At 42.1% G+C, this 71,871-nt stretch overlaps 3 protein-coding genes across 5 annotated transcripts; 2 read left to right on the plus strand and 1 right to left on the minus strand.

Moving 5' to 3' along the window:
* The first annotated feature begins 727 nt into the window (after positions 1 to 727).
* ebag9 (estrogen receptor binding site associated antigen 9) lies at positions 728 to 13,763 on the plus strand. The gene is made up of 7 exons (XM_030072903.1): positions 728 to 1,066; positions 2,732 to 2,826; positions 3,531 to 3,609; positions 7,604 to 7,759; positions 8,541 to 8,651; positions 10,527 to 10,618; positions 12,057 to 13,763. Exons 1-7 carry the CDS (start codon positions 1,064 to 1,066, stop codon positions 12,172 to 12,174), a joined length of 654 nt encoding a protein of 217 aa, XP_029928763.1. The 5' UTR covers positions 728 to 1,063; the 3' UTR covers positions 12,175 to 13,763.
* Positions 13,764 to 15,091: 1,328 nt separating this feature from the next.
* On the minus strand, positions 15,092 to 31,423 carry sybu (syntabulin (syntaxin-interacting)). Of its 3 annotated transcripts, none has more exons than XM_030072222.1 (8): positions 31,321 to 31,423; positions 26,062 to 26,108; positions 24,786 to 24,972; positions 23,332 to 23,475; positions 21,303 to 21,402; positions 19,469 to 19,618; positions 17,885 to 18,040; positions 15,092 to 16,974 (listed from the first exon to the last, which is right to left on the minus strand). In XM_030072222.1, exons 2-8 carry the CDS (start codon positions 26,083 to 26,085, stop codon positions 15,783 to 15,785), a joined length of 1,953 nt encoding a protein of 650 aa, XP_029928082.1. In that variant the 5' UTR covers positions 26,086 to 26,108; positions 31,321 to 31,423; the 3' UTR covers positions 15,092 to 15,782. The 3 variants fall into 3 exon arrangements, with proteins under 3 accessions (XP_029928082.1, XP_029928081.1, XP_029928083.1); XM_030072221.1 differs by having other exon boundaries at positions 23,332 to 23,529; XM_030072223.1 differs by lacking the exons at positions 23,332 to 23,475; positions 24,786 to 24,972; positions 26,062 to 26,108; positions 31,321 to 31,423 and adding an exon at positions 21,981 to 22,137.
* Positions 31,424 to 36,011: 4,588 nt separating this feature from the next.
* On the plus strand, positions 36,012 to 41,855 carry gdf6a (growth differentiation factor 6a). Its single transcript, XM_030072589.1, has 2 exons — positions 36,012 to 36,372; positions 40,915 to 41,855. Exons 1-2 carry the CDS (start codon positions 36,012 to 36,014, stop codon positions 41,853 to 41,855), a joined length of 1,302 nt encoding a protein of 433 aa, XP_029928449.1.
* Positions 41,856 to 71,871: the final 30,016 nt, after the last annotated feature.

The raw sequence follows: 71,871 nt of genomic DNA on the forward strand, positions 1-71,871 counted from the left end.
CTAAGATGAGCTTGACAGGCTGGCTCAGTGCTGTCATCTTCTCTGCTATGCTCTTCAAAAAAGTCAAGGATATTTTAACAGCCCCTTTTTCCACAACCAGCAGCATGTTTTTTATATAATTTTAAAAATTAATTTAAAAATAATTAGAAATCCAGCTTTCTGGTATTTTTTACTAGTTGATTATTCTCAGGTATTTTTTTTTTTTTTTTTTTTTTTTGGCTAATTTTTAGGCCATTTCCATGTATTTCTTACTAACTTGAATTTGAAACTTGAAGTGAATTTTTGAGGTTAAATCTTGTGTGTGTGTGCGTGTGTGCGTGTGTGTGTGTGTGTGTGTGTGTGTGTGTGTGTGTGTGTGTGTGTGTGTGTGTGTGTGTAATGCGCAATCCTTTCATGCAGATAAAACAAAACAAAACAAAAAGTCAGTATTCAACAGCATCGGCCTATTGAACAGCATCTAACCTATCTTCTATTTTATTTTAAACCCGGTGTATTTATTGTATTTTATTGTGTATTTTAATTATTTTTTTCTTATTGGCATTAGTTTTGTTGTTATTCGTTTCAGTTACTTTTTACTATTAATGTTACATAGCTAAGTAATACGGCAGATATCTTATTAGCCTACATATACTATTAATATGCGTGTACTGTTTGACATTCAGTAATTCACGTAGTTGGCCTTAGGGCGGCGCTGCTGCGCCGTACAGTCACGTCAACGTGGGGCAAAGGAGGCAGGCAGCATGGTAAACGTTACTTCCCTGTTCCTGCTCTTCCAGCTCAAAAATGGCAGCCATGGGACAGTGAAGAAGCAGTGACACATCTTTGAGGTTTTACCATGAAACCTCATCGGAGACAGCAGCTGTTACTTCCGTACCTTTGATATGACAGCGATATATTTTCGAGAAGGTGTCGTTTTACAAAGACAGTAGTAGGGAAACATATCATGTTCATCTCCGAGCTAAGCTAGCAAGCTACGATTAGCTAGATAAATGAGCTCGTTTCCTCTGGCTCTCGAGAAAACAACGAAACCAGCCGCTCTGCATACTGTGTACTGACACCGTGCATGGTGAGTAGCTGCACCTACGATAAAGATGTGCAAAAAGCACGCCCGCACACATTTACCTTAGTTGGCGCATGTATTGCTTGGACTGCCGTTAGTTCGTTCCCCATACATAAACGTATGTTTTCTAACGTATCGATTAGACCGTCGTGCCAAACTCAGTTAGAAAAATCGGTCAGTTTGACGTTTATTTCTTTTTCTGCTAAATACAAACCTGTTAGAACGCGACCTGAGGTCTTTTACCTATACCAAACTCTACAGACAAAGTCGGCATGCAAGTCATTGACTAAGCAGCGTTTGCTTTGAATAAAATCCCAACTTTTAGTGTGAACTTACACCGCTCGCTGACGTTAGCTAACGTTAACGTCACCTCTATTCACAGAGGATTTTGGTGCAAGGAGATAATAGGAATAAGACTAGAGATTAACCCATTTAAAAGTTCAGAGGTCATTGAAGTAATCGCTGATGGTGTGGATTGTATGCCTAATTAAAGGGTGACTTTTTAAGATACGTATCAGAGTGTGACTTGTATTGAATAATATCAATGCCCTTTTACCTGCAAGCACATATTTACTGTCTGGTAATTGGGAGTGGTGTGATAAGCTCATACAAGAATGATGAAAGGCTAATGAAGGTGTTGAACAGTCTTTGTAGGGTTGGAGCTTCTCTCTTACTAAAGATGTTCCCTCATTTGGTGTTGTGATGATGATGGTGGCAGAGATTCCAAAATCTCCCATGGGTGTTCATCTGGGCTGAGATGTGGTGATTTAGATGTGATTTAGGTCATTTTCATCCTCATCATAGCCTTCAGTGAGCCTTGGTGCCCTGCTGATGGGGTGTCCTGGATGAGACCACTCCCATCAGGGTAGAATATTTCATCATAGGGTAACTTTGTATTGATTTGCAGTGAGGGGACAGGTGGAAAATGCTCCCAAACAGAACCAGTGAACCCCCTCACTGTAGGGGCATTATCTTGGTGGATGCTACATATGAACACATCCAGAGTTATGCACTGCAGCCCTGCTATAATTTCCCTGTCTGTGTACAGGATCTTTTGGAAGAACGGAGCTCCAGACACTTGGACAGTCTATGCCAAGGAACATTGAAGCTGTTCAGCACCCTACTTATGCACTGTATTTTTCTCCTTTCATTTGTCACCTATCTGTAAAATGTTGTAAAATATTACTTGAGTGAAAATGTGACATAATACACTGGAGGTGAAACAATTAGTCAACACCTGAGTCATCTTTAAACAGATGCATAGGAACAAAAATAGGCCAAATATAGAAGGGAAGTAGTACAGCACACCCCTGCAATTTGCAGAACTTGCTTTTATTCACAAAATAGCCGCAGTGTTCAGTCAGACACTGATGTTAGGCATTCGTGAAATAAGAATGACACAGTGATATAGCACAGCCACTCAAAGAATGAAAAACTGACACATGACATGTCATTTACCATGCAGAAGATCCGGTTTAACATCAGCCATTTGACCTCCAGCGATCTTAAGCATTAGGTGTAACATTTGAGAGGTGAAATTATTATATTAATCAAAAAAAAAAAAAAATCAACATTGAAAAGTTAGTAGTGGTCATATAATACACACCATGGGAGTGGGAAGCAAAATTTGAGATCAAATACCCAACATGCTGTTATTTTCTTTCTCCCCAGCTCAGTTCCATCATGGCCATCACTCAGTTCCGCCTTTTCAAGATCTGCACATGCCTCGCAAGCCTGCTGTCTTTCTTTAAACGGTTGATATGCAGGTAAGAACAATTGAATGCTTTGGGAAATATTGTGTAAGCTTCATTCAAAATTCCTTTAAAATTGTTGTAACTTTGTACTAGAACTGGTTCACACTGCTTATTACTGCCCACCATAGTGGAAGTTGATGGAAGATGACAGGTGGAAGAACATTGTAGAAAAAAAAATGAAATCCATTCTAAAAGTTTAAATTCTACTGATATAAAAGGTTCATAGTAGATTATGGGCTTATCCTAATTCCCATCCCTTGGCTCTACTCCTAGTTTCGGAGTACCCTTGACTAGGTAGTGGCCCTTCACAACGGGTTAAAATCTTTATCTAGGAAGTGGGACCCCGATTTGTACATCATCAGAAGCCAGTAATTTTCATGGTAATTTGTGAATGCATACCATATTTATGAAGAAGCTGGGATTGGCCCTGTGCTGATGCAGAAAGGCTCTGAATTAGTTTATTAAAAGCATAGTTAGAAAACACTGTAGTAGATAATAAAAGAAGTAATGACAGTGGTCTTTAGCCAGAGGTTAAAACTTTCACAGTAATCCAACAGACCTCACCTGGGCAGGTATACAAGCCCAAATAGTGATTAAATTTGAGTTTGCTTGAAAAAGAGCAGAATGTATCTGACTAACTGTTCCCTGTGCAGTTGCCATTTTTTCCCAGTTAAATATATTACATGTAATGTTTGTGTTTTGCCATTTCTGTACAGGACTGGAAGGGGGCGTAAACTCAGTGGTGATCAAATAACTGTCCCAACCACAGTGGATTTTTCATCTGGACCGAAACAGGTCAGTATTAGTCAGGGATGTCCCTCGAAACCTGGTTATAAATGAGTAAAACCTTAAATATTAACTAGACTTTATAAAGTTTCTGAAGAAACTTTGATGTGCTTGCCTTGCGAGCGCCTGGACATGCGCTAAACTGCCAGCCCTATGCTGTTTGTGGATTGTGTGGTGTTGTCGTTCTTGCCCAGGCGGGGAGTTGAACCCTGGTCTCCTGCATGGCAGGCAGAGACACTATCCACTGTGCCACTGGGGCTTGTGTGGGCGGAGCCAGAAATGAGGCTCTATGAAGCACACAGCATGAGTGACAGTGCTGCTTCTGTGAAAAATCACCTAAAAGTAGTGGTCAAACAAATGCTTTTTTTCTCAATGATAGTAAGTCTGAGCAGAAAATAAAATGTACCATGAGAAAGGCAAGGCTTTGGGCTTTCAAAGTGTGTCAAAATTATTTTCCAACTCCCAAAAATGCCCACCTTAGAGCGAGTTGGAAAAGTGTGTCTTTCTGCTTCTCTCCCGAGACTTTGCATTCCAGATATAATGGGAGTCTATGGGGGAGAGAGCTGGCACTCCTGCCTCGTTAAGGGTCACAGTTTAAAAAGTTGAAGATACTTTGCTTTTGTATTTGCATTTTTCAAAGCAGAACTAGTTTTCCTACTACTTTCCAAAAAATTATGCATGTGGAGTGAAAATTGTGGCCAGGAGAGCAAGTTAAAGACAAAAGTTTTAGGCGAATTTTCAGGGCTGCTCCACTCTAGCCCTCAGGAATGCCACTCTAGCTCACGCAATACACACTCATTCAAAAGTCAGAGGCGGCTCAAAAATATCTCCAAACTTAAACTGTGTTTTATGGCAAACTAAAGCAGACATGAAAAATTGAAGATGACACACATAAAGTTGAAGGTCTGCTGAGTCGTTTAAGCTTTGAATGGAGTCTGTGGGCCAAAGAATGAGGGAGCTGTGAGGCTTTGAAAATGCATGAGTGTCTGCCGATTTCCCATTCTTTTTCTATGAGGGCAAAATCGTGATTTAAATCATGAATTATGAGAAATCGCAAAGTCTGATCGGTTTGAAAATTGACACACCGATTCTTCTCCATAAGACACACATTTTTTGTATTTGGTGCGTGGACGCAGGTCCAAAGCTCTGGGCTCTGGAGCCTTCCAAAGTTTTAGCCATTCATTTCGGATGGCCGAAATTTTCAGGAAAATTGGAATTTTGAGAATTCCGTGGGTCGGATTCCTTATAAAAGTAATAGCACACTTCTCCCAATGGGGCCGCACATTTTCCCAATTCATTGTGGGGGCCTAAAACCAAAGCTGTAGGAGGAGTAGCGCGCCGAAAAAAAGGTGGAATAATAAAAATAACTAGAGGATTGTGCAGTTTCTGGGGAAACTGCGTGGGCAAGCTGGAAGCGTAACCGTGGCGCGCGGTTTCCGAGCAGAAAATAAAACGTATCATGAGAAAGGTAACGCTTTGGGCTTTCAAACGGTGTCAAAATTATTTTCCAACTCCCAAAAATGCCCGAGAAACGGCAAGTTGAATACGTGTGTGTTTCTGCTTCTCTCCCGAGACTTTGCATTCCAGATATAATGGGAGTCTATGGGGGAGAGAGCTGGCACTCCTGCCTCGTTAAGGGTCACAGTTTAAAAAGTTGAAGCTACTTTGCTTTTGTATTTACATTTTTCAAAGCACAACTATTTTTCCTACAATTTGATGCCAAGTTTATGCATGTGGAGTGAAAATTGTGGCCAGGAGAGCAAGTTAAAGACAAAAGTTTTAGGCGAATTTTCAGGGCTGCTCCACTCTAGCCGCTCAGGAATGCCAAGAATGCCACTCTAGCTCAACTCCATTAGTGTGTATTGCGTCTGGAATTCCAACTTCAAACCGGAATTGCGGAAAAACGGAATGTCGGATCGGTCTGAAAATCGAAACCCTGCTTCTTCTCAATAAGACGCACGTTTTTCGTATTTGGTGCGTGGACGCAGGTCCAAAGCTGTGGGCCCTGGAGCCTTCCAAAGTTTTGGCCATTCATTTCCTATGGCCGAAATTTTCAGGAAAATGGGAATTTTGGGAATTCCGTAAGTCGGATTCCTTAGAAAAGTAATAGCACACTATTCCCAATCGGGCCGCACATTTTCCCAATTCATTGTGTGGGCCTAAAACCAAAGCTGTAGGAGGAGTTACGGTCCAAAAAACGTACGGAATAATAAATAAAGAAAGAAAGAAATAAAGAAATAAAGAAAGAAATAGTAGGAATAACATAAGTGTGCAAGCTGCAGCTTGCCCACTAATAAAAAGATTAAATATGCAAGATTTTAAGATGTGTTGCCTTTTCAAGGCAAGCACATAATAAGATCTGATGTTGTCAGTTGTGGTATAAGAACTAAGAAAATTGGAATCTGTTTTTTTTTTTTTTTTTTTTCTTAAAGGAATTTACACCAACGTTGCGAACACAATCTTTCCTGTTTTGCTCCCTGTCTCAGTGCCTGTCTCTGTGTAGGTGCTGGCCCTCCCCCCTCACACACACGCACACACGCACACACGCACACACACACACACACACACACACACACACACACACACAGCACTCAGTCAGTCCAACAGAGACAGGTCATGATGGAGAGAACTAAACGGTCTTTGGTTACAGTTTACTAGAGTTGGCGATGATAGTGACAAAACATGTTGAGCAAGCACTATGTAGATTTACAGGAATCCCCATTCACAGCAGGTATGTTGTAGCAGACACTACAGTGTAGCCTACTGAGTTTGTTTAGGCTAAAATAATAACAAATTATAATGCTAACAAATGAAAGCTAAGAAACTTCCAGACTAACATCAGAGAAGGCAGGTCCTGCACAAGAGCTGCTAGGATACATTTCTGTTCCACATTTTCTTCATCATTATGTTTAACAGTGTTTTACTACTTGTTTAAATGTTAAATATTTTAAATAATTTAAATATTTCATTTCTAATTTTAAATTTTTGGCTGAAGAAATGCTGAGTATTCGACTCTTAATTCACTGTGTTTTTTTCCCTTGCAAAAACAGTAATATTGATCAGGTCGGCTGTCCCCAACCAAAGGTTTTGCTAGTTGACTAGTAGCCGTTAGCTCAAGCCATTAGTCAGCTAGGTGTTGCACGTTTGTGCGTTTCTGTAAAGTGCCTTGAGATAACTATTGTTAAGATTTGATGCTATACAAATAAAATTTAATTTAATTAATGTCATTATTTAAATATATATTTTGGGGGGCCATCAGAAAATGATTTGAATTCCATAATATTGTTAACACTGTGCTACATTACAGAGAAATGCAAAACCTTCATAATGAGCCTTTAAAATATGAATTTTACAAGTGCACGCACAAAGCAAGCCACCTGTCAACGATGCCTGCAAAAGTGGTAATGATGTTGAATGTGTAGGAACAACCAAGGTCCAGAGACCATGCTGGGAGCCTAATTAAATGCTTCAGCTGAGAAGTCATATTTGAGGTCAAACAGTAATAGGCGAGTCTATACCTGCAGAGTCTGAAATGATGCCACTCTTTGGATATTCTGCACAACAAAACGTTGGTCTGCTATCCACAGGGACTAGCCGTGTAAACAACGTCTGTCCTTCACTGGCTAAGTGTGCCCACTTCATGTGTCCATCGCTTCAAATTAAAAGCCCTCTAACTTTTCACACACACTCCAGCCATATACTGGGCTAGGTTTTGACCTAGTCTCATTAAAATTCCCATGAAATGAATTCACATGACTATTACTGCCTTTAAAGCAGAGTATCTTAAGCAGTGACATCATGCAGCAGCAGTGTGGGCAAGTTAAAATGAAGTCTACTTGCAGCCAGCATGGCATACCTGTCAGGAGCCTCCCCAAGTGAAACTGTTTTATAAATGCAAAACACCAAATTTGAGTGAATGGTTCAGTTGTCTTGTCAATGTCAAAATTCCACCTCTGAAATTGCGTTCCATCCATTTTTTATTATTATTTTTTCGCCTGTGCAGCCAGAGATTGAAGAATGGAGCTCTTGGGATGAAGAAGCCCCCACAAGTATCAAGATCGAGGGTGGCAACGGGAACGTTCCCCCTCCGCCTAATGAGGTAGAAGAAGAGCCGGATTACTTCAAAGACATGGCCCCTACCATCAGAAAAACACAGAAGGTACAGCAAGTCAACTGACACACCCATCTGTGACAATCAGATTGGTGTTATTAAAACACTGAATGTATGTGTTTCTATTGATTTATATGGTTTGTGAGCTTTCTCAGTCTTTCTGAGGATGCTGTGCTGGAGCTCAAACATGACAAAATAGTCCCTAAGAAGTGATAAAAATAAACAAGAAATAAATGTTTGGTAGAAGATATCTCACAGTTGGTAGTGTTGTCATTATTTGTAAAAGAATTTCAAAGTCAAAGTCAGCTTTATTGTCAATTCTACAGTATGTACAGGACATACAGAGGATCGAAATTGTGCTTCTCTCAGACCCTTGCAGACCCCCTGCAGACAATAAACATTTAAGACACAAATAAATAAACATTATCTACAAAGCAATTTCAAGCGGCAATGTATGTTGTGACTTATTGTAGATTGCTTGCATTTTTTGTGTTATAAAATTTGACTAGAATAGAATTTGAATAGGCAGGACAGTGGGCACACTTGTGTTTTTATGAAATATCTGCAAGTCGTTTGGAGCGCTTTTGTCCTCACAAAGTCACCACTCATTTTCTTCATGTCTTTTCTGGTTCCACCTGACTTGGTGCTCATAAGGCATTATAAGCACATTGTGTTTGCGTGAAGACTATTGTGATTTGGTTATGATGATATATCATGATATAATACATGATATAATACATAAAATACATAAAATGAGGCATAGATGCCTCATTTTATGTATTTTAGATGTTTCAGATGTTTCCATGTGTTTGGGTTTTCCATGTTCCAGATAGTGCTAAAGAAGAGGGAGCCTGTGAACTACCTGGTGCCTGACGGCTCAGCAGGTTTCTCCAGCAGACTGGCAGCCTCTCAGGACATGATGTCCTTCATCCCACCATCAGTGAGTCAGCGTCTTAACCTCTGAGGTCTCATCCAGGCTGTCTTCTGTTACTGAGACATCCAGGGTTGATGCACTGGAACATCTGAAAATGAATGGAATGTTCAAAAGTGTGAAAAGAAAATGCAGTGCTGTCCAGCTACACTCACTTTAGCTAATGGTAGTTGTTCTTGTCAAAATAATAATCAGAATACAAATATTTACAGACAAACCTCCAAACCAAAAAATCAGGTTCTCGACGAAGTGTGGGCTGGCATTTTTGCAGTGTTTTATCCCGTCTTTCAGTGTTATTTGATAAAGTTGCTGGGATTTAACTTTCAATAACTTGTCATATGAACACGGTTGTGAAAACAGCGTTGGGGAAGATTTTGATATAAAAAAAATACCTGTTTTGTCATAATCGTAATAGAAAACAGCCTCCCATCCTTGCTAACTGAGATGCTGTAGATTCACCCTGTTTTCTCAAATGAAACCCCTACCAACATGATAAATGATGTCCTATCACTCTGATACCTCAAGTGAACTTTCTGAAATTGACCCTTCAAGGGCCAAGGGAGCAAGTCAACATTGGCATAGACTTCATCAGTGGATGTTTACCAGAACACATTGTGACCGTGTGTTGGTTTGACATTTGCTATATATTGTGTAATAAGTGGCCAGGGGAAGTGCAGGAGGGCATGTTAACTGACACATGAAACAGGACTGTGGTGTCAACTGGATACACTTCTTCACTCACAGGAAATGATGAACTGAAACTTGAGTGACATGCAAACGGTCTCTTGGTCAGCAGTTAGTGAGCACTTCATGCGTTAAACTGAATGTTGAATTCCAAAATTGGCTGAACAACTTTACCACCTCGATTTCTACTAAGAATAAAAGTCATGTTGCATGATATTTTAAGTTGTTAAAATTCCACCATGTGCCCCTTGATGGGTTTTTGGTCCACCATCATGGGAGATTGCTCAGTCTAGCTTTGAAAAGATAGAAACATATATGTTTTTGAAACAGCATCAGGGTAATGTTTTTTTTTGTTTGTTTTTTTCCCAAAATCTGTTCATACTGTAGCATTTAGGATCAGAGCCCCTCATTTATTCTTGGCTTGTGGAGCCGCTTGGTCTTTTTGGCTCTGGATTATATCTGACGTGCATCACACTTTGCAGTGGTCTGTTAAAGTGTCTTTAGTTGCCTCCATCATGCACAGTGCTGCATCTTTGACAGTTGTAAATTACTCCTTAAAATTGTTGTGGAGGGCTGCCATGATGCTGAATTAGCTAGTTAGTTGTGTTACAATGAGCAGTTTCATAGCAGAAGGTCCCACACGCTGTTTTCTGACATAACACAACTGGCTGAGTCTGGTCTCTCCCTCTGGTGCTTTAGGTGCTGCAGTAGTTGCAGTTACGGTCACACTGACCCTCTGAAACCAAAATAAAATTAGCCTTATTTTTTCAAAAAAGAAAAAAATTGCTTGTCTTGAATCTTGACAAAGAAAACCACATTCATAACATGCATGTACATATATATTTTTTAAAGCAATAAATGCAGTTTCATAGTTTTCAGAGGGGTAAGAAAACTATAACCTTTATTGATAAATAGCAGCTTTGACAGAGCTATCTTTTATACAAGTCTTTGACAATTTCCACGGCTTCTGTCTCCTTGAAATACACACGGTGGTCCAAAATGAAGTCAAACCATACATTACATTTGTACAGCAGACAGTTAAGCTAGTCAGTTCAAGATGTGACAGAAACATCTTGTGAAGGGGTAATATATCATGTTAACTTATGGAACAGCTTTTTAGCAGAAATGCCGTGTGGCACTGGGCGCTGGCTTGTTGCAGCGTCCAAGTGAATGAAACATAAATTGTGCTGTGCTGTACAGGCTGAGTTGGGTGAAATGGACAACTGGCAGGAGGACACTAATGCCTGGGAGGATGAGTCTGATGCGGCCTGGGAGGCAGAGGAAGTGCTCAGGTAACAGCATGCAACACTTTGTTGTAGTACACACACATGTATCAGTAGCAGTCTTTCAGAATCAGCAGCATTATGGTGTTCTTTACAGGGAGATCAGCTGTTTCAAGAACTGCACCAAGTACTACTTGCTTTCTAGTTGCCAGCCTAGTATTGACCTATTATAAAATCATTACTGGAACAGCTGCATTATGTTTTTAATGATATTTTCAAAGCCTTTGATGAAATTATGGACAGGCCATTGTACAATCTTCCTCAATCAAACTGAAAAATGTATGATATATGATACTGAAAAAAGGAAACTCGCTACATTGCAAAGGCTAGAGGGCATGCAAATACATTAAAGGGATAGTTCACCCATTTTGACAAATTATTTCATCTCCCCCCCAGCTGTTCTGTAGGACAGTAATGGTGCTATCTTCCTCTCATTGTTACTGAGTGCTGGATACTGGCTGGATGCTCCAAATGCTAACTGTTAGTCTCCTGCCATTCAGGTGGACTTCACCCTAGCTAACATTCTTCAAAATAACCACCTTAATCCACCTTAATCCATCAGGTAAACAAAGTTTGATGAAAAAAAAAAAACAATATAACATTAAAGCAATTGACTCTCGTCTCTGGTGGCTGCTGGCGCCCTGGTACAGAGTGATACAGGAAGTGCCGAAGTTACCAGATCTTTCCAGGATCTTTCCAGAGGTCAATCACAGGAAAAAGTATAGTTTTATACAGTAATTTTAGCAAAACTGCCATCCATGTGCACTCTGTAGTCATATATGCATTTTAGTTTCAGAGAGTGCCACTTGTGATATTATAAAGTGATGTTATACCTTTGTTGAGTGGATTAAGGTGGTTATTTTAAAGAATGTTAGCTGGGGGGAAGTCCAGCTCAATGGCAGGAGGCTAACAGTTAGCATTTGGAGCATCCAGCCAGTATCCAGCACTCAGTAACAATGACAGGAAGATAGCAACACTACTGTCCTACACAACAGCTAGGGGGGGAAGTGATATATATATATATAAATTTTGTTTTATTTATCTTTTTTTTTTTTTTTTTAAAGGGAGGAACACTTGACAAAGTGTAGCATTTCAGTATCAGAACTCTTGTCATTCCAGTAGTGACAGCAGGGCAGCTTCCTTTGCTGCTGTAAGAGAGACTGCTGGGGACGCTGTCAGGACACTGGTCGCCTGTCATTCTGAACCTTTGAGACATAGCTGGCTCTACTGTTCATTAGTAGGCATTCTCACTTTGCCACCCCGTCAGCTTTTTGTTTCGAGGGCTGCAGGTCCAATGAATGCCCAGCAGGTGGCAGTGTATGCTACTGTTGTAACAGGAGAGGCAGAAAGAGATGCTGTTTCACTCGAAGCTGACCTAGCTTCTGGTGACATGCTCTGTAATGACAAGGCTTGCCATCATGTGTTTGTTTTTGTCTTTGCCCACCAGACAACAGAGGCTGGCAGAGAGAGAAAAGCGCTCCATGGAGCAGCAGAGGAAGAAGATGGAGAAAGAGGCTCAGAGGATGATGAAGAAGGAGCAGAAGATTGCCGTCAAGCTCTCGTAACATATCAGGAATGCTCGGTTTTGAGGCCGATGGCGGTGTCAAAGAAAGATACTGATTCAATGAGTATTCGATCTTCAAATCATCAAACCAACCAGGATCGTATCCCAACGCTAGTCATCTGATGGCCAACAGTCCTCCTTCTCCACCCTGTTTCCACCAGCAGCCATGTTAGTCACTGTTTTCCAGCCACAGCAATGTGAGATGCCATATTCTTTAGGGCAGATTACACACCTGGTGTACTTGCTGTTCATGTGGCAAGGTCATTTTGGTTTTCAGGGAGAGTAGTATTTGTACAATTCATCTTAGATTAGGCTGAAAAGGACACAGCATTAGATGGCATTCTGGTTTCATCTATTAGATAGCTTAGCAAAATGTTCTATTTGGTTTTCCCAGGAACAGCTGTAAATAAACAGGTACCTATAGTACACTCTAATAAGGAGTGTGATCTCTTTTTCTTTGTCATATTTAAGGACACTCTAAGGACAAAGGAGTAATTAATTTTAAGCGTCACTGTGTACCAGTGGCATCCCTTGGTTTGCTCAATTGTTGTGTTTTATATTTAATTTCTTTGGTTGTGTGTGAGCACTTTTTTTTTTTTTTTTTTTTTTTTTCCCAAATCAACATTGCTTAATATTCCATGTACCCATCTGTGCCGTGCAGTCCTTTTGACACTGGAAGTCTGCATTGAAATGAAAGCTGAAGAATTGTGAAATGTTTATGGACAAATGGCTCGAGAGACTTGAATTTAGCCCTATCACAGATGTTAGCTGTGGGTTCCTATGGTAACCTCATGGCTACTTATCTCTGCCATACCTCTGTCAGCTGTTAATGTCAAATGAAAATACTGTACCATACAGTTTTATCCCTGCACTACAATACAAAAGCATAGTTACAAAAATTGCCCATGTTTGATTTTTTTTTTTTTTTTTTTTTTTTTTTTTTTTTTTGTGTTTTACTTTACTGAATAACTTCTTGCACAATTGATGTGATCCCTGCACAGACACTGAAACAAAGAGCACCATTACATTACAATACGAGTGATTTTGGCAAACGACGATGGAAGCGACACGCATTGTGTCTTGTTTCCTTCCTCACCTCAGCATGGAGGGCTGACAGTGGGAGAAGCGTGTGACTGAGCAGCCTGTTACGCATTACTTTTACAAAATTATTGGTCAGTGCTGGTAAGATTGGTTGCAGTTGTCATGGAAACCTTGGCATGAGGAGAAAGAGCTGTATGAATTGAAATGTGTGCCAATGATATGCCTCGGTCTCTCAGGCCTTGCTCCAGTAAGTGTCTATGAGGGAGGCAAGGGACATTGCTACTGGTATGGTAATACTGAGTCGTGCTTAATCTATTAAATAATGATGCTTAGAGAGATGTGAAGTGTTTCTGAAGATAATACCAATAATGACGTGCATGATTAGGTTCAAGAATTTAAATGAAGGGAGGTTTTTAGCTTAAGGGAACTGAGCAAAGTGTACATGGATCTGCCCTGTTTTTTTCTTGCTCTTTTGCCAACTTTTACCACTGGGAAAAGCTGCATGTCGCTCTGTTTTGTCAATAAAGGTTCTGTTTTTATTTTTGCACATATAATTTTCCAAAATTGAACCATTCTCTGTTTTTCCCTCAATGAGTATGACCTTGGATGGGGATAGTGATCGTGGAGCGCCACTACAGACTTGAATTTAGAAAGTTTAAGATTTGGGAGAATGTATACCTGCTTTATTTATTCTAGACAGGATTTTAATAAAATGATTTGATTCATTTCTTTAGGGGTAAATAAATTTGGTGAGTGACTCAGTTGCCTATAATGTCATTTGGAAAACACTGAACCTGCTGTGGGAAAAGCTGACATGGATTATGGGTCCAATACGGGTAAGGCATGTAGGTTTGGGATTTTTGGTAATACATGACATTGCTATTTATAGTTGGTGAGTCAATGTGTCCCATGAGCTACATTGAATGATTGACAGATCGAAATGCTGTCACTACCATCTGTCTCAGGACGCTCCTCTGCCTGACAAAACCTCCGAGAGACTGACCCATTTTCACGAGGGGAAAATGCAGGCCATCAGCTAGATGAGAGCTCACAGGAGTGGAATCCTGCTGCTCTGTGCACAACTGAAAATTCCCTTCCTCCACCTCAAAATGAGAGCGTCTCATGTCTATGAACTCCCATCAAGGGCATGTATAGTATATATATTGACCGATGATTGGTTTGACTTTTCCTGAGCCCTTTGCTGCCTACCTCCTTTTAATCTACTTTGTGCTGGCCACAAGCAGACTAGAGATTACGCTACGAAGATTCATCAGTCTTGTCGGTGCTTTAATGAACTGAGGGGTCACGGTTATGTAACTGATCCCCATATGGCAGAGCAGAACTGTAGCCTCAGGCTCCAAGTCTTAGCCGGCTTATTTTGAATTAATCAGTATTTTTGTTAGAGTTTAATGTTCACACCAAGGATGGGTCGATGTTATGTCATGACAAGCACTGAAAATCAGTGGGCAGACATACAGCTGCTCTGGCACTGACCCAGTTTCAATGGTGGAAGGGTGTGGAGCAGCGTTTTCCAGCCTCAGAAGAAGAGATACCAGTAAAGTGGGTCTAATGCACTCCCACCGTCAGCTCCACAGCCCAGGGGACATTTGAGAAAGCTTTTACATAAGATGCACTGTCATGAGAACAGTGGCTGGTTGCACTTTATGTTCAAGGCATATTTTCCTTATTACTAATTCACATGTTCTATTTGTGCAAATGAAGAGACGTGGGCTGCTGTAATGTTCGGCACCAGTTTGGACGAGATGTACCGCCACCTCCAACGAGGCAGTTTTAGGCAGCTCAAACATTAATGGTCACTTCTTCTGTGCAAAACTGTTTCCTTCCATTTTATAAAAAATTGAGTCAAAAAGTGTGACTGGGGTTATCATGCTTTAATAATAAAGATACAAGGACATTTGATGTAAACCACCAGTATTGCACATAGCTCAGGCACGTAACAAGTGTCAACTGCTTTCAAGCGTGAACTTAGTTCTATGAACAATACACAGGCTGTACCGTAAAAAGCTCTACTCCCAGGGAGAAAAAATACTTTTTTTTTTTTTCCACAAAACACTAACAGTGAATTCACATTAAAGCTTTGGCTGAAGGTTTAAGGTTATTTTGAACAACGTATTGAACAGCTGAAATTTCAGAACCCGTCATAAACTAACATTCAGTCTTTCACCTCCTAAAATCTCATACATCCTAGCACTGAGAAAAACAAAATTGCTTTTTTCTTCTTTTTCCACAATGGCCGCTAGGGACAACACAGGACGATGATACACACATAACCATCTACCCAGATGATCGGCATATATATACATACACAAAAAAGGTAAAGAAAATAAATACATAAATACTCGCTTTCATAAATAATCCCTTTCGTGTCACCATTTTGCCTCCACTCGTGGCAACTGTACAGTGCAAAGTAACTGTGGGAACCAAAATAATTGCATTGATAAAATCAAGTGTAGAAAAACTAAACAAATCTCACCAATACTTTTTTTGAAAAGATGCTGAAGTGCTCTTTAGTTGAAGGTTAGGCATGTGCATGCGGGCTGGAGGCCATTACACGTCAGGCCTGCGAGTCACATGACGGAGAGAGTGCAATCCCATAATGCAGCAGCCCCTGATGAGAGCAGCGATGTTGTATACCGGAGCGCTTCCATCCACGCCGTGCCGCGAATACAGCCAGGCCACCGTAGGCAACACAGGAGCCGCCACAGCAACCAGATCCACCAGGAAGCTGTTGCTCCAGTAACGCTTGCCAACAACGCCCAATCCAGGCGGCACACACTGCTCCTCCTGGCCGACGCCAAAGTCCAACTCCTCCATGAACCTTCGGCTCTCTGTGGGCTCTGAACAGCACATCCCAGAATCGGTGGAGATGTCAGGGCTCTCCGGGGGCATGCTGGGTAGAGTAGGCGTTGAGTCAGTTAGATTTGTGGAGGTGGGGGTGGGTGGGGTTGGGAGTCCCAGGAGACTGCTGGAAGCGGAGAAAGCTGTATCCCCCATTGGCGCCCCATGGAGCTTCAGCAGGTGGAGGAACAGAGCCTGCAGGTCTGGAGACACGGACATCACGTCGGTCTGGATGCCCCTTTCTTCTGTGTCAAGCTGCTCCGTTGGCGGGGGTGTGATGGACGAGATGGTGACGGTGGTGGACATGGTGTTTGGTGGAGCCGGTGAGGGTGCCGCAGATCTTTCCATCGCCTCACCATCTTCCAGCATTGCTGACACCCCGGGCCCAGGATCGGCCTCTGCCCTCAGCTTGCCGCTAGAGTCCTGATTGAATTCCACTGCAGTGGACATTAAGACCTGCTCCAAAATGTCTGCTCTGTTGGCCATCTCATCATTCACCAGAAGCCCGCTGTCCGCCATCTCTTCTACCGCCTGGTCCCCCAGCTCCATTCCTCCCTCTTCCTCCCCTTCCACCTTCTTCCCTCCGCCATCAGGGGAATCACAGATGAAGTCCAGGGTGGGTTCGTCTTGGAGGTTGGAGCCACTCTGGGCAAGCTCCATGCTCTGCAGTAGAGACTCCAGCTTCCTGTTCTGAATGTTGATGTCAATGAAGTATTTCTGGATTCCCTTGTCCTTCTCCATCAGGCTGTTCTTCATAGTTTCCACCACCTGGCGCAGCTGCTTGATCTCCTTGCGAGCTTCTTTCAGGGAGAGCTGAGCCTCCACCCTGTGGCACTCCTCCTCAATCCAGTCCTCCCTCATCCTGCACAGCTGGGACTTCAGCTCTGCAATCTCAGTCTCTCTGGGGGAGTGGAGAAAAACAGGGTAAATAGTACCGGTTCCTTATATCTAGGCAACCAAAATGAACCATGTGATCACAGAATAAAGAGGAACATTTGATTTCACCAAGGCTGTGATGGAGATGAAGGTGTGGAAGAGTAGCCAGCAAACCAGCACCACAAAATATATTTTAGTCATGCCAAATGAATTCATCATGGTTAAAATGTCCTGGGTCTTCATATCTTAACAGAAATACATAAGTTTGGGACATTATTGCATAATAAATCACTGTATAAAACACAAATTGAGGTCATAAAATTATCACAACCACAAATTAGCATAGTGTGATGCAGTTTTGTCAACATGGAGGTTGTGGGGTAAAATGTGCCACCAACCTTGGGCAAATCAAATCATGGCTACCCCAGTCAAAATAACACTGACATTTTCTTAACATTAAAAATCAGCAAGTTGATAGAACCTGTACAGTATTGGAAAACTTGAATGCATGGGCTAAGAATCTACAAGTGTAAGACAAGCTTTGGAAGATTTAGAAGCACAGACCCGCAAGTGTCAAAGGGGAGTTCAGTTCAGGTGGTGGCAAGGAACACAAATTAGACCAGATGTACCCTCTGTTTACCTCTGCTTGGGGGCAGGTTCTGCCAAAGGGCCAACTTTTTATGGCTCATTCCTCTCAAATTGCATTAGTTAAAAGCAATATTTTACATTATATACAGGGACAACATACATAATGTTTGAAATAAATATATTTGCTTTGCCATAGGATTATGAAAGGTTAAAAGTGGCTCTATTTAGCCTCACCTATATCAGAACTATGTAGTTACCTTTTACTAGTGCAACTGCTGCCAATCTACCATAAAAAAAAGCACTGAAACAATCCCAGGATGCCACTCTGCTGCTGAATATTAACCAACCTGTCATGAACTCTGTTCTCGGACTCCATCAGTTTGGTCTTCAGGTGTCGGATGGCCACCTCCTTCTGCTGCAGAGGGGTGAGGTACTGCTCAGGGTTTGGGGGTCTGATGCCATGGTTGTCTCCACAGGAATGGTAGCGGCCTAGGCTCACCCTTCTGGTGGGCAGAAAGATGACGATGCACAGACGTTTAGATAAGCCGACCAGGTGGAAAAGTCAACTTTGCTGTCTCAGGGAGCAAAGCCATTTATCACAGAACACAACGAGCCATTTTGGAGCAACAGCAAGAACAATTTGATGTGTAAAGTAAAACCCCTTCCTGAAGAAGCTAATTACTCTGGCTGTGAGGGCAGATGCTCTCTGAAGCCTGGAATTACTGTCTGACACAGGATTACTGGCATGCAGACTATACAAAAAAAAAAAAAAAAAAAAAAAAAAAGATGCTTGGTTATTGAAATACTAGCAGAGTCAGTTAGGTAGCAATTGCAGACAACAGCTCAACTTGCATCGCTTTGGCTCACAAATTCTAGATGCTCACAACATTAGCATTCAAATACCCGGTGCATGTTTGGCAAAGTCCTGTGATCAGTAATGTTTCATGTTCAAAGAGAACTGATTAAAAAGATGTGTTTTTTTCTGTCGAGGATGAGTGGGTGGATTTGTCCAATATGCAAAACAGCGAGCCCCTCTCCGCCCAAACAAGCTTCACTGCTAACACAATATCCTAGCAACCTGGGATACTTGGGGCTTTGATGTGAGCGCTCTGCATCCGTGCCAGAAATAGAAACAGCCCTGCAGAAGGTAGCTGATGAGAGAGAGAGAGATGTCACATGACACCTAACCAGGCAGGAGGGAGCTGGCTGAGGAAGAAAATGTCCTCAAGTGAGTAAAGTGGAGATTATAATGCATTTATGGAGGTTGTAAACAATACAGCATTTGCCACTGCATGGAAATAAAATAAGTCAAGCCTGGGGGCTGAATGTTTTTGTATTGTAGAGCTGAAAAACAAGTTCTAGGTGCACCCGCCACAGAAATACAAGGCAGATGGAGGAAGTATTGTCATTAACTTGCAGAAATGCAAGACATGCCCAAATAGTTCTATCATCTACTGGCTTGGTCATACTGAAATATTTGACCTTTTGTTGTTCTCCAAACCACGTTGCACACACAATCTAGCTCGGACTCAGCTGCAATCAGCAGGGTCAGCTCCTGGGTTCCAAACTCAGACATTTGCTTTTATTAAATCCTCAATAATCCCAGGCACAGCCCCAGTCATGACTGATATAATCCCAGTCAGCTGCAACAGAGGAAATGATAAAAAACAGTCTGAGCCTAATCCAACCATCCACCCACTCATCTTACGCTGCACATCGCCCGTGCCACAGCCCAGAGCTCATTCATCGCCAAAATGTACTCACTTCACGTGGAGGTGGAGCGGAGAAGGTTGGAATGAGTGAAAGAGATATGTTGAAAGATATGTTGACAGGTTAGACATGACAAGAAGGTAGTGGCATTCCAGGAAGCGGTGTTAGTTCTTGTATGATTATCAAAGGTGATGCATGGGGTCAAAGACATGTTGGTGTACCTGGAGGTGGGGCTGGAGGTGCTGCTGCTGTTGGTTGATGAGGGGGCTCTGGGAGGGGTCCGGTAGGGAGCGTACAGCTCTGCATCGCGGTTGGCTGTGGGGCTTCCCGCTGGCTTGAATACTGGTAGGGGCCTGATGTGAGCACTGCGACTTGATAAAGCATTAACAAACAAATCAATATAGATATCCACTCGGTGGCCACTTTATTAGGTCCACCTGCACAATCTAATCCAATTGTTCTGCCTAAGGTTTACTGCTATGATGCCAATAATGCTCAGCTTTTCTTTTTGTCACAGTAATAGAGGTGTTCATTCACTTCTATGTTTGGCATTGAGCTCATAGTTAGTGCTGCTGTTGGACTGGACTACATTTTATTGAGAGTTTTTTCTTATTTTTGTCTTCCCTATTTATATATATGAAAAGGACAGAATTTTAGAAACAGCTCTCAATATAATGTAGTCCAGTTCAAGATCTCTGCAAACTACAACCTCAATATTAAATATAGAATTAAACTGACACATTCTCCACAATGTCAACAAAAACTAGCATTATAAACTTTATTAAAAAGGTAGAATTTATGGCAGAGCTGGGAATGGATATAGATATATGCATGGGTTGGGTATTGGCAAGGACCTGATAATGCAATATGTATCTCAATATGATTTGCATCACAATACTCTACAGTGGTTGTTTTCAAAGTGGCGTCCTCCAGGGCATCCTCAGTAAAATAAGAAACAGTTTAATTTCACTTAAATTTAAATGATGTTTGTATATCGTTAAGTATATCTAAACCATTTAAACCATTACAATATAGTGTTCTTGTAATTTCCAGTAATATTTTCTAATTGTCTGGTATTTTTTTTTTTTTATTTTATTTTTATTAATGGGTTTTTTGCTACTTTGCCAATCACCTTTTTCTCCCCAAAGATGTTAAGTAAATTAGCTAAAGTTTTGAGGGGTTAATTCACTAGACATCTCTACAACACAAAAATAAGTTCGTGATTTTAATCTCACTACTTATTATGAGTATGACAAACAACTTCATAGGTAACACAAACCAAAATGTCTTTTCATATCAGAGTCCTGAGGTCAAAATTACTTCAGATGGGGGCCGGGACTTCAGAGTCAGTCAGGGGTCCAGAAGATGTAAGTCTGAAAACCATTTCTGTGCTGAATTCTGTAGAACTAACTGAGCTTAAAATACAACCTGCTGCCTCTCCACCTTGGTGGAGTAAAATACACAACATATGAAACCTTGGCTGACAAACTCAGCTATATTGATTTTTGTTTCACAGCTATAATAGATAATTTTATTTAAGTTTAGGTAACTCTTTGAAACCCAGGAGCCTATGAGCAAGCTTTTGTTTAAAAAAAAAAAAAAAAAAAGTTTTATTTCACCCATAAGATACAATTTCTTTTTATTTTAGAATTTTTTTGTATAGATTTGTTTTGTTTTTATTTTTGGGGGGTGATTTATGCTACTTTTCTTGTAATTCATTTTAAATATGTATTTATTTTGCTAATTTTCTGGTTATTTTCTTGTAATATTTTGCTTTTGTGTTCAGTAATTGTTTCATAATTTCAAGATAATTGTTCTTTTTTGGGAGGGTAATTTAGTAGTATTTTATGGTCATTTCCTTGTATATATATTGTGTTTTTAAAAGAAATTCAAATGCATTTGCTCAGGGCTCAAAGAGTTAAACAAGTTGGCATGATGCAAAATTTTCTCCAGTGAATGCCTCCCTTTCAGGTGGCAGCCTGTGCGGAGACATGTTTCAGAGACTTTGGCAGAGGGGGAGAAAGTGATCGCTGTGCAAACTCCCACACCACATACCTGCGCGAGGAACTTTTCTTTCCAGCAGAGTTGCAAGCGAGGCTCTCCCGGGTCTTCAGGCTGCCTGTGCTGCTGGAAGAGCTGAAGTCTGCCTCGCTGCCTGCAGGGAGAGGCATCAGTGTATTACTGAGCTGGCAGACTTTGGCAATAACCCCCCACATGAAACACACACACCTACAATCTGCATTCTCATGGCCACACACTGGGCATTAGGGACTAATGTCCCTTTTCCCTCCAAATCATGTCTACTCAGCGTGGCCTCTCCTTTCCACAGCCCAGTCCGGCCTTGTTAGGATCAAGCATCATGTTACAGTTTCCATGGGCAGGACCTCCACAGTGTGTCCCTGAAGGCAGGGGGGGAAAATCACCCAGAAAGCAGAACCTCATACCTTTCCAAAGAGCAGCTGCCTCATAGATGATTCCTGTATTTTCTGTCCTTAGTCAAACTAAAGCATGCAAATGAACCAGCTATTGGATGACAAATGTGACCCAACCGCACAAAAAGCATCACTTATGAAAACAAAGCAAATGCAAAGCCGGCAAAATGAAAAAAAAAAGGTAACCTGCCTAAGTGTTGCAGCGCAAACTCGACAGCTGCCTAAACTGCTGTGCTGGGAATCATCGGCACCTAAACTGCTGCACTGCAATACCTGATGAAAATCCACTTTAAAGCCATACCTGAGTGGCATCTCTTCCCACTGAATAAAACCATAGCCTCGTGTGCACTGGTGCTTGTGAGAAACAAAACAGTGCAAAAACAAAGTGATCCTTGAGCGCTTGGTGAGTCAACTGAGCGTCGCTGCACATTCAGTCAGGAGTAGTAAAGTCTGCTAATCAGCCTAATTGGCTGAGCCCCTGGATTTTTTTCATCAGCCAATCAGCTTACGTCAGGTTTTTTGACTCATGATCAAGCAGTTTTGTCGACAGGAGGGGGTTTGGTTTCCCGTGGGCAGATTCAAAGAGGGGAAGGGATAAGCATGGGTAGTGAAGTGTGCTTCTGCCATGTCAACACAGCACAGATGCACAGGCGAGCCATCCAAGTCATTACTGTGTCCTTTAGCGAGCAGCTGTGTCTGTGGAGCTCGACATGCCGCTGCTGACATCTGACAAACACACAGTTATTGTACTTTGGTGTTAAGGGGATCACTGGCACGCAGAGGGACCTGTGTGTGCTGTGTATTACCCAGTCTATGCACAATAACTTCATGGACCTTCAGCATACACACATCCACACCACTCACACACGGGTCAGATCATGTAAAGTGAACTATGTAGTCAGGATTTCAGGTTTAGGTCATCTCCCCTGTCTCTGTTTGCTACACATGCTCGAAAACAATTGCTGTCTTTCTTCACTGGTCTTGTTTACTTCTTTTCCCAGCACATTGATTTAACAAAATAGATCCATGGCCACAAGAAGGCTCCCAATTTAGGTTATTTTTCATTTTTGCCACCTAGGAATGGATTATATCTTTGCTTATTCTACTGAGGTACCATCTGATAAAGCTGTTTGCTCTTCTGTTGGTTATTTAAACTGAGAGACTGAGAGGCAAGTACAGACGATAAATATGTTAAAGGGGTACTTCACCTGTTTTGAAAAAAAAAAAAAATGGTATTATTCCCCCCATCAAACTACATTACCCTTTCAGATCAGAAATGTGAGTGCACAGTATGAGGCAAAAATAAACTAGCAAGACATGTTCTCAGCCCTGAGGTGTATTTTGCATGAAATGGCAACCTTGGCCCTGCCTGCTGTATAAATACCCTCAATATGAATAGATTTGGCCTGACACCAACTAGTGAAGGTGCTGTCTTCCTCTCATTGTTACTGAGTGCTGGATACTGGCTGGATGCTCCAAATGCTAACTGTTAGCCTCCTGCCATTGAGGTGGACTTCCCCCCAGCTAACACTCTTCACAATAACTGTGCTGATCATGTCCTATATAACAACTAGGGGGAAGTGAAATAATATGACATGTTTCAAAATGGATGAACTACCCCTTTAACCTGGGTCAGCCCCATTCCTGGTTACCTCTTGGTTTCATGGCAGACCTCAGCTCCCTCTTGTGCCTCGGCGTGGTTCGCTCAGCGTTCCACTCCGCCATCACCCTCACCCTCTTCACCTTGGTCTTGCGTTCGGGGGGCAGTGGCGAGCCGTGGGGGCTGTGCTCTGAGCCTGACGGGGTTTTGGAGGGGGACACAGACTGACTAGTGGGGCAGCCGGTGTCATCTATTGTAGACAGGCACACAGACAGTAATAGCCAAGAACAGGCAGAGCAGGCACGCAGCCAACAAAAGCAGTCAACCTAAGCTCAAGGTTCAGCCGCGCTGCTATCTGAGAGACAACAGCTTTCACAACGGCTCATCTCTTTCAGGAGGAGTGAGGTGGCTGTACTGTTGTGGGGCAATGTCACACACACACACACTGACACACACACGCACGTAAATGCACACTCACATACACACAGGCTTTCTTTTCCGTGTAACGTGTAGCGTGTGCTCGAATTTGCTCTAACTTGTAAAAGTCAAAGTGGTTCAAACCCTTTGAAACCAAAGAAAATTCACTTCATTTCTTTCAAAAACAACAGGAAAAAGGTGATTAGCTAATTAGCCAAATAAATAAATAAATAAATAAAAAAAAAAAAAAAAAAAAAAAAAAAAACTCAGAAAATAAGCCCCCCAAAAATAAAGCTACCCCTGAAAATTAGCCAAATGGCATTTTATTACTAAAATTATATATTTAAAGGTCAGATCAGTGATGCTGAATCAATGTCAAATTCTTCACATTTAAACATCTTTAAACACCTTTCACAAGCATTTAAATCATGAGAACCTGACAAAATCCACTTCATTTCCAGTAAAAATATGGGCAAATATAGGCGACGAGTAAATTAGCAAGAAATAGCCCTAAAAATAGCAAGAAATTATTAAAAAGTCACAAGAAAATATACAAAAAATGACTAAAAAATTACTAAAAACTTGAGCCCACCCCCAATAAATTTAATAATAAAAAAAAAACAATTGCCAAGACCCCTCATAATTAACGAGAAATAAAGTGAAATTTGACAACAAAACAGAACTTGAGAAAAGCCTGCCTATGTGCTCATGAGTTTCAAAGGGTTTTCATTGGGATTAACACGTCACAGCACTGTTTCCTGTTGGAGCTTGCATAAGCCAGCATGCCAACCACGCTGTGTGGAATTCTGAGGGGTTTATTGGCTTTCACTACATTATACAAGGGTTTTATGTTGGCATATTCTGGTCATTTGGCCAGACCAAGCATTGCAATATTGTTCATGAACCAAGTCATGAAGAAGTCAGCGGTGGATTCCTGTGGTTCTCAGAGAGGTGACGTAAAGCTGTGTGTTTCTGAGGGGAACACACTGTGGCCTCGGCCGGGGAAAATGCAGCCGCCGGCCAGCTGAAGTGCCTGAGGCTTCTGTCATGTATGAGCACAGCTGTTGATGACATGGCTGGACCTCTTACCGGAGCAAAAGCTGTTGGTGCTGATGGTTCTTTTGGAGTGGTCGGAGCTGACGTCACACTCCTTCCCCTCCTCCTCTGAGAACGGCGAATCAGACAGCGGAGAGCCTTTGTCTTTGGGTCGGAAGGGATGGAGGACCAAGCGTGGGATGCGGCTGCGGGGGCTTCCTTTCTCCGGTGACTTCTTCTCCTGTTCAGAATGACACGTGTCAAAGCTCCAGGCGGGGCTGAAGTGGAGCGTGAACCCCGCTGAGCGCTGGTGTCCCTCACTTCTCTTTAGGCTGACATTAAACTGAATATTCTCTTTGAAACACAGGAGCCAAGCTTTATTTTGATAGATTTTATTTAATGCACTTGTGCATACATTATGCACACAGTTTTTTTTTTTTTTTTTTTTTTTTTTTTTAATTTGTAAGGAATATATTTTTGTACTTCATATTTCTTTCTATTGTCTTATAATTTAATTCTTCTCTTGAGAAATTGGGTCAATTGAAGTTGGGGGTTGTATTTTTTTTTTTTTTTTTTTGGTAATTTATGATAATTTATGGCACTTGCAATTTCATTTTAAATGGTTAATTATAATTATTGTAAATAGTTTTCAGGGTAAATGTTTTTGCTAACTTGATGGTAATTTTGGGTGCTAATTTTCTCGTAATTTTCTCTGAAATGTCTTTCTATTATTTTTATATCTATATTTTAGCTGGTAGATGTGGCAACTTCAAGCCAATTTTCATTTTCACTTTCATTTTCTTCTCTTTTCTTTTCTTTTCTTTTACCTTTTCTGGGATGGAGCAAGGGCAGGGGGATGAGGCAATTTTAAAGTCCCCATGAAATGACCTCACATGACTTCTACTTTCTATAAAACAGAATCATCATCCCTCACTAGTGGGTGCACATTAACATCATCAACCAATAAAACCTTCACAAATCTTTAAACATCCCCCCTCATCCATCTCATCCCTTCAAAATTGGTTGCACTTGTTGGTTTGCAGTGTCTTTGAGGTCATTTTCTTGTTATCTAATTTTAAGAATATAATGTTTTTTAAAGAAGACATCGAGTGAATTTGCTCAGGTTTCAAAGGGTTGATGTCCTAGTATACACCCCACTCAGTAGCATCAAACTGATGGTTCTATGCAGTATATTTCCCACTGCGCCATTACATATAATGAGTTGCATAACCCTAACAGCTGGGTTGTTCACATCTTCACCCAAAATAGTCGCTCATATGTGATAAAGACTCAAAGCATGTAGAAATATAGCAGCGATGATAATATGTACCTCGTATTCCTGGAACGGTCCCATTGTGCTTCACGCTGCCTGTTCCCCTAAACGTGAAGAGGAGAGAGAGAGAGGCCCAGGTGAATCATCCCTCTGTGCACCATGCATGCGTTCATCACCTCAACGTGGCACTCAAGCCCTCTCAAACAAGGCCAACTCTGTCTGGAATCCATTGCGTCATTAATGCAACCCCACCCCCAACACACACACACACACACACACCATCCCACTCGATGCCACACACATACACCCTGCCTGGTACAGATGGCACAACGAGCGCAGAACCAGCCGGGAACAAAGCACAGTGAATTTATGACCTTATGAAACAAACCCTATCTCTCTGTTTCCACAAATAAACCCTAAGCGTCTTATGTGAGTTCACTTGTTCTCGATTGTTCCTCAGTCTTGCACTTGCATTAATAATAAAAACAACCCTGCGTGTGTTCGGGCATTTTGTAAGCTCTGACAACTGCAACACTTTTTTGCAAAATAACTTAGCAATCAAACAGAAGCAGAGTTCATAAAATTATTCCACAAGAAGAAAGAACAACAAACCACAAAATGAAAAGTGTTAAAACCATGTAACATGAATAGGTTATGTCTATAAAACATGAATCTATAAAAATAATTTTTTAAGAGGTGATAAAATGTCTTTGTCTCTTGCAGTCTCAAAATTATAATCCACTTGTGGTTTCAAAGGAACATTGTGCTTGAGGAAAAGAGGGTAATATGTTTGGAATTTGGCAATTTATTATTTCAAAGTGCCCAGCTCCAGCTTATGTCATTCTGCAAAGCAATGCATGGCACAATCAGGCTAACCCTCATTAAGGGCAGCCTGTGCCAAAAGGACAGCACCGTGCCAAGCCTGTGGGACCGCCAGCCAAGTGCTGCTGTCACTGAGGTATAACGAGTGGCACAGTATTATAGCCACAATATTTCATGTTAATGCTGGGGTGCAAGTCGATGACAACTGAATTCAAAAAGCGGGAATTAACTTCACCCTGGCACTCTGTACTTTCCAAACACAGAAGCATGATATTTTATTGATGCCTTACGGCTGAATAATTCAAAATTCCGCTCATGCTTCAATGAATTTTGTACCATCTCTTCGCTTCCTCTCACGCCTGTTGAATGCTGTGCCTCTTAGCATCCCCGCCTAAAGGGGTCAGTTACATAAGTGCATACGTGTTTGCTGTTTTTCTTTTTTTTTCGCGTTAAGAATGATGTAATTGACCCTAAGGCCGGCATGTTGCTGCCACATCAGTACATCTGAAACCATCTTCCCTCCCGTTATTCCAGATGTTATCTTTTTTTTAAAGTTTTGGCTGCTCCTGATTAGGGAATCTGATTTCCTCAAGTGACACTCCACTCCCTATCTGCATAATATGTTACTGTGTATTTGTCCCACAGTAGCATAACTTCCAAATGGATGCTTTGATTTCAACCAAATTTGGTGGGACGGCTGGTCAGGGGCCAAGGAAAAAGTGTCTAACTTTTTGTACTCTGGTCAAAAGTGGGCATGGTCGTGGTTGTGGCATATCATAGTAAGCCTCATAACTTCTAAGTAGTTTCACATGTCATTAAAATTATGACGCAAGGCTGTCCTGCAAGAATAATATTAACTTCTCACACTGATTGGACCACACCCATTTCCTCCACAGTCATGTCCACTTCTTTTACTCAGTTTCTCCAAAGGGGGGCTTGTGGGGTGTCTGCTAAACACAGTCTTCCCAGAACATAAAGGCTTTGAATTTAGGGTGTCAGATTATGATTGGTTAACTATGAAAAGCACACCAGTCAGGAACCAGAGTCATTGCTTTGTTCCCCAGGTCCTATGTTCCCAGGATCCTATGTTCGCAGGGTCCTATGTTCGCAGGGTTCTATGTTCCCAGGGTCCTATGTTCTCAGGGTTCTATGTTCCCAGGGTCCTATGTTCTCAGGGTTCTATGTTCCCAGGGTCCTGTGTTACCCAGGTTCTATGTTTCCACCACCCTATGTTCCCACCGTCCTATGTTCTCAGGGTCCTATGTTCCCATGGTCCTGTGGTCCCCAGCTCTACATAGCACATAATGGGAACCTGAAAAAGATGTTCCTCAGCTCTGTATTCAAAGGGTTAGGGTTATGTGTATTAACAGAATATTGTACTGGGGAACACAGGACCCTGGCAACATAGCTACACTTCCCAGGAACCAATCAGCTGATGGTACCTGGAGAGTCTCCTGACTGAACTAGCTGTGCTCATTCTGACTGTCACTTAAACTGCCAGCTGCTGTAGACTCATAACTCAAACTGTTGCTGTTTTTCATTTGTTTCTGTCTATTTTTCTAAGGACAGTGGGCTTTTCAAACTTGTAAAAAAAAAAAAAAAAATCAAACACCCAGCACAGTGTCCTAAGATTCAAACCCCACCTCACACTGTGGGAGTCAATTCTTTCAGTGCTGGTTGACTACCAGCACTGTCGTGCCTGGAGGTTCATCATTTGCATTTCCACAGGCAACCACACCATTGCCATGTCATCAAAAGCAATGCTGAAGCTGCCTGGCAGACTGGCACTCTGCCTCACAACAGAATCAGATTAGGCACAAGCGGGGCAGAGCAACCAAACCCATGCCCTAGCAACAGTCTTAGCAACAGAGGGAAAAAAGCTGCATGAACAACTCAGGCTAGATGGGGCCAATTAAATTTGCACACAGAACAGGCTTCCATTGCTTACCCTGTTCCTCTGTAAATAGGTGGAATGTGCCGAGGTGATGTGGCAGTGTTACTATCGCTTTTTTGTAAGGCTAAATGCATTTTCTAGTTTTTTTTTTTATCCTCACTGAACAGGTGTCCCTGAGCTATTGTGTGCCAGCATAGGGAGCTTTGTATACAGTTAACCATGAAATACTGCCTTGACCCCTCAGACAATTCAGCAGTACATTTAGAATTTTACATCTTCAGCTCTAAGCTGCTGCTTTTAACCAGTGTTGCCCACATGAGGTGTGATAGTAGATTTAACCTAAATTCTTAGACCTCTAACATTTGAAACAATACAATTTTCCAGTGAGCCTAGAATGATCATATGAGATAGTGAAGGACAGGAAGGTGGCAACATTAAAAAATTGAGAAGAATGACGATGAGGTGGGATTGTGGATGAGTTACTTGATGTGAGCAGGGCATTTCCAGAGCCGGGCCAGGAAAACAATTTTTGAATGCTTCCACTCAGTTGTTCCAGTGCCTGACTTATCTTTCTTCTTCTGCTGCTGGTCCCTCAGCAGCCAGAGCCCGAAGGCCTGGGGAGATTTGTCATCCTCTGAAACCTTGAGAGATGTGTTGATACAGAAGCCTGCCCATGCATGCTCTGCTCCCTGCAGATAAAATGCTGTTTTTTGTTGTTTTTTTATCCCAACATTCCTGCAAGCCACTTCTCTCTTCTGTTTTTGATCATGGCTCATGCTGTCCCTGTCCTGTACCAAACACCACACAACAGGATTATGCAATCAATTTGTTCTCCCAACCAGATTCTACGCCCGACTCCAGACAATGTTAATTGGCTTAGCAATAGACAAAGCATTATCTACGTTGCAAAACGTTGGATTTTCAGCTTTCTTATGCATGATGAGCAGACAAACAGGTAATCTCTAATCACCCCAGAAACTCATGCATCACTGTATGTTGTGGTTTATAAATCAGAAATAGACATAAGGCCGGGAGGTGAGGATATTTATTCAATAATGTTTAGCATTTTAGGAAGTAGCTGTATCAAACAGGCATACTGGATTGTCTTAGTGTGGAGAAGAGAAGAACAGCAAGTGGGATGAATACCACTGAGGGAATGTGTACTCAACCGGTAAACAACTGCTTTCAACCACCACTCAAGAGCTATTTCTATTATCTAGATGATTATGATAAAAGCAGCATGACTGATGAATTCTCATAATCCAGCCCAGCCTATATTTTCTTTCTAAGTGCGTTCATGCATGTGGGCTCATTTGAAGCTGTTTATTCAAATCTGATACTTGCCCCTGTAATGTGTTCCGTGCTTTTGTTCTGTTGACTTGATTGCTCATGAGGCGTAAACTTATATAATTTCTGTGATGATTACATTCCATTCCGTGCATGGCGATGAACTGGAAGCCACACACTACTGCACAGTTTTACTGAGCATGTGAGCTTAACTGAGCATGCACGGCCATATGGTCCATCTTTTGTGGTTTGAGACTGATGTGTTTGGAACAGTTTGTTGTAAATTTAGTTTGGACAAAGGCATGAATTGCTTCTGCCTGCCTCAGCTCAGCAATATCATCATTTACATTCAGATTCTGTTGTCCTGAAATCACTGCCTGGACCTTAAACAGTGGCAGAGCACATCATCACCATCATTGTGTGAGGTCATTAGTGAGTAATACCACTTCCAGTGAGCATTCCAATATCTACGGGTTATTAAGTATAATGTTGACTCTCTTAACAAAGCTCTTTGAACATTGTTTTTAGCCTTGTACCATATAAATACACTGAATGGTTCAAATCAGAAGCATGAAACAAACTTTTGAGGATCACACTACCTTATTAATCTAATATTTTCACTGTATTTAGCATTATTATCATTGCTCTAACAATTCAGAAAGTCAATACACAGAGACACTACCCTAACCAGAGAACCCTTGAAGAATTGTCTTGTTACTGTGCTGGTCCCGTCTCCCTTTGTTTCCCGTAAGTCACTGCGGAGCATTCTTTTAGTTAGTATGCCAACGCTTTATGATTTCATTTATTTACTAATTTTAAATTCTGATCACACACAGTCTAAAATTCCTGTGGGTTGTATCACACTTTGCTATAGCAACCAGTTTTTTTTTTTTTTTTTTTTTTCTTGGTTGTTGTTTTTGTTCCATCTGTCGCCTCTACTGCTTGCTGGTGATGTTTTTCTAAACCCCTGGTATTAGATATTAGGGGGGAGGAGGGGTGCGGGTGCCACCAGAAATAAACGCAGATAAGATATAGAGTGCGGGATCAAGAGTGCGGGATGCGTGCGAGCCGTGGCGCTGAAAACCCCCGAGTTCAAACGTGGCTTGGCCTGATTTCACCCACCACCGCCCCAAACATCCGCTCGGTGCGTCAGCATCCAAATCATCCACAGAAGCATCTTCACCCAACTTCATCCTCACTCCACCTGCTTCACCCTGGCCACATATTTTCACGCTTTGTTTTATTTCTATAATATTTTCACGACACAAATGGACTGCCATGGAATGATGTCGATATGACAAAGAAAATCTTGCCTGGATGTTGTGATGGTGATTCCTCCGGTCCTCCGCGGAAGGATGCGCGTCAATCGGTGAAGCACAAAGGGTCGTTCCGCTGTGTCTGCCTGCCTGCCGCGGTGACGATGTGGACGAAGTGCCTGGCTCCTTTCTGGCTGTTTTGATGTCGGGGTGGAGAAGCGTGTGCACTCGGTGGACACACGCGATTGGACAAGAAGCGAGACCTCTGACGGTGCACGCGCAATATGATTCCCGTCCCAAGTGTGTTACATAACGCGTCAGGCGTTACTTAACCACTGATTGTCCTCCTCCATGTCATGGATGCTGGAGGAACATATGGACAATCTGATGTAAGAAAAAAAAAAAAAAAAAAAAAAAAAAAAAAATCAAGTAGACACTGCCATATACTGTATATAGTACAATAATGTACTATATACAACAGGTATAGTATATGAAACTACATGTATCCAGATATATAAATATACAATTAATTGCATATTTAAAAACATCAGGAGCCTTATTCGAGAGCAAATTATAAAATGCACATTTACTGATATTTTTTTCCCTCAAACATAAGTTTACACATTTTGAATAGCCTGCCATGATGTATCAACTACATAAATAAGCGTATGTAAACTAAGTGCTGCTTATAGTCATGGATGGATTTGTGGAATATAATCCATCTCGGTTGTATTTAGTCTTCATTGGGTAACAATACTAGCTATATGCACACCATGACATATATGTACTAAATGTATTCAGTTGCATAGGTAAATGTAAAGTGTGTGCGAGGCCAGCTGAGGACTAGTCACTCAGCTGTTCTACGGGCAGAGTCAGTGTCGGCTCTCCATGGTGCTGAAATCACAGAGGACACGAATAAGGCGCTGCTAACTGACTTTAATAGAAAACTAGGACGCCAGCACATTGAATGCCAGTTCAACACATCAATAGTAACAGCTTGTGTCATTTGCAACAACACATTTGCGCCGTCTGTGCAGCTGCGCGCCTCAAACTTGTCAGTGACAGAATGTGGAATCCTGCAGACAACTCTTTGGTAGTCAGTGAGGCCGTGTTATACGTTGACCCACTTTTGTTCTGCAGGTGATCGTCCCTGACACATGCCTAAAGCCTGATTCCTAAAGATGGATGCTGGGAAATACTGAGCAATGCCAACATGTGATCTAAGGGGAGCAGCTGGTCCTCCACAGCCCTGCCACAAGCTGTAGATGTGGAGCTGAGGCCCTCTGCTGGATCAACACAGCCAGTGTGACGTGTGTGTGGCGGGGCGGGAACCTCCTACCTGCTGGTAGCCTGCTGCAGCAGGTTGTCGTTATCACGGGCATGTACAAGACAGCCGCTGACCCTGCCACAGTGGGAAAGATTTTTCCACAGCTCTGTTTTCTTTTGTTTTAAACGAATTGTTAATTTATTCGAACATGTAAAATAAAAACAAAAGAAAGAAATTTTTTAAAAGGGTGGGATCATAAAGAGGAAATTATAATAAATGAATAAATTATGTTTGAAAAGAAGTAGGAAGAAGTCAAACTTATTTACCTCCTTTTTCATTCAATAACTACATAATTACTACATAATTACCTATGCAGCCTCAAGTTCTTTTCAGCCATATGCTTTACTGCGTCCATTGTACAACTAAGCAATAAACAAACAGCATGTCATCCTTATGAAACAAAGCAACACATGACATAAGGAAAGCAGGCACACTGTCATGTTTAAATTTCCACTTAGTCTCATTTCAAATTTTAGACTATCCTCAAACTGAAATCCATGTTGGCTGTGTGCTGTGAACATGCATTTTAAAATTACACTCACCTCTTAGTTTGTAGCTCCTATCCCTTACCAGGAAGGGCATTATTTCTTTCTCTTTTTTCCTTTTATTTGGTTATTTCTTTTTAATTTACAGTGCAACATTTAAAATTGTTCTCAGTAAACATAAAAACATAAGCAAAACAAAACTGAACAACAAAAGACACACATAGTACAGCACACACACACTAAAAAAAAAACAAAGCAAGAAAAAAAATTATGTATCTATTATCCATTGATAAAGTCTGAAAAGTACATTCTTTCTTGCTTTAAACAAGAAGAAGAGCTTGAAGAGCTTTAACTTGCACTAGTTCATTGGTATAATCAAGACATCCAACATTGCTGATCGTCCTAAGGACAGTTTTCTGAAGTACATATAATTCTTGTGTAGTACCTCCATGAAGTATCTCAGATATGACAAGAGAGCAGTACAGTGTGTATAGTGCTTTATGAGCTAATAAATGCTTACGTTTTCTTAAACTTGCAAGGCTCTTGGTCACTGTTGGTTCTACATACCTTCCATGAGGTTAGTTTATGACCAAAATCACATCAAGAAACTTTTTTTTCATGTACAGTACATGTTCAAAATGCACATTATCTACAATCACGTGTATTACAGAAATTACTATACCCTAACCAAATAATATAAGTATTCATAAGTATACTAGTTAGGTATGCTTTTAAAATGCCCCAAGAAACATCCTATGGCAAAAAATAATAATTATTATTTGAGCCTGAACTATACTGTATTACTGTCCTGTACCACAATACATTATGATCCACTATAATGTGCTGTACCACAATTTAATGTCCTTTGCTGCACTGCACATCAACATATTCTGATGAACTGCACTGTAGTTTACTGTACAATACTAAAATATAATGTCTGCAGTGGAGTGTACAGCATTTTACTGTGCTTTACTCCTCCACTGTACTGTAATGCAAAACACCACAATATAACATTCTTTACTGTATTGTACTGTACTGCAATATAAGGTACTGTACAGTGTTGTACTGTACTGAATTGTGTTGTATTGCAATATACATGCTATAATATATTGCACTGTATTGTAATGAATTGTACTGCAATGTGCTGTTTATGTAATGTAATGTACTACAATATATTGCACTGTACTGTGCTGTAATACAATGCAATGTACTACAATATAATGTACTGTACTGTGCTGTAATGTAATGCATTGTACTGCAATGTGCTATTACTGCTCTATAAAGTATAAAGTTCACTATATGGTGAAGTACAGTACATTGTACTACACTGTACTGCAGTGTAGTGTGGTACAGTGCTCATGTGCGTGGGCAGGTGCCCACCCCCAGGTTCATCAGTTAACCAAACATTAAAGAACAGCAAAGTGCCTGCATCCCAAATCATCTGCAACCAAAGCCTCAGACCCACTGATATAGACTAGTTTTCTAGATACAAGAGCAGCAGTGATTGATGATGGACAAGATGTCATCATAGTTGATGTGCACACAGGTCACTTAGCTGTCAGTCTAGACTCTAGAGGGAACATTGGTTGTTTATTTTTGGATATGGCTTGATCTTCATGACAATAATACAAACTACAGAGACTGTAATATAAAACCAGGAAAACTGCACTAGAATCAAAAGGAATTATCTCACTCTGTTTTCAGAATTTTTCAGTTGGAGAAAAAAAAAAAAAAAACATCTGATTTTAGAATATGAGACTAAAAGAAATGCAACTTTACTAAGTGTTAGTTACATGTGGAAAAACCAATCAGGAGCCTCAGCAGTTGTTTTAGCCATCAAGTCCCTCGGACAATTCTAACAGGGTTGAAGAATTGCTTGCAAGGGAATGGAAAGCCTGCCTATTACTCTGTACCTGTAGTTCAGGCCAAGCCCCACTGGAGGTCGCTAGATTCATTTAAAAGGCATCCTGTGCAACTCAGACTGGTTGTGTTTATGCTGTTTAAGTCGCCTGCAGCTCTCAGGTTGTTCTCAAGACTGGTTTCTCTGCCCTATTATGAATTAGTAAGTCAAGACGGTGACACCAATATCTTATTCATGTGCCTTTTTATATTTTCTATACAAAGGTTGTATTAAAATTGTAAGCAAAATGGGTATAGTGGCTCCTCATCTTGCCAAAAACATTTTGTGCGTAAAATCTCATCTGATTCGACTTTAGAAGCATTGAGGACTTCTCTGTTCAGGGTGGGTCGCTCTGTTTCGACCTGCTGACCTTGTCAACATCTTATGGAAGGCGGCCTTTTAAACTTGGCATCCTGTGGAGTTAACTTAAGCGTCTGTTTGCTGCTCAGAAGTGTCTCTGTAGTCTGAACCAGTAGCTCTCAAAAGGGTCTTGGCGGGAGGTTTCAGGGGGATGCAAGAAAAAAAAATGAGGAGGTGTTTGATTTCACTTGAACTGAATTCACTATAAATGATTGGGGACAGTTAAAGAATGGCTCTTCTATTCAGTCAAGTCGAGTAATCTCAGCACTGCTGGTCTCCACGGTGCAGACAGTTCTACAATCACCGTTAAAGCAACAACAACAAAAATCTTCCCATATGGCTCCCTGGGCCTGAGTTTTATGCAAAGGGGATCTGGGGGGCCAGTGTGTGTATATTTGGGGGTCCGTGACATGAAGTGCTTTGGGAAGCCCTGCATGCTCTAAGCGGCCATGTGGGCGTGTTTCCGTCGGTCCAACTGCCTCCGCTCTTGTGTGAAGTCCAGAGCGCAAAACGCACTTCTTCTGGTGGCGACGGGGGAGCGCAAAAGTAGCAGCTCTGCGACCCTGACGCGCACACCGTCTCCGAGTCCGACTTCATTGTGCGTGTGTGTATGTGTGCGTGTGGGTGTGTGAGGGGAAAAAAGAGTTCCTTAACATCTCTCGGTGACTCTCCAGCCATGGACGCATCTCGAGTCGTAACGCTATATCTTGGCCTGTTCCTCGTTTTCCTTGGGAATATACCGTGTTTCCAGTCAGCTGCTATCCTCTCTGCCTCCGCGCCGAGGAGGAACAAGGGAGCCAGGGTCCCTCATCAGGACGGACAAATGTCAGCCAAATTCCTAAAAGAGATCTTCTCGTCTTCGCATCCGATTGTGAGCCACCACCGAGAAGACCTGAAGGACGCTGTTGTGCCGCACGATTACATGCTCTCAATTTACAGGACATACTCGGCTGCTGAGAAACTCGGACTAAACGCAAGCTTTTTCCGCTCCTCTAAATCTGCCAACACCATAACAAGTTTTGTGGACAGAGGAACAGGTTGGTTTCAGTGTGCTGCCCACTCCATCAGCTCAGTCTTGCGTGACCCTGTTGCATTTTTTGTGTTGCCTCCGTTTTTTCTCATCTGATATTGTTATCCAGAACACAATGAAAATATTACACATATCTTGCTGCACATATAAAATCCCCGTTCAAACAAGACTGGTGTTAGGCTACTTTACGCACATTTCGAACTAAATATACAATTCGCAAGCTGGCAATTTTACGCACTCAAAATGTAAAAAAAAAAAAAAAAAAAAAAAAAAAAAAAAATCGCCCGAATCATCTGAGTCTTGAAATGTATAGTATATTGACTCTGTGGGGAAATTTGCATTGTCTGATATTGTCTTTGAACACGCGGGGTGTATTTTAAAGAGAAGTCAGTAACTTTCGCAAAACGTATATTGCACCAAAATTAACCCCCAGGTAACACGACAATAAACACTAATTGAGGCGTTTCTCTAAATGCAGGTTGTAAATAATGATCGTTGCATGCTGCACTCCAAAAAGAAAAAGGAAAAAAAGTGCTCTTCCCAGCCTCGGCTTAAATGGATTTTTTTTTTTTTAGTGGTGATGAAAACACATGGTAGCTGATTAAATTTTTAAAAGTGGATTAATTTGCGCACAGCCCCGAATCAGCTGGGCTATTTAAAGCGCAAACTGGACAGAATCTGTGAAACTGGCACTGAAGCTGAGGCAGTTTCCATGACGGTGCCTGGTACGGCCAACTGGGCCGGCGGAAAGGGGGCCAGGGCAGAGCGGCTCGGTGTGAGAAGCAGGTGTTTGGGTCAGTTAACATGTGTAACCAAGTGATGTGTCCTGACCGAGAGGACAAACACACTCTGATAAACACAAACACGTCGAGCACACACACTCCGAGGGGGGACATAAGCCGAGTTAATCTTTGCAGGAGAACTAAAAGCTATCTTTGTTTGCATTCCCTCCTATCTGCAACGGAGACGAGCTGCGCGCTGCAAAAAGTGTCCATCCTGACAGGTTGTCGAGTCCAGGTTCGTGTCGTAAAACAGAATTTTTTTTTAGTCTAATGAGCCTTGGTCCCTGTGCAAATCAGCTTCTTTTTTGTCCGCTCAAGTGACATTTCCCTGATACTTGCCGGGGTGATCTGCTCTTTTCTGTGTGGTTTCAAAATGAGGCAAAAGTGATGAAACTACACTGGAAAAAAAGTATACTTTTCTCAAACTACGGGCAAGACTGCTGGATTTAGGACAAAAACAACAGTGAATATGTGGCTGAGTTGCTTGCTCAGATGGCTATTTTTTGCAGTGCGAGCTGATTTGATAGGGAAAACGCCTCACTTTCTCCTGTGATTTTGATGTGATGTGCCACTGGCTCTGACCCCGAGCTGGACCCTCCGAGGGCTGCTTGGCATCGAACCGCTGATTGGAGTATTTGAACTCGGTGATCTAATTGAGTGTTCATGTCATAACATATCAAACACTGTCTATTCTCCCATAATGACCCAGCTCAGCCATAATGGCACATCACCAAAAAAACGACGAGGGGAAAAAATGAAAGAGCACTTCCTCTGCTATGAAGTGGTTAGTATTTTACTGCGTAACCTCCCTGTGCGACCGCCACTTTAATTACGGAAAATTATTTTTCTTCCCGTTCTTTCAGCCTCAGTGCCTCGGTTTCTTCTGGGATTCCTCCCAGCATCCCCAAAGTGTTGTATTGCATTAACCTGCGGAATGAACCTCGGCTTATTTACTTAAATACATCAGGAAAAAAGTGTACTGTGGGGCAACTTTGATGCGCAAACTAACACGTGTTTGAGGCGTTATTCCTATTTTTAACCGAGTGTACCCGCGATCAAGGCCACTCATTCTTTGGCTTTCACCTTTTCATTTATTATTATTTTTTTTGGCAAATAAAAAGTGAATTCCTAAGGGTCAGAAAAGGCAAGATCAGAAAAGAATAACTCAAATCTGAAAATTACTTTTGGCACTTGGGCTAACTCATTAAAGCGCAGATGGTGCAGACTGGCCTCTCTCTCTCTCTCTCTCTCTCTCTCTCTCTCTCTCTCTCTCTCTCTCTCTCTCTCTCTGTCTCTCTCTCAACAGAGGCATAGATGACAATTAAAAACATGTTTTGCCTTTGCTCACATACAACCAACAAGGTCAAACAAAAGTGCATGGACGCCGTTGTTACCAAACAATAAACTCTTAATGTATTTTATTCTTTCAGTTATCGAGACCACTACACGTAGTGGAAAATTATGCACTTTTTCAATAATACTAATAAAAAAAGTTTATGCATTTTTCACTGTCAACGCGAATATGTCTCAATAATTTTAACAGGCTGTACAATCAGCCCAGGCCCGCTTGACCGGGAATGTTGTCTTTGGCAAGATGAGATGAAATATAAGAGGGGAAGTGCTTTAATGAGGAAGATGGGAATTCAGAACTGTTAATTATTTGGTGACCTTGTATTCGATTTGTTTGAGGTCTTATTAAAAAAAAAAGAAAAAAGAAAGAAAGAAATTCCTAATGCAGACCATACGCGCAAAGTTAAGGAAACGAGCACCAGGTTTCAATCTGCTTTTTACTGTTTGACTCCGCAGGGTTCATAGAGGGGAAACTGGCAACCCCGATTCAAATGTCCATTTGGAATAACTTTACAAATTATATCACAGTCGTGTTTAAGTGCAGCCATGTCACCATTCGTTTTTTTTTTTTTTTTTTAAACGACTGTGGAGCTATGCAGCCAAACATGGCGACGCTCCACTGAGGCAACAAGTGTTACATGTACCACACTTGGAAAATAATAAAAATCACCATAACAAAATTAATTCAAGCACTGGATCTTAGATGAGGCTGTTCCAGTGCAAGTCAACCTGCCTTGGAAATTGTTTTTTGTTAATTTAAGTGTTATTATCCTCCGTTTCTTGAGTGTTTTCACTTGTGCTGCCTTATTTCAAGATGTTCTGCAAAATTCCAGAATATAATAATGACAAATGCATGGGGAAAAAATACAATATGCACAAATCCTCACAGAGTATGACAGGAGAATGTAAACTACTTGTCAAAACAGATTTTTTTTTTACAGGCCAGCAATAAACCCTTTGAAGAATCTCTATATTTCTATTTGCATCACCTCTAAGATGCAGCCTAAAACATGATTCCACATCACAAATATCAATAAATGAAAATGCGGATACTCAGAAGTTATTTTGTGCAAAAAATAAAACTGTAAATGCCGTTGCACATGCGGCGCTTCCTAACGCTATATCCCAGGCATATTGCTTCGCCTTGATGAAATATTTGCAGGCCTCCTGGGTCTCCAGCCAGGGAATAATGCTTTAATTGTGTATTGTTCAGTTGAGTGTACAGTATGTCGCCTTTGGTCCGTTGTGTCTGGCAGCACCCAGGGGCCTTCATATCACTAGGCCCCTTGTTTTTCTGCTTCACAACTCCACAAGAGCTCTAGAAAACTGCTCCAACCCAGCAAAAAAGAAACCAGTCCCATTTCTCTGATTGTGATTCGACTGTCGTTTAGATTTAGGACATTTTGAAAGAGAGAGAGAGAGAGAGAGAGAGAGAGAGAGAGAGAGAGAGAGAGAGAGAGAGAGAGAGAGAGAGGGAGGAAAAAAGTTTCCCCCCTTTCTGCCAAAGAGGTGGAAATTAATAATTAATCTGTCATCAAGTAAAATGAAGGCAGGACTATTTTCATTAAAAAAATCTTTTGACTTTATTTGCAAATATCACCAGGTTTTATTGGATTGTTGCAGGTATTACAATGCCAGAAGTGAAATTTGGCCGTGTACTGCAGGTGATTAAGGGATAAATATAATAGTAGGCCGGAAGCTGACCATTTAAAAGTTTACATGCGTTTTGGGAATAGGCTGGAATTGTTGGTTCCTTTACACGAACTTTGCTTTGCATGATTATTTTTAATGTTCGTTACATAAGATTAAAAAAAAAAAAAAAAAAAAAAAAATGACATAAAATATGGAGGATGCGAAAGTAGCCTAATAAATTTAACCAAACACAGCATAATCACTTTTAGGGCCCCTTTCGTCATCTTCATCAATAGCATTTACTATTCTGATCGAAATGTGTTATAAACTATTAGATTAAGATCCGCTGAGGTTACTTTGCTGTTATTAATTTGACCCAAACAAACAATCAGTGTATGTTCTCTAACATTAAAATTTTCCAAGATGTGTTTAACCCCTTGCTACGTAGTTATTACAATTCAGGAAGGTTTTTTTTTTTTTTTTTAATAGTTATAATAATCATGATAATAACAGACCAAGCATTAGGATTCCCGAGAGTTTTATTTATTCTCAATATTATTAGGCTTTCAGTTTTTACCCAGTTTGAGGACTTGTCAGCTGTAGTTTGGCTGAGAGTGAGATTTTTGAAAGAAAGAAAGAAAGAAAGAAAGAAAGAAAGAAAGAAAGAAAGAAAGAAAGAAAGAAGGCCTCTCTGGGAGAATGTGAGTCCCCCTCCCTCCATCCCTCTGAACACTGTACACCCTAAGTGAATCTGACTGCAATTATTTTCTTTTTTATCCTTGCAGACGATCTTTTGCACTCTCCTCTGCGAAGACAAAAGTATCTGTTTGATGTCTCAACCCTTTCAGACAAAGAGGAGCTGGTTGGGGCGGAATTAAGGATATTTAGGAAAGCGCCCGGGGACTTCCAGACGTCCCTGCAGACGACGGGTCTCTACGACATTCAGCTGTTCCCCTGTCGGTCGGACAGGCTGCTGGACTCAAGGTCCCTGGACCCTCTGGACTCCATAAAGTCCGGCTGGGAGGTTCTAGACGTGTGGGACATGCTTAAAACCCACCATCCGCACCAGCATCACCATCACTACCACCATCACCAGCAGCAGGGGAAGCAGCTCTGCTTCCAGCTCAGGGTCACACTCGGTAAATCGGACACGGAGGTCGACCTGCGGCAGCTGGGGCTGGACAGGAGCGGCCGGTCCCAGCAGGAGAAGGCCATCCTGGTGGCCTACACCCGCTCTAAGAAGAGGGAGAACCTGTTCAACGAGATGAAGGAGAAGATCAAGTCGCGGAGGTCCGTGGGTGAGGAGGTGGCGGCGGCGGCGGAGAAGGCGGTGAAGCGCGAAGGGCCGCGGCGGAGGAGGAGGACCGCGTTGAGCAACCGGCACGGGAAGAGACACGGGAAAAAGTCCAAGTCCAGGTGCAGCAAAAAGGCCCTGCATGTGAATTTCAAAGAGCTGGGCTGGGACGACTGGATCATCGCGCCCCTGGATTACGAGGCCTATCACTGCGAGGGGGTGTGCGATTTCCCCCTGAGATCGCACCTCGAGCCCACCAACCACGCCATCATCCAGACTCTCATGAACTCCATGGACCCCAACAGCACCCCACCCAGCTGCTGCGTCCCCACCAAGCTCAGCCCCATCAGCATCCTGTACATCGACTCGGGCAACAACGTGGTGTACAAACAGTACGAGGACATGGTGGTGGAGCAGTGTGGCTGCAGGTAGCGGCCCTTATTCCGAGGAGAGCAAAATACTTATTCAGAAAAGTCAAAGATGAGTCCACATGGGTCCCAGGTCGAAGATAGAAGATGAGTTTGGCAAAGCGCGTGTTTTTCCTCACAGCTCTGACGCCCTGACGCATGGCGCGCCTTGTCTTTTCTCAAAAGGGATGCACACAGAGGCGATATCTGCTATTTATTCTGTCAATCCAGACTTGTCACAACAATTCACACTCTTTGACTTAAAGTGTTCCGACCATAACTTATCACTCTTCGAATAGGCTGTTGTTTCCCATGCCCTGAGAGACATGTCTATATATGGCGCAAGGACATGGGTACATGGTGTGTGTGTGTGTGTGTGTGTGTGTGTGTGTGTGTGTGTGTGTGTGTGTGTGTGTCGCCTGTTTTCTGACTGATCACGAAGGCGAGATGGGAGCCTATTGAGTCCGAACCGTGCACCTGTTCGTGCTGCAGCCAGAGGACACTGGGTTTGCCTGTCAGCGCTTTGTTGCAGCTCTGCCAGGCAGACTCCTTTGGGTATGTGCATCCAGGCTGCAATTGCCAGCTGGAGCCATTAACAGGCCAGAGCAAGTGCCTACTTTCCAAAAATGAGTGAGAAAAAAAAGAAGAAAAAAGTGAATGTCTAATCTACCAAACACCTACAAACACTGGTCTGAAGTGGAGAGTAGATGAACGCGGCGGTGGTTAAGCCCTCAAGAGATTTTGCCATACTGGAGACCAGTTTGCTCCCACAGAGGAGGCCTGCAGGCAGCGGCCCGGCGCCGGGACGGGCGCCGCGCCTCTGCAGGCAGAACGGACATTGGACACAAAAGTAGATTGTGCCTCCTTTCAAAGCAGAGTGATTGGAACCCTGTTGTACAAAAAAGCACACATAACTGAGGCGAACTTTTGCGCAAAGTCTGCATCTTTACGAAATGCACTTCCACAGCTGACTGCGTCACATGCGCTCAGCAAGAGAGAGAGAGAAAGAGAGAGAGTTTTATCTCCTTTTGATAAATCGACTGACTGAGAGAAAAAAATAAGACTCGCAAACGAGACGATATTTAAATGCACATTAGCTTTGAATGCACTGCTGTTCGTTATTTTGTAAATATTTGTACAGTCGAGAACTTTACAAAGTGCAAACGAATGGAGAAATGAAAAAAGGCATTTCTTTGTAAATATACAAATGCACTCAAATCGGTATAATTTCTATTCTATAATTATTTTATTATTTGTGATGTACAGAGTTTCATGATAATCATATATTTCGTACATTGATAAGAGTAATTTAAGGTGTATTCATTTTTTTTTTTTTTTTTTTGCAGAGGGTGGAAATACCATTATTAATGTCTACCTCATAATTGCATATAGGATCTGAAGTTTGAGGTGCATTCAAGTTAGAGTGTAAAGAGCTTTTACAATGATATATAAAATCATTTATATACCTATATTATTGGATAAATATTCCACACCATTACTGTACAAATAAAATCCAACCCAAAACAAATCCACCAGCTTGTATTTCTGATGATTAATTCTACCCTCATTTGTTCCAGAAAAGTATGTGTTGTGAGCCAGATCTGCCACTGAGAGCAATTTCATATTTGGAGTCTTTTAAAGGGGAAGTATCGTCAGTGGTTAGTCACGTGGTAAATGAGGTTTTGACTTAGCCAAAACTTTTTCTTCTGAAATAAGAAACCAAGAGAATTCTTTTAATCTGTGGATTAATTATGAGAAAAAGAAGTAATGGTGTTATTGCTGTTTTTTTTTTTTTTTTTTTTTTAAGGCTGTATATAACTAAAAGATAAGAGATCCTGTTTGTATATTCTGTTTCTCAATCTTATATCTATGCATATTTAACACCAGTCTTACAAAAATCACCCTAAAATGGTTATATATTTCTCAATTAACCATTAAATATGCTTGAATTACACACTTAGCTTGTAGAGAAGCATTGTGTTTTCTTTTTTTTTTTTTTTTTTAATTTGTTTTCAGGTGGGCTGTGACGTTTTGCCAACAGAGTTAGCTGAGATTGAGTGGTCACTTTTGTCAGGAAAATGAATATATAGCAATGATTTCATTTACAATCTGCCTACAAGCCTCTATGGTTTTGCTGAAATAAATGTAGTTAACTTCCTGATAAATAAATATGATGTTTTGCTCATAAGATATGGATATAGTGCACATGGGGAGAGCCTTGCCTTACAAGACCGTACCAGTGATTTTGCACGCGTAGCATAATACCTTGAAATGGATACACTTTATATTTCTGCTAATATTTTCCCAAAACAAGCAGCTGTATTTCAAATCTGTCATGTCACTTTTCCTCTCTTTTATCCAGCCATTGCTTTCCATTTCTCTCGCTATGATATGAAAATGAACCTTCAGAGACTTCAGACTTTCTACACACCAGTATTCCATCACTGTGATAAAGTCGTCCACATTAGTTTTCCTAAAAGCAGCAGCACTGTTGTGTTTAGATGACTTGAAATTGAGCAGAGTGAAATAATCCCTCCACCATAAAATAGTCCCTGGGGAAACTCTGCTTTACACAGCCAATTATCAGTTCTGTGGTTTATAAAGTATGATGACTGTGTTAGCTGCAGAAGCGGAACATTATTAGGTGGGTGTTTCAACCAAAGATTCACATTATGATTATTTGTGAAATCTTAAGTACCCCCACATGAGTGAAAAATGGTTTGTTGCAATGTAAAATGTGCATAAATTGTAGCAGATGGGCCAAATGTTCAAAATCACTGGTATGGTCCTCTAAGGTATAATGGCTAATCTGCTATTCTTCCCCTTTGTAAATGGTCTATTCTCTTATCTTAGACAACAATGTCATTGTTAAGTGACTGTTTGACTCCACAAAAACTATGTAAACATATGGTGACCATCCAAGTAGCAGGAAATATACTGACTGTCACTGATATGGCACTGAATGTATGGACCGCAGCTATTTCCCAATGAATTAGCCAGCCTGGGTCAAGTTTACTTAACACTTTAATGTTTCCCAATCTGTGGATGAAAAAAAAAGGGGAAAAAAAAGTTTTGAAAGAAGGGATTGCTTCCATATAGGCTATCGACCTTGGCCTGGAAACAATTAGGAAATTGCTTTGAAATGTTATATGTTGTCCAGGCTCTTGTACAGTATCATGTCACTCCCCACATGTTTGCTGGGGGAAACAGAGGATGCTAAGTGCACTCTTTAGCAGTCGTTGCAAATGACTGACACAACAACCATTCCCCCTGAGTATAACCAAATGGCCCTTCAGGCTATGTCTGGAACAGCATCATCGGGATGCTATGCACTACCACTAGCTATGCCTCTTTTGCCCACAAGTGCACTTTGCAGGACACTCTGTGCCATCCCGAGTCCCTCCAGCTGGGAAAGATGAGGGCTTTACAGCTGATTGTGGATTAGAAATAGCGCTAATTTATAGCACTGCTCCATCACACACTGCTTACATTTCTCCAGGGAGCCTAGGCATGAAATGCAACTCCATGGTAACTTGTGGACTGAACTTTTTTCAAATTTATTTGACAAGTTCCCCAGCCTGGTGGGCACTGGCCCCGAACGTGAGACCGAGTGTAAGGGAACAGTTAAATGGTGATGAAAGGGAAAGGAATGCTTTGTTTACCCGCTTCAATCCCTCACTCTTAAGTTAAATGTTCCTATAAAGTTCTTCATCACAACCGCCTTATTGTCTCTCCGAGGGAGAGCGAGCAGAGGAAAGTTGTGTTTATTTGAAACTTCTTCCCTAATATATTAGTTTAAGCAAACCAAAACTGGCAAAGGGACAGGTCCTCTTCATCAGAAATGCGGAGAATGTATAACACAAATAGTCTTGACACCCCACATCTGTGCGTGGAGGCTCCTCTTGGAGATTGGTAGGGCCACATAAAGTCAAGATCTACAAGGTGTTGCTCCTCGTGGAAAGCCCGGGAGCCTCTCCAAGAACGTCTTGGCTCGCATCAGCGGCATAAATGCTCCTCATACTTAACCCCGCCGTTATCAGCGATGTCCTCATCAGCGACAGGAAGGGGATAAATCAAGCTTTCAGACGCGAGAGCACATCGAAGCGAGGCAAAACGTTGCTAAATGGGCATTAAAGAGTATTAGACAGTGTACTGCAACTAATTCGTTCTCACCTCTACGATTGGTTGGGACGGCTGTAATTTGAATGCAGACGGAGGAGAGAAGGGAAGAGTTTGGATTCTGTTAAAGCCCGACTTTTGGAGCTGGCCTTCTGCTCTATTGATGACATCCAACAGGAATTTATTTATTGGTGATTCTCAGCGTCTGTTTCTCTTCTCACAGATTTTTTTTTTTTGGTCTCTCCTTCTCTGGTTTCTTCTCTCCATTGTGGATTTCAGTGTATCCCCATTGTATTAGAGCGTGACCCCATTCTCCGTGCGCCATCCTGCCGTCCACAGGCAAGTGCAAGGTGCTCGCTCTCACAGTAAAAACACATGCGAGCACACCCATCGCACACACGTCTTTGGTAACTCACTCAAGTGAGCTCACGGACCAAATGGGTGCAAGAAATGTAAGGGAGGGAGAGCGTGTGCGTCTCTATATGTTTGAGTGTGTGTGTCAGTGGACAGAAGGGCAGCAGCGTACACAGATGGACAGATGAGTGGTGCAGAAGAGCAGCAGATGCCTGGAGTGACCCCTGTTGCTGCCTTTCATTGAACCACTGGCCTCAACACAAAGGCAGGGGCAGATCCAAACATTAAATACACTTGCTTCTGCCTTGATGCCAGAGGTCACATTTTTTTTCCTATAAATCCTTTTTTTCTCCCCCCACCAGATTCAAGCTGGAAAAAAAAAAAAAAACAACAACTAAATCTATATCTCAGCACCCCTGTATGAAACAGAGCTAGGACATCACTCTTCAAAGCAAAACCACAAATGTTAAACAGAGGTGGTTGCTTTTGACAGCTGCTCTTTACAGGGCCATACCAGTGATTCCACATGTTCAGCATAATATCCACAAAACGTGCTGTCTGTGCTGCATGTAGTCTTTTCCCAGAGCAAGCAGTCCTATTTTAGATTTCTGATTCAGTATTTCCTTCCTTTTCTCCAGCCGTTGCTTTCCATTCATTCCACTATGATATGAAAATGAACTTTGAGAGACTTCAAACTTTCTTCACACCAGTATTCATCACTGTAATAAAGTCATCCACAATAGTTTTCCGTAAAGCAGCAGCACTGTTGTGTTTTGATGACTTGAAATCGTTCCCTCCGCCGGGGAAAATAGTCCCTTGGGGAAACGTTAGCAGTTCTGACAACTTTGTTCGCTGCAGAAGGAGAACAAAAATGGAAATGGAGGGATTTTGATGATATGTTGTCAAATCTTTAATGTGTTAAACGGTTTGTTGCAATGTAAAATGTGAGTAAATTGAAGTAAATAGGCCAAACATTCTAAATCACTGGTACGGTCCTTTAAGAGGCAGAAAATAAACTAGGATGAAGCAGCTATAGCAGCCACAGCATAACAAAAGAGCAGAGTGTTTGGTCTAATGGAGCATCTGCCTGTCTCCTCCTCTGCCTCCGCTTCTGTGGTGTTCACAACAGGCCGCTCCACCCTCCAGCCAGACCATACGGTAACAGGGAGATGGCAGACACCTCCGCTTCACCATAGATAACCTGCTAATTGCATTAAACCCTCTCCCAATTGGGCTGTTGAAATGTGAGACAGCAGCCCGGCACTGCTAATGCCACGGAGTTTCTTACAACAAAGTCCCAGAGGACCTTCACTCTCCGACTGCCAGGTTAGACCAGTCATTGATGGCCTTTCTATATTTGTGAAAGGCTAGGTGTGGCGGACATGGGGGACAGGGGGGACATGTCCCCCTCACTTCTGGAACCTGTCCCCTCTGTCCCCAGTGCTTCACTCCACCGACAAATAGTTTTTGTTTAGGCTGCATTCAGATGCCTTTCACACTTTGAAATGTGATCAACTTCATGCAAACTCTTTCACAAACATGAAAAACTGTGAGGAGCAAAGTAGCAAGAAATTAGTAAAAACTTACTAGACAATCCAACCCCCCAGTCAGCAAAACATAATAATATATACTATACATATATGGCATATTTAAAATTAAATTACAAAAAAATTACTAGAACACAAAAAAAACACAAAAATAAAAAGAAATGAAGTGAAGTTTTGTTAAGTGGATGAAATAAAGCTTTTCTAAATTAAACCCACCCACAGGATCCTGGATTGCAAAGGGTTAATATATACACAAACAAAAAAGTGGCACAAACTTGTTGATGTATTTTATGTAAAAAAAAAAGAAAAAAAAAAGAAAGAAAGAAAGAAAAAAAAAGTCTCACTCGGGAACATTCCACCCCCCTCACTTTTGAAATGCTGGCCCCGCCCCCCCTGGGGAAAGCTCCAAAGATGTAGCACCACACGCATCGCAAACTCTGAAAACAGCGAAAAGATGGAGTCGAGGTGATAGATCTGCTTGGAGTACCTGTCCAGCGCAACCCTCTTCTCTCTGTTTATTTTCTGAAGGAATGTCTCCGGGCGGCCTTTCACCCCTCCTCATCCATTTCCCACCCCTGCTCTGTGTTACAGATGGTGACCCGTGTGCTCCAGCCATCCTCGATTCACAAAGCGCACCTTCAGATTCCCCAGCAAATCTCTGTACACTCAGCAGAGGGGGAGATTGTCTTTTCTGTGTGCTTTTAGTCCATCTTTTTTTGTGGTGGGGCATGTGGCCATGTGTGAGAGTCTGAATGGGCTCAAGTCAGAGTAAATTTACTTAGTTAACTTGGACAATGCTTATGTTTGGGAGCAAATCAAGGACATGACCTCTCTGCCATTCCACATCCCTGAAGACTCGTGGAGGGAAGAGGGAGGGCCGTCGACCAGCAGCGGCTGGACAATAGCATTCAGCGGTGTGGCCACTCAAGCAAATGGAGGGCAAAACAGGCCTAACACTTTGGCCTGCGGTGCAACTTCAAATAAGAATCAGACAGAAATTCAATCACAAGAATAGCCCAGAGCTTTGAATTTCAAATATAAACAGTGCCTTTTCTTTCCAGGAGTAACCTTAAAGGACAATACCAGTGATTATGCATGTTTAGCATAATACCTATAGATACCAAATGTATATATGTCACATTTCCCCTGATCTCTACCCAAAGCAAGCACTTTTACTTTAGAACCCAGACACCAGCCATTGTTTTCCATTCATTCCACTACAATATGTGATTCCACATGTTCAGCATAATATCCACAAAACGTGCTGTCTGTGCCGCATGTAGTCTTTTCCCAGAGCAAGCAGTGCTATTTTAGATTTCTGATTCAGTATTTCCTCCCTTTTATCCTGCCGCTGGTTTCCATTCATTCCACTATGATATGAAAATGAACTTTCAGAGACTTCAACCTTTCTTCACACCAGTATTCATCACTGTAATAAAGTCCTGCACATCAGTTCTTCTAAAAGCAGCAGCACTGTTGTGTTTTGATGTGATCAGTTCTGTGGTTTATGAATGTTGATGACTTTGATAGCCACTGAGGCAGAACACTATAAGGTGGTTGTACATCAAAAATTGAAATTTTTATTATAGGTTGTGAAATCTTCAGTAGTCCCACATGATTGGCAAAAACGGTTTGCTGCAATCTAAAATGTGGGCGTCATTCATTGTGAACCTTCAGAATCACTGGTATGGTCCTTTACTCCACTGCAGTCCACCTTCCTACAGCAGAACATATGCCTTAAAGACTGAGCCAAGAGGTTCTGCTTCTGTATTGTAAAAGGAGACGTGTAGGCAAACAAACATGGGTCAGGGGCAATGAGGCAGCAAGACAAGGATCTGCCTTTGGAGGGGGGGAGATGGCGGGGAGGGGGCAAGGAGGACTTCATGGACAACTCCACAACTCAGCAGAGGCAGAGCTTTCACTTAAAAATGGTGCCTGGCCTATCTCAAAAGGTCAGAGCCCAGAACACTAACACACTACATTAATCATGAGAGGCTGCGGCTTACCTGTCTAGCGTTTCAGCCGTACCGTACAGTTAACCTCAATTATGCTTGATTACGAGGTGTGGAAGACACAGGGCCCGGGCTCGGCCCCTCGCAAAAGATCAGGCATCAATAATGCAATTTCAGATTAGATGTGCCTGTCTGTCACCATGCAGGATGGAGAGCGGCGTCTCGGGGGAACAAACACCGGCTTGTTTTTGACCACTTGCTCGGCTCGCGACGGAAGAGGAGAGTCTTTTTTTTTGTGTGGAAGTTTTCCGATTCGTTTTCGCTCTCGCTCTGTGTCTCTTTATTTTCAAGCTGCTCTGTTGCGGTGGCACTTCGCTGGCACACAAACACATATCAAAGCCTTTGAATTGTAAGATTCTATCTGCATTTTGAGCGGCTTTGAGATATTGAGCTTCAAAGTTTTCACATCCCATATCACACAACTGATATGCAGGGGCAATTCTCTTTACATAAAAAACTTAAAATAACACCACATATAATGTTAATAAGTTGTCACAGAATATGTTAAGAAGTCAACTTTAACAAAAATATCAGATAGATGTATTCACAAATTAGGGCTGAAGAGTTAATCGGGGTATTATATCATCAGCAATATCCAAATTGCAGGAACTGTCTTTTTTTTTAGTGAAAATGAAAATTATCGCAATTGCAATATCTGTAAAATTAATTGCAATATGATTTTTTTTTACCATATCGTTCAGCCCTAGCACAGATGTATGCATATACACATGCATAAGCAGACACACACACATTGCATGGTGTACCAAAGAGAGTAAAGGCTTCATGCTGTCCCAGCCCCCATCTTGGTAATTGCCCCATTACGCGTTGGTGGTGGATGGAGCCGTTACAGATGTTTTATGACGGGGCCCTTTTCATTTTGTCTTCACGATGAGGGACAGATTTATGGTGCAAATCAGTCCTCCATTCAGGGATGCAACCCCCCCCCCCGTCTTACCAACACCACCACCTTCCACCCACAGGATCTCTTCACACACACACACACACACACACATGCACACACTATGTTTGCAGACACCAGAGCAGAAAGGTTTCTAAATTCAAATGTGACTGCATTATCTTTTATCTGACTCTCATAATCGCATCATATTGCTCTGCTCCCTGTGCCCGCGGCTGGAAACTGAGGTTGCTGGCAGCAGCTTATGAGATGAATAAATGTTTGATGGGCCCGTGGAAGAAGAAGAAGAAGAAGAAGAGGAAGAAGAAGAAGGCACGCTTCCAGGCCGCTCGTCAGTTCCCCCCTGTGGGAGGGGGTGGGGCGGTGGTAGGGGGTATGCTGGGGGGAAGACCTCCTCGAAGAGTCCCTGGTCTGTGGGGAGGCAGCCGGCCCAGAGTCAAACCGAGTCTGACACTTTCTCACCAAATGTTATCCTACTGAAAGTAACCGTCGTAAAGGGCAGGGTAAACACCGGTTAGCTTTTCAGAATCCATCTCTTTTAGCTCGCAGTGAAGTGTTTGAAGTGCTGAAGTCGCCTTGGCTTTGGCGCGGTCTCTTTCCAGAGGCTGTTTTGCTGCGGTACCCCAGAGTTCCTGCTGCAAATCAAACGCTCCGTTCAGTAGCTTTTATGCCCTAAAAAAAAATATCGCTCATAAATTGGTGCGCGAATAAGCGGCGTAATTACAGGGCTGTGCGCTGAAAGTGATGTCTCCCTGCAACTCTCATAGCTACACTGATTAAGGTTAACAATAGCGGCGCGGAGACTGAAGACCTTCAAGGGGCTCAACTTATTTTACGACTCATTTAACCGGCGCATTCTGTTCTGAAATAGGAGCAGCTCCCCGTCCGTGTCAGAAATAGTTTTCCTTTCGAGCACAAACTGTGGAAAGTTGTCAGGTACAAGTCTCTTAACAAACAAGGTCAGCAGAGGAACACTCATTATTAATCATTTACCAGAGATGGACAAAGAGACTAGATAGCCCAGAGGACCCGGGGCTTTGTGACTCAAACACCGCCTCATCATGTTACACACACCGGCTTCTGGGATATTTCTGACACCTATCTGTCCCGTCGCTGACTGATTTCCCCATTGTGGCGATTGCTTTAGACAGGATGCCCCGTGTCTCCTCGTTCCTGGATTTGTCACCATTCGGCTTTATTGAAAACACCGGTGCCGCGGCTCCAAACAGAACGTTCCTAAGGCAGCGCTTTGCACGGCGTCGGGAAATACGACCTGGCTTCCAAACTTGCTGTGTGGATGTGGAGTTGAATGAATGATGTATGGCTGACCAATGTCCGAGGTTAGTTTCTGTCAATTCCCCCAAATTCCGCTCTTTATTCACTGCAACATAAATTCTCCTCCTCTGGCATGAGGAATGGAGTGAGGTTTGTTTGACCAGATGTAACTTTATCGGGGACTCTCTCTCTCTCTCTCTCCCTCTCTTTCTCTCTCCCTCCCTGGCTATTCTCTCTCACATCTCTTAGTTTAGGCACAAAAAAAAGTGAGCTCTCACACAATATTTCTGTTTGCTGTAGTCTGACCTCTTTGTGAACTGCGGTAAAGTGAAAGGCACTTTCAGCCGGGGGGAATCGGATGGCAGTAACCATATGCCTTTCAACTGATACAAAGGTGGGAAAGGGGGTAGGGGCCGGGGGGGCAGTTGCATGCAAGGGTGAAAAGGAAAGTGCCGTGCTGCATCTTTTTGTGTTGGTAAAGTGGTGGCGGTTTAGGGTTTGGGGGTGGGTGGGTGGATGGGGGGGGGGGTGTTGTTGGGGGTGGGACACTTGGCTGGATGTGGCGCTGAACACAAGGGAACGTCCGGCTGACTGACTGTTGAGATGGAGCCCTCTTATGGATGAGTGCAATGAGTAAACAGCATTCCTTCTCTGTGTGGGACACACTCTCTCTCCCTGTCTCTTACTGTGCGTCTGTCTCTCTCTAGCAGGGGTGTCCACACCTTCTCATGCTGGGACCCACAGGTCGAAGTACTTTTACCTCAAAACCAGTTAAAAAAAAAAAAGTAGTTTAGCTTTCAACCAACAATCAACAACAATTCAATCAACAATCCGTAAAAATTTGTTATTGTTTGTAGGACATTACACCCAATTTCAATTTCTAGTGCCTCCAGCGTTACCATCTGTCACCTTTTTCAGGCAAAGAGCACATAATCAGGCCTTTAATAAGCTACAAATCAATATATGATTCAAAGTATATTTTATACAGCCCAGTCACCAGGAAAAGATGAATATGAATAATATAAAATGTGAATAGGAGGTAGGTGGGGCAGCTGATGACACAATTAACAAGACTTTTTTTCTGTTGTTTCTGCAAGGTTCAGGTCCTGTTTGTTTTAGCCAAAGTTTGCTTGGTAATAGCGAACATTAGCTACCATTTCATAATATTGATTATAACGAAACTTTTTCCTAACCTTAACCATTACCTTTTTGTAACTTTTGCCAAGTAGTTTTGGTAGCTGACGGAACAAACAAAAGTAGCTAAAGTGGATTAGTTGATGAACTAATATTAGCTAGTGTAAACACATGCATGAGCACAAACAGTCACATGATGCTGATGCAGGCTCCACCACCTTGGCTGTAAGTCATTGTAGCCAAGGTGGTGGAGCGTGGTGTTGCTGTGCACCTTATTTTGGTTCAGAACCGTTCACATTTCAACATATTTGTTGGTTTGCAGAAATGTAAAATGGCAACATTTCATTTTGGTGACTGGCTTGTTTTATGTGGAGTATATTTTAGGCGGCACATCAGCAGCTACTATTCCTCAGTAATCATTGCTTATGCAGGGCATCAGGGTCAGTTGTACTTTATTTGTCCTAATGGAGGTAGAAATTGTGCTTACATGCTTACTGCATGATGTCAAAATTTCCTTCGTCACTGAGAAAAGAATGTATTCCCATGACCCACCTGTCTCCATGCTGGGACCCACTGGTGGGTCAGGACCCACTGTTTGAAAATCGCCTGTAGTCTGTAGCATTAGCAGAAGCGCTCTCCTTCTGGCCTTTATCTGATGTGTGCTGTGCACGACACCTGCTTCTAACCTGACTGACCTCCTCCTCACTAACTCTCTCTCAAATTCACTTCATTTCTTTCAAAAACACAGTGAAAAAGGTCATGAGCAAATTAACAAAAAATGACTTGAAGTAGGAAAAAAGTGAAAATGACCTGAAAATTAGCAAAAAAGTAAGAAATTTCAAGGACATTATCAGAAAATGACCAAAAACTTTGAAAGAAAGACTACAATAAAATGATCAGAAGATTAGGCCAAAACTTTATACAAAATTTCAAGAAAACTTGCCCAAAAATGACCAAACACCCAAACATGTATGCTTGTTTTATATTCCAGCGAAGTGAGTGCCAGTGTATAGGAGAGCAACACTGGAGCTGGTGGAGATTCAGCAGGTGGAGGTTTTGTACACACCAGTTGGTTGAGGGACGTCCCGCTGAAGGATGGTCCCATCATCCACCCCAGAACTGTACCATGATAACACAGCCAGTCTGACTCTATCTGCGAGTCTGTCTCAAAGTGGGGCCCGGGGAACCCCATGGGGTCCTTGAGGGGCTTCTGGGGGTCCTCAGCAAAATGAGGAATAGTTAAATTTCACTGTAATTTAATTCACTTTAAACTGTTAGACAGCAGAAAATGTGTGAGGGATCATTTTAATATTTCCTTCTTTCTGGTTTAATCTCGCCATGATTTGTCAAATTGTTTAAGTATGACATCTAAACAGTTTAACCCTTTGAAACCTGTTGAATTTCATTTCATTTGTTTCTAAATTAGCACAATTTTACTTGGAATGTTTGTTTAAAAAAAAGAAAAAGAAAAAAACAAGAAAAACTGCCAGAAATTTTGCACAAAAACATAGCAAATTTGATAAAAGGGGAAAAAAAAAAAAAAAAGTTAAATTTCTAGTTTTCTTGTGTTTTCTTAGGCTAGGTACAGACACCTTTCACAAATATTTAAACCATATCTCTTGATATAAGGGTGTCTGTGAGGCAAAATCACTTTGCCTGGGGGTCCATGGCTTATTAAAAGTCAAAACTTTGAAAAGCCCCGGCAGAGACTGCTCACTGTGTAGTTGGAAAACTTTCCTAGACTTTCTCTGACTGAATTTTTGCAGCTTGGTTGGGATGTGAACAAAATTCTTCACAGCATTTGAACGGCCACTTTTTTTTCCCAATAAACTTGCATGGAATGGATTTAGTTAAGAGTTTAACTGAGCAGAAACTGTGTAGTTTTTAGAAACATGTCATTGTTTTGTTCAGTCTGTCTTTCCCTTTGTAAGAGATAACATGTTCATTCATATTAAAATATATTCACCTAAACGTATAATGCACATACCTTGGTCTGTACAACCCAGTAAAGTCTCAGATGTACATGGTGAAAATCAAATTAAGACAAAAACCACATATTTGGATATAGAATCCAGTATATTGTGGAACAAAAATAAAGCATAAACGCCTCATCAGTGTGAAATGCTGACAAACACAGTGTTGATATGCACACACAAACACAGCCATGCCATCTTAAAATAATTTGCCGCCTTATTCCCATACGGTCCCTAATCTCTTTGTATGGTTATGGCAGATATAGGGAGCCAGTCTGTTCAGTAGGAGGGGAGGACAGACAGGAAGAAGGTTTGTTACAGAAGCAACATAATCTATTCCTCTGCGAGCTCTTTGAAGAGCAGCAGCAGCTATGACAGGCTAAATGTTTCCAGAGATGTCACATTTCACAAAATCTAAAAAGGCTCTTGCGAGCACTCATCCTTTCATGTTGATCGTGTGTTGGAGATCCTATGATAAACAGACTAGGGTGGTGGTTGGAGGGGGTTGGGGGTTTGGAGGAGGGCGCGGGATGGGAACGCACACTACTGCCTCGCCTGCTTTGCCACAGGATCCAGATGCCGTTGCAAATGACCTCTTTGTCTACTTCAGAGGGGGTTTGAAATGCAAGTCTGAATTAAAATCTTGCGCTTTTCCTCAGACTTCTAGGATTGCAGAGTTATGGCGCTGAATCTGATTAATTTGGGGCAAACTGTCCCATCCACCCATGTCACTTCTCCACTTACTGGCCCTCAGAATGTACATCCACCCTCACTGAGACACTGAACAGATGCTGCAAGCCATTAGCCATGTGAGATGTTGCTCACAAATGCAGCGGAGCAAACTGCAGGCAGAGCAGGTACATTTAACACCATGGGCTGCTCCACATGCCAGATGTATGCTTCCTGCATGAATTACTGTGAATAAAAAAAAGGAAAAAAGCAGTGTTTTACTATGCCTGGTCATTACATCCAAATATGTTGGCCGCAGACAAGCTGTGTCTCTCCCTCCCTCCTCCCTCGCAGTCTCTCTCCCCCTTATTTCTCCAAGGCTTTGTGTCCCTGTTTGTCAGTCTCGTCATGACATCTTTTCCAGCGCTGGGTTAAGTGTTTTGTGTCTCAACACTCTGTAAGAGAGTCATAAAATTCTTGCGGAGAGAGAAAAACAGAGCATTTCCAGCTGAACTCCAGAAAGAGGCAATAAAGAGAATGTAAACCGAGGCGAGGAACCAAACGGAAAGAAGGAAGAAAATAAAGTTCTCATAAAAATAAAATCATAAAAATTACCAGAACAGTAGTGAAACATCTTTTCAGTATTCTTAATAAAAGCTCCCTAACAAGCAGGGGATTAATGGATACGGTTTCATTCCATTTACAAGTCGATGACTGCTTTCATGCTGCATCATGAAATAAATGAGCAGCACCGTTGTCCCGACTGGACTTCAATAGTTTACCCTGAAGTCAGAGCAATATGATTAACTGTATATGACAACATATTTGAGATAGAAAAAACCAATGCACACATGTTAGAGTGCATGGTAGCTTGTCTTTTCCTGCTTGCAAGGCGAAAGCCCTCAGATTTCCCTTGAAGTATGACATGAAACCTTAACCTCGGGAAACACCAAACAGCTTCCCGTCCCGTTTGGCTGATGGCACTTTGGCATGCACAGATAGAAATCGCACAGATGCAAAGCATTTGCACTCATAATCCTCCACCTCTGGGGAAGGTGGTGGCAGTCTTCTCATGGTCTGGGGATGGTGCGGTCACAGATCTCCTGGTGAGTTTGGTATGAGCTATTAGGAGGAGGAGGATGAGGAGGTGGAGAAGGAGGGCATTCCTGAAATCCAGCCAGGCTGATCAGCAAAGGCGAGTCCTCATCTGTCTCTCAGGGCTGATGCTCTATGCTCGGGGTTTCCAAACTTTTTCATGTTCTGGACCCCCAAGATGACTTTCAATAAGCCGCCGACCCCCACTTGGAGGGATTGTACCCTATAGGGACCCTTATATCAAGAGATATTTAGCTTTGTCTTTCACAAACATTTAACCACAAGAAACCTGATCCAGCAGCACTGCTCTGACCTTTAAATATATCGTTTAATTATTAGAAATAGAGTTTTTTTTTTTTTTTTTTTTTTCAGAAACTTTGCAATTGTCAAGTTTTCTCATGTGCTAACTTCCTGGTAAATTTCTTTTGGTCTTTCTTTTTAAAATTGTGCTCCTGTAATTTCTTTGTTAATTTGCTAATTGCCTTCTCCCGATGTTTTTGAAGGAAATTATGAAGAAGAATTATGAATTTGCTGAGGTTTCAAAGGGTTAAATCATACTTGAACACCGAGAAACAGTTAAACTGGAACGAAAGAAAATGTTAAATCTGTCTTAATCTGTCTTATACATGATTCTTTTGCAGTATAGCAATTTCAAGTGACTTAAATTACAAGTGATATTAAAGTATTCCTTCATTTTGGTGAGAACTCACTGGAAGACCCTTGAGGACCCCCTGGGTGTCCTCGGACTCCACTGCTCCATGCAGCTGGCAGGGTGTCCTGTGACTGGCACATCTCGTTAACATGGGGAGGAAGGGAGCAGGAAGGTGAGAAAATGAAATTATGACAGCAGAGTTGGGGCATTTTCAAACACGCACTGCATTTGGTCCAAATCGGGCGATGAGCTGGTGTTATGCTGCATTGACACGCTAGTTCGGTTACAGCAAAATATCAAGCAAATTATGATTCATCGACGGAATCTGTGTGGGAACAGCCTTTTCCTTTGCTGGTCAGAAATTTGGTGCATGGAAGGACTTATTTCCGGGGTAAAACTCGTCCTTAACCTATAATTCACGGCGCGTTTAACCCATAATGCACAGTGCTTCCTGTAGTTGGGTGGGATCATGGTCGGATCATGTTCTCCCTGCAAACAAAGTTCCACGGTTGGTTTGGAAACGTAGCAAGACGCAAGCCTCTCAACAGGGTTTTGGTCCGATTGCTGTGTTTTCATACGGCTAAACGAAGCAAACTGAGGAGAAAACTGCTCCAAGGTCTGAAACGAGAGCTCTGCAAGTACAAGACGTGAAAATGCCTTTGGAGCCAGCGGTCTTGGATTGTGGGATATGGTCTGAGAGAGGTGTTACACTTGCATGCAAGACCTGCCATTTTAAAGGATCATACCAACTATTCTGCATGTTGAGAGCAACGTCTTCCAGCTAATCTTTTCCCAAAGCAAGCAGTTGTATTAAGAACTCTGATGTCATTTTCGTAGCTTTTCTCCAGCCATTGGTTTCCATTTATTCCACTACAATATGAAAACGAACGTTCAGAGACTTCAAACTTTCTTGATACACAGAAGCAGAACATTATAAGGTGGGGGCTCCAACCAATAATTCAATAGCATGATTGAACCATTGAACCTAGTTTGATGGGTATCAGGCAATTGAATGGGCGTTCTATGGGCTTGTAGGGGCCTACTAACCTACCAGTAGGTTCAGGATATCACCCATCTGGTTTAGCCACCAAAAGCACTTGGTTAAGGTTAAGAAACGGCCATGGTTAAGGTTAGGAAATGTTACCTTTGCTTCGTCCGACTGTATGCTATGTCACGCTCGGTATGGCTCCAGGCTGCTGTTTGATTGGTTAAGAGTGACCAACCATAGGAAGAGATGATAACAGCTTCTGATGGTGTGATAAGAGTTAAATTTGTTCCACCATTTGAGAAGAGAGGGATTTTGATTGTATGTTGTAAAATTTTGCAAACTGTTTTGTTGCAATGTGGGTAAATTGTATTAAATGGAACGTTTCAAAATCAGTGACATGGTCCTTTAAGTCCTCCAGATGCACGCACATGGTGGGGAATTTGCTGGGACTGTAATGTTACTTTCACTTCCTCAGGTATCGAGGTGATGTTAGTAAATACACAGCCAGAAGTCATGACCATTAACTGGCCCCTCTAAAATATTCTCTCCACTGCATAATATAATGGTTTGTCCTTGTCTGAAGAAGAGAGGCCCATGATAGCCCATAATATACAGTCAGCCATGACTATTTGGCTTGAATTCCTGGACTCAAACTGAACTCAAGTGCATCTGTGCACACAGTAAACTTTTCTGTTGTCTGTTTTAGTCTGGCTACAACATTCTAACCGGAGGATTTTGAAACTCGCCTCTTCAGAGGAGCACATCTCTTAGACTGCGAGCCTTGTCGGGAACAGGTTGACAAGCAGAGAAACAGACTGGATGACATGGCAAAAGAAAAGCATCGCTATCTATTCATTTCTGTCAATAAATGCATGGATTTACAGACATGCCATTTTACGACCCTGCTGGCCAGCGCGCCAAAGCTATCCACTAACAGCTAGTTGGCCAAATAAAACGGTTCAACTGTTTATGATTGACTGGGCTCATAGGAGCAACAGTTAAGCTTTGGCGCGCTGTAATTTTGCTTACCTAAACAATTTTTATAGTGTTTGTGTGAGAGTGCGTGCCATGGATCCCATTCTGAACATCTGCTCAGAATGAGAGCGACATCAGACTTTATTATGATTATTATTATTTCATTTTACATATTGACACAGATGCACTTATGACTGAGTTTCCACACATAATTCAGATTTCATTTCTCTTTTCCAAACAAAGTAACTTATCATTATAAACTGTCGTGATCTTCGCCTTGTAAGAAAATTACATGAGCTATTTTGAAATCGATAACAGTGCCCCACCCCCCCTCACCCCCCCTTTCCCCCAACCCCTTTTCCAGATATGAGAGGGGCTGTTTGTGGTGGAGCTGCTCTGTGATTTATTGCCCTTATATACTACTGTGGTACTTAACTTGCCTCGGAAACATGTGGATAGAAGTTACTGCCTTTTTTTTTTTTTTTTCTTCTCACACAGACCACATTGTGCTCCTCACCAATCAGATTGTGGGGCTTTGCGTTGTCATTTGAGGTGGGAGCCCCCCTCCAGGAGGGCCCGAAGTGAAGGCAGAGGGGGTTGGAGGGGTGAGGTGGTGGGGGCTGGCGTGGGACAGGGGAGTGAATTCTTAGCCAGACACTAGGCTGAATAAATAAACCCGGAAACATTAAAAGCCCTTTTCCCCTTCACCTTTGAACTTGTGCATTACATTGTGTAAACATACATCGAGACATTTAGACACAGCTTGTCCTGACGCTGCGCTTACACACTCCGCCGCTTCTTCCTCTTTTTTTTTTTTTTTTCCCAGACCTACAGTACCTTCCAGTTCTTCTGTGTGGGAGCGCAAAGGGTCAAGAAAGCAAGTATTTATGGGAAGAACAGCGGGACTTCATCTGCACTTTGTCATCAAACAAGAACCTCACATGCACACATAGTAACAAAGTGGAAATACTTCATTACTGTACTTAGAGGAGCATATCATTTTTCTTCCCTTTCATCCAGCCGTTGGTTTCCATTCATTTCACCACGATATGGAAATGAATTTTGAGAGATGTCAAACTTTCTTCACAGCAGTATTCCATCACCATAATAAAGTCGTCCACGTTAGTTTTCCTAAAAGCATCAGCACTGTTGTGTTTTGATGACTTGAAATTGGGCGGAGTGATATGGTCTGCCTGTTGGAAAATAGTCCCCAGGAAACATTGATTGAGGCAGTTAATTATCAGTTCTGGTGGGTTAGGAATGGTGACGTCTTTCATTTCATTTCATTTGGGTAACTATTTCAGCACTTTGTGTATCATGGGGTTCATTTGGGTAACTACTTGAGCATTTTTTTTTTTTTTTTTGGCACTTTTGTTTTAACTAGTTAAATATTGCACTCTTATGGGTACTTTAAGGCTCATTTTGGTAACTATGTGAGCAAATTTGTGTACTTTTGTTTTCTTTCGGGGAACTATTTCCGCAGTTTTGGGTACTTTTAAGCTCATTTGGGTACAACTTCAGCTCTTTTGGGTAGTAGCAGGAGCAGAACATCATAAGGTGGGTGTTTGAACAAAAAATTCAGATTTTGATTATATGAAATCTTTAGTACCCCTGCATGATTTCCAAAATGGTTTGCTGCAGTGTAAAATGTGGGGAAATTGTAGTAAATGGGCCAAACATTCCAAATCACTGGTATGGCTCTTTAAGTATTTTTTTTTTTATTACTGGAATTTGTACTTTTCATACAATCCATAGTTTTACCCCACTACAATTTCCCTGATTCCATTCATACCCATTACATGCATTACATGTTACCTGAAACTCTCAGTACTTGAGTAATTTTAAAATAAGGTTTCTTTGCTTGAGCATGAATTTCGATTACATTTTGCACCACTGACATACACACACACACAGTCACTCCATACACATGCAGAAATACACATCATCGTGCATAGCGTTCATATGGAAACACGTGTCTCAATGAGACGTCAGAGCAGTGAGAGGTGGCGTGTTTCCGGGTTCCCCTCCGTCTCCGTTCAGCCTGCGACTGGACGCACACGTTTCAACAGTGCCATATTTGAGTAGACAGAGGATGAAGTTACCACTGTGTACTTTTGAAGAACTACCTGGGTGGGCAGAGAGGAAAGGAGTGTGCAAATGGGCAGTCAACACGCACGCACACACACACACACACGCACATGCACAAACACACACTAGGGGCTAGGAGAAAAGAGAAGGGAACCAGAGCAGGAATGCAGATCTGAGGTAAGAATTGAAACGTTTCATATGAGCCTTACACAGACATGCACATATATACGTACATCTACTCAAATGGAGTCCTACTATTCATCCAAAAGTACCCAAAAGCACCCCAGAGTACCCCAAAATACCCATTTTTGTGTTCATTTGGGTAACCATTTGCACACTTAGGGGTACTTCGGGGTTCATTTGGGTAACTGTTTCGCACTTTGGGGTATTTTGTTTTCATTTGGGTAACTATTTCAGCACTTTGTGTATCATGGGGTTCATTTGGGTAACTACTTGAGCATTTTTTTTGTTTTATTTGGGTAAATATTGCACTCTTATGGGTACTTTTAGGCTCATTTTGGTAACTATGTGAGCAAATTTGCGTACTTTTGTTTTCTTTCGGGGAACTATTTCAGCAGTTTTGGGTACTTTTAAGCTCATTCGGGTACAACTTCAGCACTTTTGGGTAAGTTGAAGCTCATTTGGGTGGTTATTTCAGCACATTTGGGTCATTTTGTGTTCACCTGGGTAAAACCTGCTTAAGCACTTTTGAGTCATATTTGGGTACTTTGGGGGTTCATTTGGGTTTCGGCACTTTTGGGTACTTTTTGGTGGTTAGTAGGACCCCACACATGCAAACACACATACACACAAACCCACAGTCAGAATCAGAATAACCCAAAACCAAGAATGTTTTGTGCCACAAACTCCCACAGAGGGGTAGCATTGACTGCTATTAGCCAACATTTCCCTAACAACGTCACCGCAACGCCAACAAAACAACAACGGGTGGGTGATCCGCAAATGAGATTAACTAGAAACCCCACGTTATAAAATCTTAAAAATGTACCGACTGCTAAACCTTCTCATTCGTTTGTCCTCAACAAAGAATGCAGGCCTGAGAATGCACTGTATACAGTATGCGTGATTCTGTGTGTGTGCGTGTGTGTGTGCCTGTTCATGTGTGTCAGTGTGTTTGTGTGCATATGACCTGCATTATCCTGCTTTACTTTGGTTACAGAGTCTTCTAGGTTTTTGACTCAGGAGTTTGAGCCCCGAGGCAGACAGCAGGGGTTCCATACTTAGTTTCCTGTAAAAAATACCTCCGCACTCCACATCCTAATTAATGTGAAGGGCATGCCCAAGATCCCTATAAAATCATACAAGACTATACCAATTTCCTGGTAGCTTGCTTGCTACATGTGCTTCTTGTTCTTCAGCATAAGAGTTTCCTTCCCTGCAAAACCCCAGGAAGATTTATACACCCCCCCCACCCCCTTTTCCCCGTGTTTCGTTTCTTTCTTTTCTAACATTTTCCCTCAGTGTGATTTGCACATTATAACATGATACACAGAGATTAGACTTTCTGCGCTTTTTACCCAGAAATAAAACATGAAGATATCATGAAAAGGGACCGTCAGGCCAACATGAGAAACACATGGCGCCTGCTGGATGAATGTGGAACCGGCTTAAATCATCTGGTTTGGAAAGGAGTACAAAAGTTTTTGCGTGTGTTCTCTGAGCGCGTGTGCGTGTGTGTGTGTGTGTGTTTAGGAATGTGCAGTTGTGTCTGTGAGTTGCTGCTGTGTTACAAGAGGCCAAAAAACAGACTTATTGAAAATTATAAAAAAAAACACAGACTGATTGCACACACGGCTGCACTAAACACTCAGAAGCAGTAAAAAGCCGTCTCTCTGAAGCATAACAGATTCCCCTAAACACACACACACACACATACACGTACACATACTTACACATACACACACGCACAAAGACATGGAAGTGAGCACTTACACAAAGGCATGCACATTGTTGTTTGCACTATTTATTCTCACTGTAAACAGAGAATGTTCCCAGATTTGCGCTGAGCCTGCTGATCAGAAGATGCGAGTGATCCGCAGCAATAAACTGCAGACAGTTTGCACACTGGATGGTACAGGTTTGCACTGACAGCTACTAGAGTTTCAAACTTTAAATATTCTAGGGAAAAAATTTAATATAAATAAAAACAACTTGTGTGTGTTTGGTTCCCAAGATTACATCAACGTGGTGTTTTAACTATACTTCTTGATGTAGAATCTAGTTTATCACCACCTTTACGAAAATGTCACGTGATTATCAGTTTTCACATGTGAAAAGAAAACACTGTCACATGTGAACTACATATTTTCACATGTGATTTCCACATGATTGAAAATTTCCACGTGAAAAGAAAACTGGTCACATAGTCATGTGGAATTAGCATTTTCACATGTGATTGGCTTCTGAACTAAGATTTCCACATGTGAAAACAATATGAAATCACATGAGATTTGCATCTTCACATGTGAAATCCACATGATCACATGTGACTAGTTTCTTCCACTATAATTTCCACATGTGAAAACAACACATTTCACATGGAATCACATGTGAGATAAATCACATGTGGTTTTAGAGCACATGTGTTTCTCATGTTGCCTTTTCACATGTGAAATAACAACGTGTGCTTTCAGACAACATGTGGAAAAACCAACATGAAGATCACATGTGAAATAATGAAATCACATGTGGCTGTGGATCACATGTGCACCAAAACCACATGTGGTTTATTTCATGTGATTTTTTCATGAGGGCAGCTCAACAGGACAACCTGCTCTGTCAGAGAACGCCACGCATTTGTCTCCAAAACTAGCAAGCTAGCCAGCCGACAGTGTTTACGTTGGAAAAGTGCAATTTGGACCAATGGGGTCGTGTCTTACTGGCAGATGACTACACTGCCTGTGTGGAATTCACATATTGTCAGATGGTTTCTTACTTTTCAGAGGAAAAGGATGTTTTTTTCTTTTTTTTTTTTTTTTTTTTTATCAACTCATGTTTAATGGTAAGGTAAATCAGGGTCAAAAGCTGGGGCAGAGCTTTACCATGAAAAGAAAATGAACAGGTTAGTGTTATTTAGTGTATATACAAACCTTTTGAAACTGAGGCTTTTTGATTTCTTGATTTTAATGTTTTGATTTTCAGATTTTTAGGGTAAATTTATGCATAATCTTTATCTTTAATTAATTTAATTTATCTTTAATTTAATTTTAAATATGCTGGCCATTTACGATGATTATAAACAGTATTTCCCAGTAATGTTTTGCTAGTTTTGTTACTATTTTATTAATTTTAATGTTTTTTTTTTTTTTTAAGTAATTTCTTGTTGATTTTTGCATCTTGCTAATTTGCTTGGCACCTTTTCCCCATGATTTTGAAATCAAGTCAGTTTGCTCTGTTTTCAAAAGATGAAACACCTTGTGATATGCAACATCTGAAGACAGGCTAAAAAAAGATGTAATAGGCATTAACAATGCAACAGGAGTTAACTATTTAGTGACTGGACTAACCACAACAATTTACATGTGGATTAATATGTGGGGACAGAAGGGACGGGCTCCAGATGTGAGGGGGACATAACAGACTTTCTATGGCTTTATATCATGAGCAGTAACATGTACAGGCCAGTGTTTTAACACACTTCCATATTCCTTTAAAGATGCTCTAAAAAATATTGCACACTGGCGGCCCCAAATGGCAGCACGAGGTCTTGTTAATGTGTGATGGGGTGGAACTGGTGGAGTTCAGTCATTATTAATGAGTCCAAACGCTCTGCATGGAGGAGCGCTGCTCTGTGCTGAGCAAATTTGGTATTTTGGTGCCAGGTTTTGATTTATCACTTTCTGTGTGTGGAAAAGGTTTCATGCCAGTGACTTAACCAACTGCCAGCAATCCCCAAATAAAAATCAGAATTTCTACGAACACAACAAATCTGTGGTTGCTTTAGACTGATAAGACATTTTTTTTTTTTTTTTTACAGAAAACTGTTGTTCATTTCAGCTTTATGTTCAGAAAAAAACTGCATTTGAATACTTTGCTAGGATTTCTTCAGACTACTCATCAAGACTGTAGTAGGTTACTGACCAAAATTTGGTCATAGGTTTTGCTTGATGGGAGCCCAGAATGAATCATCCCCACTCAGCGGAGCCCTTTACACAGTCCAGGTCTCAGTCCAGGGAATGTGTGTGAGTCACTGCCGCTCATCGGGCGACTGTCTACGGCTAGCCTGCGGCTTCTCTCCCTGATCACTCCCCGGAGACCCATTCAATCAAACCTCCATATATTTTGTAATTAACTTTAACTGATGACTTTATGCAATAGTTGTGTTTTACTGTCTCCTTTAAATGCCATTTATCATCCTCCAGGTTTGGAGGTCCAAAGTAAGACCCTCCCCTCGGCTGAGCCAGTCAGGTCCGACCGGGCCTTTTCTAACCCATGACTACCCTCCCCCCCTCCCCCTCCCCTTCCCCTCACTCTCATTCTCTCTCACAGGGTGTCTTATGACTGACAAGGACAGTTTTATTAGCCTCGGACCAACCTGGCAGGAAAGGGGGAGCTGTCGCAGGGTCTTAGCAAACACACTGGCACCCGAGGAAACAACTGCTGCCGGGTGGAACCGAGGAATTTCACAGGGAGATTGATGACAAAGCCGAGGGAAGATTGATAAGCAACTGTGGGGTGGGAGCGAGGGGTCAGGGGACACAAGGAAACAGCGTCCTGACTGAATGAGAGGAAGAGGTGGGGTAATAAAATTGTTTTGGTGTGGAATTTGCCGTGTTTTTCACACCTCGGCCGGCTGAAAGCCTGATTAAATGATTGATTAACACGCGTCAAAAACGGATTCAAACTCAGTAGAAGTCGAAAGGATTTCGTCCACTTTTACGCCTTTTTGTTTGTGAGATTATCTGCACTCTTGCTTTACATTTTGGTGTTCATTTCATTTTGGTTCGTTTTATGGACAAGTGGCATGTTGAGGCACTGCACAATAAAATAAAAAAAAATGCATTCCACAAGAGCTAAATATTCAAATTGCTGAGGAAAACAGCAAAGTGCCACCGGGGAGCAGAAGGAGGGAAGGTAATGATTAAAGTTTGCTTGCTCTTTCCATACAAAACAAGATCGGTCAGCTCTCTATGTGCCAATGTCATTCTACGGGCTTCCATGAGCCAAACAATAACTGCTGCTGCCAAGCTGGCTGCTACCTTTACCAGTTTGTCCCCAGATGTCTGGGCAAGGGATGTGAGATGGAGCCCCTGAATACCCCCCCCCATCCCCACCTCCTCTTTCTTTCCAGGTCATATCGGAGGTCCCGTTCCCTAGTGTACCCTAATACACATAAATGACCCGGGCCAGGCAGCATATGCAGTTGGGGCACTAGCGAGTCTTTGTGCAGTCAAAGGTTAGATGTTCCAGAGGCCTTTAATCAAGCGGTGTTCTCAATTTCCTCCATACGTGTTCCTCTGCTTGACCTCTGCTCCTCATAGTAAAGCTAGCCGTGTACTGTAACACCCAAGACAACGCGACTCTTTAATCTTCTGGCCCTCATTAGAATTACTAATATTTCAGCAGCCGGCGAAATGTGTTTTTTGTATGGGAAAGGTGTGTGATTGCTGCGTGTCCGCGTGAGTGTGTGTGCGTTCAGTTGCGCGCTTATGCATGCATGTGTGCATCGGCATTTGGCCGAGTAGGGAGGGAATACTTGAATAACAGCCTAATAAATATCAGGGGAAGGTTTATTGGTTTTGAAGCATATTTGCCATTTGTTGGGAAACACTAAACCGAGGAAGGTTCCTGGCGAAGTGGCAGGGTGGTGCTCTTTTCTGGGTCACGGAGAACGTAGAGGAAATCCACTCTGACATTAACAGGCTGCTATAGGAAGTGTTGTTGGATTAAATTAGCATGGCATGGGCGGGTGGCAAATCAGGGCCAGGGGTGGGGGCATGAGGGTGGAGAAGGTTGGAGTGTAGAGGTCAAGGTGTGGCATTTTCGCCCCTTGTCCCGTCCACTGTGCCCAGATGACGGACGGAAGATGATACCCGTGACTTGGTGAAGTGCAGGAGACCAGAGGTGTTGATACAGCTGCAATCTCCGAAAGGGGTTTAATTATGCCCCGGGCAGCAGGGCGCGTCACCAGTCACAGATGACAGAGCTGGAGGATGAATCACGGGGTGGACGGATGCCGAGACTTGCTGGTTTTGAGTTGGGGGGAAACGGGGAGAAGGCTGGGGTTTGGGTGGGGTGGCGTATGCTGCGGTGGTAGCTATTCACATGACGTATTTGTTCCTTCGGAGAGGCTCTTTAAAACTCTCAGGTTCTGGCATCGTGCAAGAGTGTGCCCAGGGGAGGGAGGGGTGATGGGTGAGGGCACTGACTCCCCAATGCCAAGAGAAAACCCTGGATGAGATGTGGTTCTCCGCTGGATTTTAGTGCACTGTGGTGGGGAAAACCTTGTTGGCTATAGTCTTAGAGTTTGTAAAACATCTAGCAGAAATGGTTGAGTTCAGTAGATCCGCTGTTACTACCAACTTGATTTCATTCCTAATGTACCCAATGGATATGTTATACCCAGGTCTTTGGATTTTCATGTTTGTTTCTTCTGAGTTGACAAAGTTTTCATACGGATTGGTCAAACGGGGTTGTGGCAATAGGTATCCCTAATGGATTCACATAACACTGCATGATTTTGTGGAAAGGGTGGTGATGAGGCACCGGAGAGCAGATGAACTTTTCATGACGATTGGCCAAAACAAGGTGTGGCAGTGGTCGTGGCCTATCAATCAATCAATCAATCAAACTTTATTTATATAGTGTCAAATCACAACAGAAGTTATCTCATGACGCTTTACAGGTAGAGCAGGTAAAGACCACGCTCTATAAATTACATTAGAAAAGAAAACAAAGAAACCCAACAGATTCCCTCTTGAGTATGCCCATCACAAAAGAGGTGCATAACTTTCAAATGGATTCCCACAACATGGCAGAACTTTGTGGAAATCGTGATCAGGAGCGAAGGAAGAGTTGATTAACCTTTCACACTAATGGGCCAATAGGAGGTGGTGGGTGTGGCCTGTTACAAGAAGGTGCAGAACTCCAGCAACAGAAATCAACCACATACACAAACTGTTAATGTTTGAATTTATTAAACAACAAACATGAACTTCAATTAAAAGCATGACAACTAAAAACTGACAAAAATCTAATTTGGTCAAGTATGTGACATGGAAAAGGCGGAGACCTGCATCGTGTTGGCAGAGGTGAGCCATCTTTCTAGATGCAAATGTTACTAAGATGTCAGTATGGGTTACCTGGGTTATCTAGTGTTTTTTCTTTAGTCTCATCTACATGAGTTCTTTAAATACATACCTACTGCAGCAGCACAAGGACATTTTCCTCCACTTCATGTATATCATGAACATTTCATCCCCAGATGTTCGTACCTGCACAGTGCAGAGTTGCTCTCTTGCGCAGGTGCCTCCCTGACCTCCATGATTTACTGTGCCTTGCATCCTGTGACTTGGAGAGAAACTCTCACCCCCTCTTCTTCCCGAATTTCTAGAAGCAGGAGGGAAGCGGGTTTCAGCCCTTTGTCCTTGAGGCAGGGTCACAAAACCTGGAATGTTCAGGAAGGAAGTCACAGAAGCAAGGCTATCTGTACGCACCCCCTTCCTTTACCTACCTCCTCCTTTCACCCACTGCTTTGTTTCCCTCTCCTTCTCTTTCTGATAAAGGAGAGAAGGGATGACGGGGCAAGGAATGAGTAGGGCCCTTGGGTGGGGGTCTGTGCGTGTGATCACGCACATGTGTGTGTGTGTGTGCGTGTGTGCATATGTACTGGGTGGGTTAAACGTTTCAGAGGCGGCCGTCTCCCCTCCCTGGCTGTCTCTCATCATGCCGTTGACCCCCCAGGAAGCTTTAGATGTCCGTCTGGCTTCATAATTCTCTTATCAAGCTAATCTGGGAGATAAGGAAGGGGGAGTTTGAAAGTGTAAACGGAGCACCATGGCCCTGGAATCCAGTTGCAGCGGGCTCATTCTTTACCTGCCTGCCTGGGAGACTTGTTAACTGTTTGGTGTGTGTGTTGCGCCTGTGTCTACTGCACCCACCGCACAGAGAAATGTAGACCAGAGCTTTTGTTTGTATGTGTGTGTGTGTGTGTGTGTGTGTGTGTACGCTTCCCAACCCCCCCCCATACTGATATGGTTGCCCCCCACATGCAGGGCTGCTGGAGTATGATTGATCTGGGCAGAGGTAGCGGTCACATCCTGAACTGGAGTTGATTTCCTCTCCTCCCGAAATACAGACCTGGTGTTTATCATAGGCTCAGTGTCATGTTTGTATGTTTTCACAGATCACTGCTGAAATGGAGGGCGGTAGGAAGCTGGAGGAGGTGGGATATGGTCTGAGAGGAGGAAGAAGAAAGATGAGGAAAAAAGAGAGAGGGAGGCTGAAATCAGAGAGCCCTCTCTCTCTCTCTCTCTCTCTCTCTCTCTCTCTCTCTCTCTCCCTCTCTCCCAGGCATAAATCTGCAGCCAGACGGAGCGGATGCAGCTACTCAGGGAAAGTGCTAATTGATCCACAGAAGTCAAACGGTGCTGAATCAAACCAGCAGATGTGTAGAAGATGCCGTCCCTGGCAGGCTGACTGCAGAGCTGTTTAATGGAGTTTGTTCACATCCTTTCTCATTTCTCCCTCTCACACAAACATACACATAAACACACCGCAGCGAGCATGGTAACACTTTACAGTAATGGCACATGAATTGAGCATATGTTAATACTTTAACTGCTGTATGAATCATGATGAGTTGAGGCATATACTGATAATTAAATGATCAAGAATAGCTCAGTTGCTACTTGAGCTAACTATCAATAATCTTGATTAAAAAACATGTTCTAATAGTGTTAATTAATGAACTGATCTATTAATTCACACTTAAGGCCCGTGCTTGAGTTGCTATCTATCTATCTATCTATCTATCTATCTATCTATCTATCTATCTATCTATCTATCATTATGGGGCAAGCATGAAAATGCTCATATTCAAAGTGATAGTAATTCTACAATATATCATTTTTCAATAAAATGATTTTTTATCATGAAACTGTGAAAATCTGTCCTCTCTAAGAATTGAGGCCTATCGGCTGAGTTCTCCTGAGTTTGAGTTTCTGAATCAAACAGTTGTTTTTTTTTTTTTTTCTCCTAGGATTAAGTTACTTTCACATGCAACCAGATTAGTGATTAGTCTATTTTACCAATCTACATTATATCAGGAGGGTGAGGGCTGGCACATGTGCTTCCTTCTAAAGAGGCTACAGTGTCAGAGAAACAGTGAAATGAACATGACCACAGTACTCAGTGAAGTCATATGGATAAAAATTCGGCTTGGCAACATGGAAGCAATGCCAATGCAAAGTCAATTAGGATTCTTAGTGGTGCTGGACACATAAATTACCAACAGCACAAAGAGTGAAGAAGTCCACATTAGATAGGAAAGGTCAATCAGTGTGACTTTGACTCGGCCCCAGTTTGAATCCACTTCAAGACAAGACTGGGGTTTGTTTCTTGTGAGCTTGCTAACATCAACCAAAACCTTTCTCTAAGCTTAACCATGTAGTCTTGGTGCCTAAACCTAACCTTGGCATGGTGGTGGCATGGAACTTCAGCCCATTCTGTGGCACCACCACATAGTGCGTTGTTAAGAAAGCAGTGGTCTTTTCCTACATCAGGTTGAATATAAAGCTCTAGTTAGTGATGGCGTGGGCCTTCTCACATGAGCTGCACACTACAAGCCTCCAGTGGAGGTTTTTAGCAATTGAGCTCTGTAATTTTAGCAAGGACAACAATTGCAGGTATTTTCACTTGGCTGGACAGTTGGTTGGTCTCACCAGACACCACTGTTACCCTACAAGGGGAGCGAAAGCCTACCCAGGCCTGCTGGAATGGATTACTGTTGAAAATGTGGCCACTGTAAAACTCCATTTTGTTACAGGTACTAACTTTTAGGAACTCACATGTCTTGGTGGATAATTATGACTCAAGAATAGCCTAAAATTAAACAAGAAAATCCATGTTTTCAACTGGGTTCACTCTCCCTTTAAAGGCTCTAAATATTGGCAAAAAATATTGGCTATCAGCTAGAGTCTGTCCAAAAACATTAACCTTCAAAAACAAATACTCAAACACACACACACACACACACGCAGAGCACAGCCCTCCTGTTTCCACCC

The sequence above is a fragment of the Myripristis murdjan genome, chromosome 16, assembly GCF_902150065.1.
Source record: "Myripristis murdjan chromosome 16, fMyrMur1.1, whole genome shotgun sequence".
Taxonomy (NCBI): domain Eukaryota; kingdom Metazoa; phylum Chordata; class Actinopteri; order Holocentriformes; family Holocentridae; genus Myripristis; species Myripristis murdjan.

What these genes read in the sequence shown, in the direction of transcription:
- ebag9 (XM_030072903.1), top strand. An exon ending in TTTCATCTGGACCGAAACAG is followed by an intron (nt 3,610 to 7,603) that starts GTCAGTATTAGT and finishes TCGCCTGTGCAG; the next exon opens with CCAGAGATTGAAGAATGGAG. An exon ending in GAGGCAGAGGAAGTGCTCAG is followed by an intron (nt 10,619 to 12,056) that starts GTAACAGCATGC and finishes TTTGCCCACCAG; the next exon opens with ACAACAGAGGCTGGCAGAGA.
- sybu (XM_030072221.1), bottom strand. Translation starts at nt 26,085, where the DNA reads ATGGGACCGTTCCAGGAATACGAG. An exon ending in CACCAACAGCTTTTGCTCCG is followed by an intron (nt 23,530 to 24,785) that starts GTAAGAGGTCCA and finishes TGTCTACAATAG; the next exon opens with ATGACACCGGCTGCCCCACT. An exon ending in GAGAACAGAGTTCATGACAG is followed by an intron (nt 16,975 to 17,884) that starts GTTGGTTAATAT and finishes CCACTCCCCCAG; the next exon opens with AGAGACTGAGATTGCAGAGC.
- gdf6a (XM_030072589.1), top strand. Translation starts at nt 36,012, where the DNA reads ATGGACGCATCTCGAGTCGTAACGCTATATCTTGGCCTGTTCCTCGTT. An exon ending in TTTTGTGGACAGAGGAACAG is followed by an intron (nt 36,373 to 40,914) that starts GTTGGTTTCAGT and finishes TTATCCTTGCAG; the next exon opens with ACGATCTTTTGCACTCTCCT.